At 38.4% G+C, this 72,089-nt stretch overlaps 3 protein-coding genes and 1 pseudogene across 3 annotated transcripts in view; 3 read left to right on the top strand and 1 right to left on the bottom strand.

Moving 5' to 3' along the window:
• The first annotated feature begins 7,317 nt into the window (after nt 1-7,317).
• On the top strand, nt 7,318-7,522 carry LOC139964411 (U2 spliceosomal RNA; annotated as a pseudogene).
• Nucleotides 7,523-14,067: 6,545 nt separating this feature from the next.
• On the top strand, nt 14,068-43,432 carry LOC139963955 (divergent protein kinase domain 1A-like). The gene is made up of 5 exons (XM_071965217.1): nt 14,068-14,432; nt 27,700-27,852; nt 39,113-39,241; nt 41,143-41,250; nt 41,837-43,432. Exons 2-5 carry the CDS (start codon nt 27,850-27,852, stop codon nt 42,743-42,745), a joined length of 1,149 nt encoding a protein of 382 aa, XP_071821318.1. The 5' UTR covers nt 14,068-14,432; nt 27,700-27,849; the 3' UTR covers nt 42,746-43,432.
• A 10,111-nt stretch (nt 43,433-53,543) lies between these two features.
• On the bottom strand, nt 53,544-58,128 carry LOC139963681 (uncharacterized). The gene is made up of 4 exons (XM_071964726.1): nt 57,876-58,128; nt 56,891-57,060; nt 56,067-56,224; nt 53,544-54,745 (listed from the first exon to the last, which is right to left on the bottom strand). Exons 2-4 carry the CDS (start codon nt 56,975-56,977, stop codon nt 54,670-54,672), a joined length of 321 nt encoding a protein of 106 aa, XP_071820827.1. The 5' UTR covers nt 56,978-57,060; nt 57,876-58,128; the 3' UTR covers nt 53,544-54,669.
• A 4,528-nt stretch (nt 58,129-62,656) lies between these two features.
• The window catches only part of LOC139963678 (allograft inflammatory factor 1-like), a 17,900-nt gene continuing 8,467 nt past the window's right edge, over nt 62,657-72,089 (top strand). The window contains exon 1 of the mRNA XM_071964713.1: nt 62,657-62,974. Coding sequence (XP_071820814.1) covers nt 62,938-62,974 — 37 coding nt within the window. The 5' untranslated portion in view covers nt 62,657-62,937. The remainder of the gene's footprint in view (nt 62,975-72,089) is intronic.

Below are 72,089 nucleotides of genomic sequence, written 5' to 3'. Positions count from 1 at the left end.
GTCAAATTATATTGTATATTATTTTATAACTTTATACAAGCAAGCATTAATCTATTTGTTCATATTACTAACATATATACATACCACCGTATTGTCCAATACTCGTGTATTGTTTAATAATTATGCGCCTATTTGTTGTTTTCCCGTTCTTTGACGTTAGTGTTCATCCGTGTTCAGATGTTGTATACCCGTGTCTCCACTATGGATATCCCAACTCGTTATAACTGGAGACAAAGCTGGTAATATATTGTGGGTTCATGTAGAGGGATCTCTACGATGGCCCATTAGTGCCATTATTAAAAGTATATTTTGACCCAGTTGGTTTTTCGAGATATATATTTTAAACCAACTGTCTTTTCGAGATATATATTTTGAACCAATAATAATAATAATAAAATAAAAATATTAAAATAAGGTTTGAAGTGTCGGAATATTGTTATAAATGAAGACAGTTTAAAACAAAATTAAAGAGAATTACCATAAAGCAAAACAGAAAACTGACGAAAAAAGACAAAGCAAGAAGAAAAAAAATAATCAATACCAAATCTGGGATAATTATAGACAGAAGAAGAAGAAGAAAAAAGGGAAACAGCATCAGCAAACGAAAAAAGAAAAGAAAAAAAAAGTGGAAGGAATTCCACGCTAACAACAGTCAAGAAAGCCAAATTTCGAAATGAGGAGGGGAGTGGTGGGCTGGCAAAGGTGGGGAGTGGTGGGCTGGCAAAGGTGGGGAGTTGTTATTACAGGAGACCCAACATGGATGTTTTGTCTCGCCCTTTATAGGGTAAAACAGAAGAAATACATTGGCATTAACTTAGCCTAAGCTTTTTTAGACTCAGTTGTACACTGACAGCAGATAATACATGTCATATTACAGACTATTTTGGTACAGTATAGTAAGAAAATGTTTAACAAGTCGGTAAAATTGCGACACACAAAAAAAGGAAGAGATGCATGTAGCAGTTTCATTTTTGTGTACAAACAGTATTGCAGTAATTTATCAAGTTCATAAATCTAACTGAATCGCTAGTGTTAAACGGACTGAGTGCATTGGCGTCACCAGACTTTTCAGTCTGGGGGGGGGGCACAGGGGGGGGCACCAGCATTTGATGGGGGGCATTTAAGTGGATACAGATCGCCGTCCTGGGGAGGGGTCTAAGGGGAGGGGGTGCCCCCTCCAGGCGCGGCGGAACGGGAAAATTATTGGGGGGGCTAATGTGTAGAGACTATCTAAGCGGAGCGCCACCATCAGTTGGCGCGGAGCGTACAAGAAAATTTTGGGTTTTTCAAACCCTCAGATGGCCGGAAACGGCACTTCCCGAGTGTTTTATGCTGCGAATACCTAGCCCTAAAATATGGGTCTCAAGCCTGCAATTTCTCAGATTGCACGTAAAAGTCTATAAAAACATTGTAATATGTATATTCGATGGTGTTTTAAGAGAGTAGCTATTACTCGTAGTGTACTCGCAAAGACGTTTTTGAGTGTAATAAGGGGATGTTGGAGAACTGGCTGAAATGAAGCAAGTCATTGGCTTAAGGCGAAGTTGTGTTGCGCTTACCGGTACTCACACTCACTGCTTCCACTTTTCACAGGGCGTGAAGACGCGGTTGGGGTGACAATGTGGTCTATAGCCAGGGGACGGGCCGAGGGTCCCCCCCCCCCAGCATTTACTAAAATTATTACACCTATATAGTATACGTGTGCATCGGACAGATCGACAAGTATGCATTGAAAAATGGGCAGATGCACGTTTCGGAGCCTTGGTAAATATTGGGGGGCTTATCATGCATTTGCCCCCTCAACTTTTTCATTGGGGGGCTGATCCCCCAAGCCCCCCCCCCCCCCCGGTTCCGCCGCCACTGCCCCCCTTCCCTTTGGAAAATTTTCGCATACGGAGGATGGGCTAGATGCAAAATGCTGCCACATTTGATGCTAACTTCGATCTGAAGATATCTCCAGAAATTGCTATTTTTGAGGTAATGATTTTAACAAGGCGCAGAATTTTGCAGAGGATATGAACCACATGCTGTCGATATTATGCCTAACCCTATATCAATAGAACCTATAGAACCCTACCCATTTGTTGAATTAATGTGTGCATGACCCCCGACTCCTTTCTTGTCCTTCTCGTTTTCGCCCATTATCTATTAAGATGTAACAGGTTCCAGCATCGTTATTGGCTCCTATCAGGGATCTCACCATGCAATCCAAAGTTTGATCACACATCGAGTATGGCTCAGTATGCAGGTGTGAACATTCGCCATTTGTTCCTACAAGCATCTGACCTCAAATGACCTCTGCACCCCCTACACAACAGGGTTAATATATGGGTCCACAAATATAGGCAAGTATGGTGCCTGCGGACCCTCACATTCTCACATTTCGTCAGCTCCTAACCTGTCAACCTCAGACCAAGGCAACATATTGCAGTACCCTCCCTTCTCACAGTCATGTAGCTCGCGAAGCGGACGTGCATATCCGCTGGTATGGCGTGAGCACTGACACATTCAATGTAAATATCGACACCTGTTGTGATGGCGCGGGTTACGACTTCGATACCCGACGTTCAAGGATACACTTCATTCATTTTTTCGCAGCTCATTTGAAGAAAATACGAATTACTGTGCTTCTTTGTCCTTATGAAAAACCAACTCAGATGATGGGAGTTGAATATAACAAAATATATATATATTTTTTTACCAACCCAAATCTCAGATGGGGGGCACTCGGGGGGCACTAGGTTTTCCAGGGGGGCACGTGCCCCCCATGGCCCCCCCTTGGCGACGCCACTGACTGAGTGTATGTAATCGCTGTAAAGTCAGAACGCGAGGATGATATATTTCAATCACGCTTGTATGAAAATATTTAGACTCCAGGATTTACAGGCTGGCGTGATGGCCTCTTTGGTTGGTAGCACTGCGCGTCGGTGTTTACTGGAGGTCGTGTGAATCGCGCCGATCGGCTGCAAGGCCCTGCAATGTTAACCGTAATGGCATTGCCAAGGTGGATTTTTTATACGGCCTAGGATCCCAATTCCACTGCCTTCTTTATGTTCATATCTGCCTAGGTTCGATCCCCTCCTTTCTAATTCCTTTCATACTCCTATCTTCCTTCGGTATGTAATCAATTTTTACTTCAGATTAAATTTACTCTCACGTCTGCCTAGAATCGATGCCCGGACGAAGCATATATTTATTTTCTTTCCATTCTTGGTTTAGGGTACAAGTACGTGTTTCTATGCAGGTTGGTTTATATTTTTCGGGGACGGGGGGGGGGGGGGGGTTGTGGGTCTTTTCACACAAACACAGTAAGTCATTGCAATATTTTGTTGAAGACAGTGGTTTACTTGATTTCTGTCTCACTCGTCGAAAATGGTAGCAGCATGGGGCTGGGGAAGGTACGCGAAGGATTATTTTTTTGCTACAGTATAAAGCCACCGCGGCTTCTTTTCTGGCACGCTTTACAATGTATGTTCCATAGGGAATTTTCCGACATTATTTAGCCTATTAAGTACCACTAAGTGTGGCAATAGCTTTGTTCGTGTTAGATCTACTTAACATTTCCTACGTGCTGATAGGACGTGAGGAGGCTATTGAAAGACAGTGCCAAACAAACGATCGTACCGTTAGAACAATAAAACGAGCATGCATGGGAATCTGATTGAAATAGTTGCACGATTCAGGTGTAACTTTACCATTGTATAGGAATAACTTTACCATAGGTGTAACTTTACCATTGTATAGGAATAGTATAGGTGTAACTTTACACCTATATAATGTATAGGAATACTGTAACTTTACATTGTATAGGAATAGTATAGGTGTAACTTTACACCTATATAATGTATAGGAATAGTATACACCTATATAATGTATAGGAATAGTATAGGTGTAACTTTACCATTGTATAGGAATAGTATAAACTATGTTTAGAAACCCCCATCCCTCGAACCCATTCCCCTTCCTTTCCCTACGTGCCACTCAGCCGACTCATTAAAAGGTGAAATTGAGTGCATTCGCTTCCCAATGCATAAAAAAAATCGTAAGATGCGACAATAATTAAACTAGACAAAGTAGACTAGTGTATCTATACATCAGATATCACCGAGAAGAAAACTATTAGCTTGCTGATTCAATTATGACACGTTTAGAATTAGCCTTATGACACGTTAGAACTAGCCTTTGAACTAGCCTTTGAAGAAGATCCTGCTAGGATCGAAACGTCAGGCCAACTTACTTTAACACATTCTATTACACAGGCTCTCTAGTGGATAAGCAGTTTGCTATCAGTTTTATTAATTTTTGACGTTTAGAACTACTGTCAAACTTGTCGAATTAATCTCTCTAATGTCAACACTATATGGCCTACCGTTTGCTATTTGTAATTACTGTATATTCTATATTATTGGCAATTTTCACGACGGTTAACCTCTATACTCACGCCATAGTAAGGAATATGAATTCAAAAACAGGGTATAGGTCTAGACTATATATAGCCTAGGTGCAGGCTAGGCTAACAATAGTAACATTTACAGACAGACAATATTCTGCTCTATAGAAAAATATCACTAACCATCCATGCATGCAAATTCTGTTTATGTCTGCAAATGTCGTCGTCTCCTTCTCTACGACCATATCATTGGAGACTTTCGAACAATTAACACGAAGAACGATGGCAAGATATAGCCAACTGCACTGCATGCAATGTTGAGAACTGCCCAGTACGTACGTGTTGGTATGGACGCTTATAAAATGACAACAATTGTCCATTGAAACACCACGTGCACTGTGTACGTATATGACGGTATAGTAAGCACTCGAATATAGATAAGCGCGCGCGAACGCACGGAGGTATTATGTACGTACAACATGCATACAGTAATTGCAGATATTGCTGTGAGCGCGCTCTAATGGTATCAGTGTATGAATCGCGCACGGGGAGGACAAAGGTCAGACTATTATTACGCGATAGTTATAAATTAAGCCTATAGTGTAAAGCAGAAGACTGTGTTGGTTGTGCTATGCAGCGTCGGTCAAATAACAATTTAGGTGTGTGACTTGATAATCACAATGTAAAGAATAAACTTGTCTAAACATAAGTAGCTGGTTATGCGTATGACAGCTTATTTATGCCACATTCCTCATCGGAGATTAAATAGCTAATTTAAGTTGGAAAGCACCCAACTGTCTTAACCTACACAGAAATTATGTTTTACTCCCTTTGAGTACAGACACCTAACATTAGAGTTTCACAACGCCTATCTGAGTCTTGTATTTAACCATTTCTTGTCAATCGGCTCCGTATCAGTATTTGTACCAACATGAATTCATTAACTCATAAATCCGGTGACACAATGGTTGATACAGAATCTAAAAGCGAGCTTTACGAGAACACGAGCTCGTAACGGCAACTTCCTAGTAACTTCACTAACTCCGTAGTAAATTCACCAATTGGCGCGATATAGTACGGTATAGCTCTTGCAACAACGCAAGTCTTTTTACGAATTTTCGTTTAACGTATAGTTAAGCTGTAACCTGACACGATATTCTCACGAACCCTATAAGTGTATACAAATACGGTGAACTTTTTGCGCACACACGAATGCCTGTTGAAAAAAAGGGCAAGGTTCTATGATCCATGACAACTCCCTGCTATATATGACTGAGACACATAGGCGTAGGAGGCGGGGCAGCCCCCCCCCCCCCCCCACAAAATATTTTTGTGAAAATTCGGGCAATATGCTGAGAATTTTTCGGGCACCTACTGAAAGAAGAAAAATTTGCAGTGTGTTTTGCATATGTTTTGGTAAAAATTCGGCAGTATTCTGAGAATTTTTCGGACACCTACTGAAAGAAGAATAATTTGCAATGTGTTTTTCAATGATTAAACTTATATTAGTAATATCATTATTGTTGTAACGACTTCCCCAATAATTCTAACCAATATGGAAGGGTAATAAGACGGAAAATGATTATATGTTATTGGCATGTGATGTAATAACCGATGAATGCCTTATGATATGCACATTAACAATTTGAACGCGCGCGGAAAACTTTGGTATATTTTTCAGGCAAGTCGTTACAGCACCCCCCCCCCTCCCAGATCAAATTAGGCTCCTACGCCTATGCTGAGACAGCATTGCACATCCAAGCGGTACAGATAATCTACATCAGGGGTTTCCTAACTGTGGTGTATGAACCCCCAGGGTGTGCGTGAGTCCGTCCCAGGGGGTTCGTGAGACGTTTCTGAAATTGAAAACTAGAGTAATTTTTGTTGAACTCAAATCTGATATAATTTAGTAATTTACAAAAGTCGTCCCAATCGAGAAACTCTTTCGCGTTCCATACGCATATGTTGCCATAGTAGTATACCGTACCGTGCCGTGTGATCAAAAACAGGAACATCCGTCTCATCGTGTGTGATGTGTGATCGATGCGTGATGCAATTCGTGATTTGATCTTGAAGTTTCAAAATTAATATTTGTTCATCTCTTGTTTTTTTTTTTCTTGTTTTTTTCATATTAGCCTACACTATGAACTTGATCTTTTACGAAGCACTGTTATGCATATTATAGTATAATACTGACTCAGATCGTGTTTCGAAAAGTTGGGGGTTCGTGGACAACTCTGACATCCACAGGGGTTCACATGGACACGTGGTTGTGGTGCACTGTGGTGCTCCAGGAGAGATTGATTGAATTGTGCACACTTTGGTGTGTAGGTGTGACAAGTTACCAATGACCAGGGTTAAGTTGTAAAGTCGTGTGAGAAGGCCTTGGCCCTGAACAAGACTGTAAACCTAAAATTTTAAATTAAATTTCGGTTTTTATCGGTACAAATCGCATTTTCATTCGGCCTTTTATTGAAATTAGGAACTCTTTCAGGATAAAATTCCACCTAAAACGTAGAATTGTAGACAAAAGGTGTTTAAATGTGTTTAAATTATTCTTATTAATATTATTATAAATTTAGACTGGATACTATCTGGAGCGGAAAAATTATCATTTAATGGCCTGAAATTAATTTTGCCGCTAATAGAAAGGATCCAGCTGTTTTCCAAAATATACCTATAGATGAAGCTACTCAACCACAAAAAAAGGTGCGCAGAAAGTACAAGGATAATTGGTCTAGCTTCCATTGCTTAGTATGTATGGTTGACTGACTTCGATGAAAGACCAGGCAAGAAACCATCCCATATTAATGAGGTAAGGCACGCGACAGACGCGCTGGTCGGGAACTTCATTTTAGACTTTAGAAAGAGAGTATACAAACTAATGCGGGCTGCTTTGCAGTGAAGGTGAGTAGAGGGATCTAAATAGAGTCTCTCGGCCTTTTGGCTAAGATCATGTGCAGTATCTGTTTGGTAGTTTGGTTTTCGTGCCCAGGTTCTCTCATGGGCGACTTTTTCTTCAAAAAGTATCTAAATAGAGTATCTTAATTTAGTTACCTTTCCCATGTTTTGGCTGAGGAATACAACACATTTTAAAGAGATTGCTAATAATGTCTTTGAATATGACTTCTGATACATTATAAATTACACATCCCTGAAAAAGGTGCTTTGTTTTTTTTTTCAAACTATGAACAGAAATATATTGATCTGGTGATCTTCTTAGTTCGAAATCAGATAATGTAAGGTCTCCAAAATACGTAAATCTGTTTTGATCATAATAGAAGAGCGCCATCATTTTATAAAGTTACCTAGTATTGCATGTGGTACTAAAGCGTTGTAGATATTCTCATACTAAATTAATCCTCCATTCCTCACCACCGCCCTCTTTAAAGTGATTCTTTAGGCAAGTAGGCGAGATATTGTTGCTTGTATCTTTAAGAGCATGAATCAAATCACAGATGGTGAGAGAACAAGGAGGACCGAAAATTAAAGCATTTACAGAAATTCGTTGCCCAAAATTGGAGATTACTAGAGAGAAGAGTCGAAAGGTAATACAAGCCGTATGGTGTCCGCCCACCATTCCTCTTTCTTTAGATTTCACTATTTTGATATGAAATGTCTTCGGATGAATTCTGACCTCTACCAAAAGCAATACTTATCTAACTGATGCATCGTCCTTTGGCACGTCTAGCCCAGTTCCTTGAATCTGTTTCTATGATTATATTACCTATACTAGGCCTGTAATATCACAATTGAATTGGTTGTCATAAGATTATAATATCTAAATATGACCATAGTCACTTGAAAATAAAAGGATTTTAGCTTCATCTTTTACCATGAGCTTTCTTCCTCGACCCATTATACTATAATTTGGCCTCTTCAATATGTGTTTGATGTGAGCTTGATTTACGTTTATCAACAACATCATTTCTCTCTCTCAATCCCCCCCCCCCCCACATTCCCTTTCTCATTTCATTGTTCTTCTATTATTGATTTCGTCTCCTTTTTACTATTTATCATTTGTTGATTTCTTCACATAGTATAATACCCCCCGGTACTATTTAAAACAAAGGAACGAAGGAACGAAGAGCAAAATATCGGATAATCATGGAGCGAGCAAACAGTTTGTAGGAAAACAGCTTGGAAGTGCCAAAAGGCCCCCTTTTAAATTGCACGCCACGGGAATATTTATCATAGAATGGACGGACACGTCCTGTCCACCCAACCCATTCCTATACGGTATCGTACCACGCATCATCGGTTAGAGACAGATTTATATTATTAATCAAAATTGCGAGGAAAGAAATGTCATGTTAATATGACCAGGGTCGTGCATTTATCAACTTTTCCAAAAGTGATGTTGATCAAAGTCGATACTGACTTGCAGTGAATAACTAAGCCACGTTTCGAAAAGTAATAAAAGCGACAACTTGTTTTATAATTACCACTGTAAACTGTTAATTGCTGGCATTGCAGGGCACCCATAAACTACAGCTCATTTAGATAGTTCATGTTGGCGATTTTTGAACGCAAGAAATATGAATATCAGAAAGATGAACTTGCATTTCTCTGGAATGTACCCTAGGGCCCTGCTACTGCGGGGGTCGAAGGTGACCCTACCTGGGGATCATAGGGCGAGACCCGAGAAGATTATGCTTCTTTAGATATCAAATGTACTCTTGCTCCGAGTTTAAAGCACAAAATACATGTGACAGATGGAGAGGTTCAATTCCTGTAGCGTGGCCCCGGTGGGGGTCCTGAAAGTTACTTTACAGTTCAAAACCACATGTTAGGCAGAATGATTTAATTTCTGTGGAAGGTTATCCTATGCAATAAACTGTATTGCTTTCAGTTTGTTTAGCTAAGCATGCAGAGAAATACATTCAGATTTTTAGTTGTTTTTTGCAATTCTTCTGAGGGGTCCAGGGCCGGGCGAAGACCCCGGAGGTTCAGCAAGTTTGTTATATCACCGAAATACATGCAGGAAATACGGGACATTAGGGAGAATGTTTCAGTTGTCCTTTACCGAAGCGGACTACAAGGAGGTGGGAGCAAGCACCTGGATGTGGCGCCGTCATTGTATTTAAGCCCGATCTCCTCAAAAGATTGAATTATTTAAAATTATTTTGGAAATATGAATTATTTTCAATGGTATTTATCTAGACTTCAGATAAAAAACAGACACATGTGTCTAGTTTTGCTCTGTATTCGTGCTCACTTTGTCTAATTTAACTGTCCGTCCATATGTGTCTAAATGCTGAAGAAGATCCTGCTAGGATCGAAACGTCAATTACTCTAACTTTGGCATATTTACCGACACAGGCTTTTTTGCAGTAGATGAGCAGTTTGTCAACAGTTTTTCTCTCTCTCTCGCTCTCTTACTGTTGTTGTTGTTGTTAAAGACCTGCTACGTCTTTGAAATGTTTGTTACTGAAATAGTAATCAGTGAGGCATTGACAAGCGTTTTGTTACAGGGTTTATTTCGGTACCAGTGTTCAAAGTGCGTTAGGTACCATCTAGAGCCGGGCGTCGTGTAAATTTGCTTCCGAATAAAATTACACGTTAACATACAGAATGGTATTGAGTGAAGGGGTAAATATTAGTATTGTTTGGCAGTGCGCTGGTCGACATCCCACCAACTTATCGAATTGAGTAACCAGTGGCGAAGCTATAGGGTTTCAGGACCTCGCGGTGCAGGAGTTGGCTGTGTGGCCTTTCACCCTTACCTATACACTCGACACATGAAATATAACATTATAGCAAATACGCTATGATGGATCTGGTATTGAGCTTGGCAGGTTATAATATGTCAATCAGAAAAGTCAGCATATTTGTTTGTTTAAATAAAACTAAGGCACAGACATATGTCGGCACTAATTCAATTATCCATTCAAAAACATGTCTGAAAGTCACTATTTCAATCGTTATTCGAAACTTTAATCTACAAATTTTCGACCTTTGCAAGTAGAATTCTTTTCATTTATGGCGGAATTTGGTCAAACCATCGATAAAATAACATAGCTGAATTATACTACTAAACCACTGTGCAAAATCAGCGAGATCGTCACATGCCGTTTCTATATCACAGTTTATACCACAGTTATACCAGTAAAGTGAACCGCACTTTCAGACCACATTAAAGTGAACCACACTTTCAGACCACCAAGGGCGTATAGGAACCGGGGGGCTGGGGGCGCCAGCCCCCCAGTGAAAAATATGGAGGGGCGGAAGTATCATTCCTCCGCCCCCCCCCCTGCTTCGCAAGTCAGAAAACCCCTTTTCATTTCCAAATGAGAAAAAAATCTCATTTGGAGCACCAAATTGCATCTAAGGCCACCTGGAAATGCAACAAATTTCCTTCCAAAGGGGGAGGGGACACCCCTCCCCTTAGACCCCTCCCCCAGGCCGGCCATCAGTCTTCAGCCCCCCCCCCCCACTCAAATGTACCTTCCTACGCCACTGCAGACCACAGTAAAGTGAGCCACACTTGCAGCCGCGTTTTCAATCGAAGAGAGGTTACAGCATTGCAGCTATAGATTACATACACTCGTAATGCATCATGGGTTGCAGTTTTTAACTTCTCCACCTCAGGGTATAGATATACTGACTTGTAAATCAGTTGCGCCAACCAAAATATGCTGCACGTAGCGTATAAAAGCGATACGGAAGCTTCGTATGGACTTTAATATAATTGAAAATCTTAATTGATGTTTCTTTCTGCAAAGAGGTAAAGAGTCTATAAAGTCTATGTATTTATTCCAGAGTCTGTTGAAAACACTTTGTATTATTTCAGCCACGTTTGTGGACTATTATGATGATTTTTGAGGCTAAAACTCGGATCCACCTCAGGGTAACAGCTCAGTAAGCGATTATGTGTGGAACTTTTATTGTTTCGATTTTCGATCGAAGTTAAGAATTACATATCGATAACTAATGACTCTACTATAACCTTTTCATTTATTTTAGATTATCTTAAGTAACCTATGTATTAATTTCAGCCACATTTATGGACAACGAGGGTGTTTTGCGGGGTTAAAACTCAACTCCATCTCAGGGTAGCTCACTAACGCGATTGATTGTGGATTTTTTTTTTTTTTAAATCGATTTTTGACCCAATTTAATACTTTTTTTACAAATAATAGAGATAACTTATGACTCTAATATGACCTGTTTATTTTTCGTATATTATGTTAAGTGCCCTATGTATTAGGCTACTTTCAGCCACATTTATGGACCATTAGGGTGTTTCTCGGGGTTAACACTAAACTCAGCTATTGCGATTGATTGTGGATTTTTTTAATTCGATTTTTGGCCAAATTTAATACATTTTTACAAATCATAACGATAACTTATGACTCTAATAGACCTATTTGTTTATTGTAGATTATGCTAAGTACCCTATGAATTAATTTTAGCCAAAAATAGATTATTAGGGTGTTTCTCGGGTGGAGACATTAATTCAATTAAATATCAGACATTTATATCAAATTAGAGTAAGTTAGGATTTAGCAGAAGTTTGAAGCCTTTTGCAGGGTGGTGCTGAATTAGCCCAGCCTCCTTACATAGTAAACCATATGAGCCAATACAACATTTTTGATATATTAATTCCATGAAATCTCAGACATTTAATCAAACTAGAGTAAATTAGGATATGGCATAGGTTTGATGCCCTTTGCAGGGTACATATATAGTAAACCATATGAGCCAATACAACATTTTTTTGATATATTAATTCAATTAAACCTCAGACATTTAATCAAACTAGAGTAAATTAGGATATGGCATAGGTTTGATTCCCTTTGCAGGATGGTGGTGAAGCCCAGCCTTGTGATCATCGGTCAGATGTGTATATAGTTGACCTACAGGGGGGGGGGATATAATGGAACAGGTAGAAGCCCGAGAAGTGTTGCTGTATATAATGTCAGCCGAAATGCCATGATATGTACTTTGTATGAAAAGTCACCCAGGAAAGAACCTGGGCACGAAAGCCAAACTACCGAACGACTGATCCGTTCTCAACCCCAGTTCCCGTGCATCGGGACCGTTTGTGACTGTGTGATCATCGTCGGGTGTGTATCAATGATATACACTAAACATGTTCGGACAAAGCTTTGTAGGCAAAAGGATGTTCAAGTCACTACTCGTGCTAACATCTCAACATTTGATGACTGTGACTGAATGTAGTCATGCATCAAACTTTCTGCATTCTCACTTCATAGATGGGATCGGTTATACCCTTGCATGAACTTCTACCCAATTTACAACATTTACATTATGACTGCGAACTGAATGCACGTACTAATATGGAAGTATTACACAAAAGTAGGTGTGTGGGGGGAGGGGGGGGGGTATTTTTCACGGCATTTTACAGGGACAACAACTATGACACTATCTGAGTGGAGCACTAAAGTAGTACAAGCAAGAAAAAAGTTTGTCATGTGCCTCTAAGATACCGGAAATGACACTTCCAATGACATTAACAGTTGCACAAAACACTCCACTTATTCGAGTCATTAGAGGCGAACAAAAAAAAGTTTTCCAAGTTGGTTGCTATAAGTCCGGATTATGGTACTTACCACTCTGGTCGGCATAACATATCTCTGTTTGTGAAAAGTATACCTGCTCTTTCGACAAAAAGGGTAATTTCAAATTCAATTTCAAAGTCGAATGCACCATGTATGTGTGAAGACGTACAAATGATCTGGCTTTTTGTCGTACAACACAAAGCGCCCTCACAATTTTCAGGGCTTTACTGCTTAAATCGAACACACGGCGATACACGGTGTCAGCATTCTTCCCAGTTCAATTTCTATTCAAGGTGGAATTTATACGATGACGGAGAGCCACCGAACCCCGCATCACGCACCAAACACCATGGCGCCAGATGATCCCAGATCTAATCACAAGACGATCGAGATACTGGGCCTCAATAGAGGAAGTTTTACACATTCTGTGATATTCATGTTGCAAGAAGGTTTCAGGGTTGTGTATATTGGTTTGCATTGGACAGGTTTACACGACGGGGTACTAAATGACCAAAACAAAGAAAGATGAAGTTGGGTATACGGGGAAGAAGCATACAAAATGATGTTATAAAGCACTGAACAAGTTTCGTGTTCCAGCATTATAATATTTGAAAGATGAGGTTTGCAGAGGATTTTTCTTTTCGGAGGCGAAAAAGACGCGAGTTTTGACATACCACCGTGTATATAGAAAATTATAGCTTGACATTTAGGCAGTGGGATTACGAAAGCCTTTTATGGCCTTGCGAGTGGAAAAAAAAATAGTTAACCCAAATTTATAATGTGTTAATATATACAAATGTCAAATTAATTGGCTTTGTAAAAGTAATGCATTAGAACTTATGTATTTGTCATTATAAATTATAACTTGACATTGACAATTACAAATGTTTACTTGCATGGCACTGTTAGTCTTTTGTATGTGACGTAGGCAACCTTTGAGTTCACAAAGTTAAGCTGTTTACACTGTCGTTCTCAACCACTGATCTGTACAGATCAGTGTTCTCAACATGGAATTCAAAGGAACGGAATTACCCTAACCTTGTAGACAATTATCTACCGTTAACTCACTACTAACAAAAATAAAGTAGCGTACACGTTCAGCACCAAGCGGTTCTGAACGTGCATGCTAACTTCAGTTTGGTTTAATTACGTTATATTACGAATGTGCGGCTGTCTTGACTACAACGCAGACTGCAGAAGAATAACGTATGAGACATAACATCGAATATCATTACTGATAAAATACTTTAATAACGAATATTATTGAACCGTGAGTCGATCGAACAGCATAAAAAAGGCAATTATTTAAATAAAGAGTAACTCTGGTTTTGAAAGGATCAGTCTGAGGCAAGGCAGCCAAAATAAGTACTAGTATTACTCACTAGCAACAGGCCGACCAGCCTAAGCCATCCGGTTATGTGTTAGCTATGGTGATACAGAACCATTTGTCGCTCAACCAGTACACGTACTAAAGTTTGGTTGTCGTTGCGACAGAGTCTGGGTCCGACCCTGATCAGGTAAGTCAGTAAAATTGTAATCTATCCAATGTCTTTTAGAAGACTTAAGCTGTAGAGTAGCTGTATCAGCCAATAATCGAGTCGAAGATATGCCTACTCTAGGCCCATGTCAGTACTCAGTAGGGGCCTAGTTCGCTTAGGCTAAAGGCCATAGTCTCGGCTAGCTGGACAGGTAGGGCACTAACATGCTAAAAGTCATATTCCTAACAAGTTTAGCTTTGGCGGGTAGAAAATGCACTACGAAGGAGAGACTGATGGTGCCAAACACCAATGATACTAAGATAATCTTTGCAAACATTTCACAGTATGATAAAAGCAGTACCTTGGCTAACTAGTTAAAGTTGTTAACTGATTTTTGTCCAATCTCAATGACTATCTGTTTTTGACATTTGTACAGGATTTTTTTCATGTGCAGTGGTTGTTTACAAGCTTTAAGGAGCATTTCTCATATTTATAAACATCAAGTGAAAACATTTAATATCAAATATTACCAATTATTCATAACCAAGTTGTGTGTTTATGTACAGTACAGTCATTCAGCATTGTTACGAACGCAGGATTCTGCCGGGACGCAATGTTTTGGCTAGGGGCGCAAAGTCTTCAAATTGTTTGCGTCTCAAGACGCAAACTTTTTTTTGATAAACAAACCCCAAGTATACAAACTCACAACTAGGTCAACGGAAAGGTGGGGCTTATTCGCAGGGCAGCCCTGCGAATAGCCAGACACAACTTATCTTATTCACAGGGCAGCCCTGCGAACAGCCGGACACAGACACCTTATTTGCAGGGCTGCCTTGCGAATAGCCAGACACAAGCATCTTATTTGCAGGGATGCCCTGCGAATAGCCAGACACATACACCTTATTCACAGGGCAGCCTTAGACTGGGTTAACGGGCTCAGTAACTTTTGGGGCTATTCGAATTTGCTTTTGGGCACCAGCTATCTTTTTGAGAGTCTTAATTGGGAGCCTTTATATTTTTAGGAATTTATTGGCCTTTGGGATTCCTATCTTAATGCTGTTAGGATTGGTTTTGGGAGCCTAGGGCCTTAAGATTGAATCAGTCTAGCATTAGTACCGCCAACATAATAAATGTCATCCCTCATTTTCACCTTTCTTTTTGCAGAGTGACTGCTCATTTGCATTTGCATCCCTTGACCATATTGGCTTTCGGGCAATGTCGGCTTTTGGGGAATCCCAAGATAAGCTCCCTTAAAATAAGCTTTTAAAATTGAACTGCGGGGGTTCCAAAACTTAGCTTATGAAGTGGCTAAGACTATTTGGGCCCAAAAGGTTGGCTTTTTCAAGGCCCCTTAACTGACTGGTATCAATAGCAAAACCGGCCTTTCAAGCCCCTCAAATATGGATTAAGTAGAACCTATATTTGACGTTAAGGGGCCATAAAGATTGGCACAATTGAGGACTCCAAAATTGACTTTTCAGAAGCCCTTTTTGCATCTCATAAATCTGGGAACTTGCAAAAGATTCAATCTCATGATTTGGGGCCAACTGTTCCATCCTTTCATATCCTTAATCATTGCCTACACCTAATGTTAGCAAGCCTAGGCAGTGGCTAACCGTTGGTCAGTCCATTTAGCCTAGCCTAACGCTAACAGTAACGCTTTCGACATGTATTTTAGGCTAGGCTACCTACGTTAGAACTTACAGACTTAGGCCTAGGCCCCTAGGCCTGAATCGTAAATTTAATGTGCAAATGTAATTAAGTTCTTCTTATGTCAGTCGTTTCAAAAACAATATTTCTCTAATAATTCATGACATTTAAAATGTAGCATATGATCTGTAAAATGTAAAATGTAGAATCTGATTTTGTAAGCCTGAAACTGAAAGACATGAAAGAACTTCGGGTTTGCGCGCCACAGTCAAATGAATGACGTCACATCAAAAATGGTGTCATCGAAAGCCAATAATAAACCTATTTTCAAAATCGTCACAGCCCTGCGAATAAAGTGTCTGTGTACGTTATTCGCCAGGCTGCCCTGCGAATAATCACTTCGCAACGGAAAACATAACAAAACTGTCAAAACACATTTTGGAATGAACATTATTTCTTTTCAAAACCACAACTTCTTCTTAAAGACGCAAAAGTTCCCCTACTCCAACAGATCATTGAATTTGTTTGAAAATAAATATATCATAACAATCAACCGCAAGTACAGTATATACAGGGTTAACAACACCCATTACAGAGATTTTCATGCTAAAAATAGCCAATGATTCTCTTCCAAAATTCACATGATTTGATTGGTTATAAGTCCCCATCCATTGTCTGTGAAAATTCTCGCACCTGTAGTGCTCAGTGAACACGGAGTATGTTGTTTAACAACAATTACTTGCAACTTACTTTCCCCTGTATAGAGATAGTGAAGTTTTTTGCAGTATAGGCTATCATGTGTGTGTACTCCAATATCATAACGTTAGGCCATGTCACATGCAGTACGTATACCTTTTGACAACGAAGAGGCTTCTTAATATTTGAATCATTGTTTTGATCAGAAAATGTTAATGAGTGGAGACAATCTATGCATTTTGTGGGACGCTAACATTTCTGATCGTGAACAGGATATTTCAGCTCACAGTATTTTTATCTCAATACATTACATGTATAGAGATATTGTAACAGTAAGTGGGACTCTCTCTTCTCTTAAAAAATTTTCAGCGTCTTCATATAAAGTTCTTTTTCTCTGGAATTTTCAGAGCAAGCATATATCATATAGGCCAACAAAAGTTACTATTTTTTATTCGAGAATTTTATCTCATTCTATGACTTTTTCACCGATTTATGTCCAAATCGGGCCAATTTGGACTGAAATACAGTTGAAACAACCCATTTTTGCACACGCTCCAAAACTTATGTTTTATGAAAGAGAATAGAATAGAATTGTCTTTCAACAGTGGTATCGTCTAAGATAGGGTCCTATGTATTATATATTTTATTAACATTTTAAACTTTCATTTGTTGTTTACAGGTAGGTATTAATAAGAATTTTACTAGCTGTATATGACATTTTATGGCTTTTATTTGCTTTATTTGATGTTTAAATGATTTTCCTTTCTTAAAACAACACTGAGCTGCCGCCCCTACTTTTAGTAAAAAGGTCCGTTTTTGATGATTAAGCCCCGCCCCCAAGTCTGTTTTGTAGCAGATTGGCTATGACTCATGGCAGCTACATGTTAGATATACGAAAATGGCTACCCTCGTGACCAATTTTCTGTACTGTAGTTCGGTACGCCAGGTATTGCATGCTAATTACATATACACATTCTGTACTGCTGAATTCTACGTAGTGCATTTAATTTATATTAGGCCTTCGTTTTTGTAACATCCATTTAAGGATAGTACTGGTGTTCAGGTAGCTTTTCAGAGCAAGGGCCATGATAAGTTTGTTTGATTGCCCTTCATGTATTTTGTATAATTACGTATACACATTCTTGTATTTCTGAAGGCTACTTACTGTAGGCCTAGTGCATTTAAAAAAATATATATAGGCCTAGGCCCCCTAGTGCATTTAATTTATATTAGGCCTTCGTTTTTGTAACATCCATTTAAAGATAGTACTGGTGTTCAGGTAGCTTTTCAGAGCAAGGGCCATGATAAGTTTGTTTGATTGCCCTTCATGTATTTTGTATAATTACGTATACACATTCTTGTATTCCTGAAGGCTACTTACTGTAGGCCTAGTGCATTTAAAAAAATATATATAGGCCTAGGCCCCATAGGCCTATTAGGCTTTCAGTGATAGCCACATTAGCATTGTACTGGTGTTCAGACAGCTTTTCCTAGGAAGGACCAGGGTAAGTTTGTTTGATGGGTACGTATAAAAGAGGAGCCAGCCATAGCATCACAACTTTTATAAGACTATAAAAATTGTATAAGGTTATGTTTTATTTATAAGGATATAAGATGTATAAGGTTATAAGAAGTATGTTTAGCTTTCTTTGGAACCTGTAATGTTTGACATCAAATGTACAAAGAATTAAAATAAAATAACAAAATGGAGAGGAACTGAGGTGGCTATTAGGGGAGGAGGAGGCCACCCATCACTTGCATATAAAAACTTGTAATCTTCTTTTACATGATATTTTCCAAGTCATAAATCCATGAAATCTTCATGTCAGAAAAATTGAGATGGAAAAACGTGGGTTGTTTTGATATCTAGAAGTGGACACAGTTTTGATGGTAGTCACCACTACAGTCTACAGTAACATACAGTAGGTCAATAGGCCTAGCTCTCAAGGCAGGCATCAAGAATATGGTCGAGTTGTTCGCCTCTTCTAATTTGGCCGTTGTCATTGACGTCAAACTATATGACCAAAAAGTCCAACAGAGACTGACCCAAGATGAAGGATACCACATAAGAAACAAGTTCTTAAATATTCTATGATATTACTAAACCTTGCAACGTCGTTCTTTCGACTAACAGGCAATGAGCGCTAAAGGCAAGACTAGCAGGATAAAGTGTAACCTGCAGAGACTATTCGTGGCAAAGTAGCAAAAATGCAAGTTATATACTTGTTGTACCATGATTGATATTGATAATTGTAGAGACATAGCAAAGATTTGAAATTAGGAATCAAAATTAAAACTTCCAGTATTGAGATACTGCGTCATTGATGCTCTTGTTTTCTTCTCCTTGTATTAACAGTTGCTAATGTAAAATGTGCATTCTTACCATCAGTAGTTTCTGTTGCAACAATTTTTCGCGGTCCAATTAACCTAGTGCTTTAGTAAATGTTATTTTGGCACAAAATTCGTGTGTAAACTACTGTACTTTAGAACATTGAACTGATTTTTTAAAAATCTACATTGCGTAAAAAACTATTCACATAGACCTACTGTAATTTTCGTGTAGATGATTCCTTGCAAAAGCCAGGATAAATGTTTGATCAGATTTTAAGGATTTGCGCATGTGTAGTTGTGTAGAAAATGAAGCTCGAACAGGCATGTACATGCAGTAGTACAGTGAACTGGAATTTAGCAAGAGATATGCACACTCTACTGTAGGTACTGGGATTTTTGAAGAATTGTTTGTTGGAATCACTGCAAGGTCAAAGCACGGATCTACTACGGAGTTGGTGAGTAGGGAAGTAGAAGGACGGATGAAGGAGGGGACTGGGGGTAAAAATTGGTTGAAACAACAGGGTGGTCGAAAGGAGGGGTGCCCCTGCCCCCCTGAAAAATAGCGAAGTTAAGGCACTGAGCATTTCTGCCATATATTGTGTATAACTTTCACAAAGTATAGGCAGTGATATTATTAGTAACAGTAGGTCATACAATAAACGTAATTGGTTTTAGATTGGGACGCAAGCTTTTTTTACGGGACGCAAACTTATTCAGGGGCTTGCATCCCCGGGACGCAAACTTTTTTTCACTAATAACGTTACTGGTCATTTCTAAACCAATTAGTAAAGTTTGTTGAACATATGATGGTTTGGTTATGCTTAGGCAACACCACAACAGTTGAGTACTGTACATACCATTACTATTAGCGCCAAAAGTACTGTAGACTACTAACAATAAAGAAATGGAAATCCCTGTCTGGACTTAAAATAATAAGAACACTAATTTAGTGAAAGATACAAAACTTTTTAGCAAGTTATAAGCATGATATTACAAATTTTACATTTTTAAGGTTCATGAGTTTAGTACACATGAACCTTAAAGAGATGATTTGCAAAAACTCAAATCAGGATACACAATTGTTTGTCACTTCAGGAAAACCAGTTTTGCTGATAGAAACCTTCAAATGCCCAACAATTACAGCAAATCACTGTAAGTTTACATCGGTAGGATAAAATTAGGTTCTTTAACTCAAAAAATTTAAGAACAGATTGTTTTTTGTTAGAATACCAATATGTACTCTAGAGATGGCCAAATACCTTGTGAATGATTTTGTGGGGCATTTCCTACATGCTATCGGGTATCCTTTGCAAACTAAACAACAAATTTAAGGAGCTTTGAGACAAGTTTACTCTCTTAGTCTTACACTACCATTAATTTTTGTAAAGAGTTAAATTCAGATTCGCACTTGACATGGATTTGCAAGTGAATGATGGATGCATTTGTCAGCCTTCTGATTCATTGTGTAAAAGATCACTATGATTTAGGCAGTGTAGAAACAGTGAAATGTGTTAGCATACCATTTTGCAGTTAAAACTGCAAAGATACAAAAATGGAAAAATAAAGGAATTTGCTATCTATACACGGCTCAAAGAAACAGTGAGGTACAGTATAGGCCCATTCTCCCACACCTAGCTAGCATATACAGGCTTTGTATAAATACAGGAACCAGGGCTAAAATTTAACGGTTGTCCGATTGAATGAGATGACCAAAAATCATGTCAGACAACCTTAAACACTTTTACATTTTACATGTATTTGTAAAGGCTGTATACCCCTGTAGGTATAAATCTAGTATATATGTTGTAATTAGCTTATAAACAGTGCAATCCTAGTCAGTGCTAAATAAGTGTCTGTAAATTGAAAGGAGACTTAGTGACTTTTTGTCATGACCAGTTAACAATTTGATTCCTTGCAAAACAAATTTCCTATGTACAGTGTGATGGTAATGGGGTCTGTGAATGCGTGTATGTGCATACAGTATGCACTTGTTTTGCATTCAGACTGGGACTTGTATAGTACAAAGTGCTCAAATTTCTTTTGAAAAGATTCATTGAGTCCTCTGGATTCTGTGGTTGAGGGATCTTTTGTTAAGGTTGTTACTTTCAAACAATGCAAAATCAAAACAACAATGCTCTCAATGAGAGTGTAAAACACTCTTGGGTGTGTGCAAGAATGTTAATATATGATGATTGTGGCATTCTGGCTCATAAACAATTAAGGAAAGCAACAACTCAAGAAGCACAGCTGCATGAACATCAAACTTATGTGTAGATTGCCCATACTACGTTGTTTGCTGCTTCTGTTTGTCAGCAAGGTCAAAACTTTAGAAACGAAGCTACAGTAACTTAGCAAAATACTAGTTTTGATGAATCTCATATGGTTATTTCTTCTTGGAAAGGTCTCACTGCTGTTGTTATTGGGATAGGTGAAAGGTCATTTGAGGTCAACAGATGTTCAAGTCTGATCTAGATAGTAAACTTGGTAACGCCAAAAGAAAAGCTTCTTACATGGTGCTGTATGTACATATCAGCAAAGGTAATAGAGAGAATCTTTTGTTCTTTGAGGAGGTCGAAGGTCACCAGAGGTGACCGTGAAAGTCTATACTGTAGTTTAGTTCTGAAGAGACCACGAGAGGCAAGTCTGAAAATCTTGTAAATAGGGTAACTTCAATTTAAGTAAAACTTGGGGGCACCTCATACTTGGTCTGTGGATTCTACTTAATGAATGTGAGGATTCTCAGGCAATAAATAAGCAGGAGAGAGTGCCAATTACTACCACAGCTTGTTTTGGTGGCCAAGTTGTTTATTGTTTCTTCTCTCACTTAGCATGTTCAAGATTATGTCAAATAACTACATAAACTAAAGGTAACCAGTTACCACTGGAGCAAAGGTATTTAAGCGATAAATCCATTCTTCTTCTAGATTCTTCTCACTTTTGTTAAATATCTTTTCAACCCCTATTATCTCAAAAGTTCTTACTAATTTGAAAGTGTTTACCAAGGGGAGTATCGACTTTACGAATCTCTTGCCTATTGTCCAAGGTGCCTTAATTAAAGCTCTCCTTGAATAGGGTGTTGGGTAGATTTTCTATATAAAGTTCAAATAACAGAAAAGTTGTTTAGTTCATGTATAGTGTACTGTACAGTGTTGGTAATGTATGTCAGTTGCTGTAGCTAACATGAAGAAAGAAGTTGTTTTTCATATTTCAGCATATTTCAGCATGTTTCTCTGGTTATACTAACATTAGGAATATATGTCACATTTATGGCTATAATGAAGAGGGAATTTTGGTTTTTCTTATCTCAGCATGTTTCCGTGGTTATATATATGGTAGTTATTGTTAAAGCTAAAAATGATGTTTAACCGTAACTGGTGGCATTTCTTTGTACATAATCAGCTGCATTAAAAGTAGGGAAAAAACATTCTGTCCCTGCCTATTCCCCCTGCCACATGGTCATTAATGAGCATTAATGACGTTGGAGAATTGTGAATTTAATTAATCATTTCAACTTTCAAGACGAACAAAAAAAAGTATATATTTGGTCTTAATTGGTATCAATGTTAAAAATAAGAGTTTGATGCTAGTACTTTTTGGTAATATTAGTTAAACCAATGTTCTATGTTACATCAAATTTTTCATTCTGCCACAGCAGTATTTTTGTGTTATCTGTGTGAGGTCAGAAGGTACATACATAGGTGTACGAGATGAAAGTCTATCAAATTCCATCCCACCAGCAACACAGGAATTTTGACTCTTGGTCCAGAATGGCAACCTACTGACACATTGTTTTAATTAAGCATTTATAAATAGAATCTTAGAACGTCATTGTAGTTTATTGTCATTTTTAACATCTGGATATCAAGACTGTCAGGTATCATAACTAATGTCTGGGTTAGCTGCTCTATTAGAGAGGCATGGTGTGTAGATCAAAACTTAATATGTCACATAGAATTCTTTCTGGTAGACTGCTTAAACCAGAAGCAGGTCACTTCGCCCAACAACCATTTCGCCCAACAGCCATTTCGCCCAACCTTACCATTTCGCCCAACCAGCCTGGTCATCTCGCCCAACCAGCCTGGTCATTTCGCCCAACCTTGATTAAATATGATAATTCAAAAGGAAACATTCGGGAATTGGTAACGTTACAGGATACGAACCGAATATTAAGGAAACTTGAGGATGGATCAGTGTTTTAGGGGTTATGTTTGATAGTAAATGTTCGGAATTGGTAACGTTAAGGGATATGAACCGAATAATAAGGAAACTTGAAGTCGTGGTTAAATCGATTACATATGTGATTACATTGATACAGTGGTAACATTGATTAAATATAGTTCTTCAATATTACGGACCGGTTTTATATATTAAATTTTTTTCAATTTAATAAGGAAACGTTCGGGAATTAACTCTAACAATTAATTAATTGTTAGTCAGTAAGATGGATCAGTACTTTAGGGGTTACTGTAGGTTTGATAGGTTTTTATGGAGACCGATTCCCCTTTGTTTGTTTAATAATATAACTTTCATTGTATGCGTAACCGTCTAAAGTAGTGTAATACTATAACCCAAAATAATCAAATTGAACTAGTGAAATAGAAAAGGTGATATTATTCCACACCGATTCCCCTTGTTTGTGTAATAAAATAACTTCTATTGTACGCGTAACCGCTTAAAGTAGTGTAATCCTCCCATTATACCCGAAATAAATGCTCAGACTCCGATCGATGTCGAGCGGACCTCACTTTATTTACCTACCACGAAGTAATATAACCCAAAATAAATCAAATTGAACTAGTGAAATAGAAAAAGTAATATTATTCTCACTGAAAATGAGTAAAAAAATGGTTGGGCGAAATGACCAACAAGGTTGGGCGAAATGACCATGCTGGTTGGGCGAAATGACCAGGCTGGTTGGGCGAAATGACCAGGCTGGTTGGGCAAAATGACCAGGCTGGTTGGGCGAAAATGGCAGTTGGGCGAAATGGTTGTTGGGCGAAGTGACCAGAAAGCCTGAAACCAATCTGCATATTTACATTTCATAATTATTGTAGCCCAATTCTCATTTTTTTATTCTCTCCTACTGTTTGTTCTCTGTTGTGTTTGTATTTTTGGTTCTTTGTACTGTTTACTTAGCCCTGTTAACTAACTATATATTAAAGGGAGGGCTCACGCTTGACACAAGTCACCTGAGCTTTTGAGTTAATTCCAAGTTTTAACTCTTTTGTACATGTGTCAATTGCTGTTTCATTTCCAAGTGTTTTTCCTTCCATCCAAAAATTTGCAATCAGCTGAAATTTAGATTTTACAGTAGTTATAATTTACATAAACCATTTACCAGATATGCCAACGAGTACGATTTTATCATATTTAGTACTGAAAACAAGTGAAATACGATAATACAATATTGCCTCTTGAAAAGACTATTTTTCATCTTTCCATCTTCTTTTAAAGGAAGCTGAATCGCATGACAACATGTACAAGTAACCCCCAAAACCCTGACAAACTTGTTGAACAACGAGCCTACATGGGCGGGAAATACGCGGAATCGGCAGCTTTACAATTTTCTCATTAAATGTTAATGAAAAAGCAAACATTTTACTTGCCCCTTCTTACCAGTAAACATTTTTCTAACATTTTTACATCTGATTTTCTCTCCAAAATCTGATTTTGTAGGATATTCAGTCTGTTTTTTTGTGTCAAGAGGTTGGCATCTCTGATTTACTGTGACAGCCAAAGACTTTCTCCAGGATTGCAACTTCTGTTGTGACACTTCAGCCAATAATTTAATGCTGACCGTACACTACCCAACTGAATGCAGCCGGACTTGATTCGAGCGTCTTGATAATAATCTTATTGAGGATTTATAAAGTGCAGACATATCCACTGATAACGGTGCTCAAGGCGCATAGCAATATTACCCAGGTCAACGATAACCTGTTAAACATAACTTGGCAGCAGCTAAACAGCCCCCAATTGACAGTTTAACTCACAGGTCCCCATTTATACACCTGGGTTATAAGCTCTCAATGGAGATAAAGTGCCTTGCCCAAGGACACAACATAATTATGTGGCCAAGACTCAAACCTGCAAGCCTTAGATCACAATCAAGTCCACTGCCTTGACCACCTGACCACAATGCTCTCTCAATTGATCAGCATAATCAAGTCCACTGCCTTGACCACCTGACCACACTGCTCTCTCAATTGATCAGCATAATCAAATCCACTGCCTTGACCACCTGACCACAATGCTCTCTCAGTTGATCAGCATAATCAAGTCCACTGCCTTGACCACCTGACCACAATGCTCTCTCAATTGATCAGCATAATCAAGTCCACTGCCTTGACCACCTGACCACACTGCTCTCTCAATTGATCAGCATAATCAAGTCCACTGCCTTAACCACCTGACCACAATGCTCTCTCAGTTGATCAGCATAATCAAGTCCACTGCCTTGACCACCTGACCACAATGCTCTCTCAATTGATCAGCATAATCAAGTCCACTGCCTTGACCACCTGACCACACTGCTCTCTCAATTGATCAGCATAATCAAGTCCACTGCCTTAACCACCTGACCACAATGCTCTCTCAGTTGATCAGCATAATCAAGTCCACTGCCTTGACCACCTGACCACACTGCTCTCTCAATTGATCAGCATAATCAAATCCACTGCCTTGACCACCTGACCACAATGCTCTCTCAATTGATCAGCATAATCAAGTCCACTGCCTTGACCACCTGACCACAATGCTCTCTCAATTGATCAGCATAATCAAGTCCACTGCCTTGACCACCTGACCACAATGCTCTCTCAATTGATCAGCATAATCAAGTCCACTGCCTTAACCACCTGACCACAATGCTCTCTCAATTGATCAGCATAATCAAGTCCACTGCCTTGACCACTTGACCACAATGCTCTCTCAATTGATCAGCATAAACAAGTCCACTGCCTTAACCACCTGACCACAATGCTGTCTTAATTGATCAGCATAATCAAGTCCACTGCCTTGACCACATGACCACAATGCTCTCTCAATTGATCAGCATAAACAAGTCCACTGCCTTGACCACCTGACCACAATGCTCTCTCAATTGATCAGCATAATCAAGTCCACTGCCTTGACCACTTGACCACACTGCTCTCTCAATTGATCAGCATAATCAAATCCACTGCCTTGACCACCTGACCACACTGCTCTCTCAATTGATCAGCATAATCAAGTCCACTGCCTTGACCACCTGACCACAATGCTCTCTCAATTGATCAGCATAATCAAATCCACTGCCTTGACCACCTGACCACAATGCTCTCTCAATTGATCAGCATAATCAAGTCCACTGCCTTGACCACCTGACCACAATGCTCTCTCAATTGATCAGCATAATCAAGTCCACTGCCTTGACCACCTGACCACAATGCTCTCTCAATTGATCAGCATAATCAAGTCCACTGCCTTAACCACCTGACCACAATGCTCTCTCAATTGATCAGCATAATCAAGTCCACTGCCTTGACCACTTGACCACAATGCTCTCTCAATTGATCAGCATAAACAAGTCCACTGCCTTAACCACCTGACCACAATGCTGTCTTAATTGATCAGCATAATCAAGTCCACTGCCTTGACCACATGACCACAATGCTCTCTCAATTGATCAGCATAAACAAGTCCACTGCCTTGACCACCTGACCACAATGCTCTCTCAATTGATCAGCATAATCAAGTCCACTGCCTTGACCACTTGACCACACTGCTCTCTCAATTGATCAGCATAATCAAATCCACTGCCTTGACCACCTGACCACACTGCTCTCTCAATTGATCAGCATAATCAAGTCCACTGCCTTGACCACCTGACCACAATGCTCTCTCAATTGATCAGCATAATCAAGTCCACTGCCTTGACCACCTGACCACAATGCTCTCTCAATTGATCAGCATAATCATCCAGTTTGTACATCTGCTTCAGACTGAGGAATCTCAAAACCAGTTTTTAAGTCCTTCAGTCGGGGAATGTCAACATGTAACCTATCCCCTAAAGTAGCAGTTTTCGAGGGTTATGCAAGTTTTCCTCTTTAAACTTCCCAGATTGCAGCGAAGATTAACGATCGCAGAGTAATCACTTTGCATGTGACGTCAACAATTAATTAACAGGATACAGTTGTTCTGTGTAAGGGCTTCGGTTGGGAAGTCCTACTATGTAACTGTTGGCGAGTATCCAATGCTATATGCCAGGTCAAGACAATCTTTGGCAGTCAGTCAGTCGGTCCGTGTGTGGTTTAACAATATTGTTCCAGCATTATTCTATTGCAAACTGAGAACTTCTGCCAGTTTTAATCTGCCACCTGCTAGGCAAAAGATCAAAGCCTCCTTCCCAAACCACATATAAACAGTTAAAATTGATTAAATGCATGCACTTCCAAGTTTCAATTCAAGTTGACAATCTGCTTGTTCAGAATTAGCACTTGAACAATCAAATATCCAGTATCTGTTACTTGTCACTAATGAATTCTACCAAGTAATTAATTAGTTTCCTGTGATATTCCAAAACTTGTCCATTATTATTTTAAGATCAGTCTTATATGAAATGACTTTTGACTTCTTCAACACTCTGCAGATGTGTTTGCCTCGGTGATGAATTCCAAGGTGTGATGTTTTCATGATACTGTCGCGTTGTGGGTTTCGTCCATTCTGCGTGAGATGAGACTAGCTCCAGTATGCTGCCATCCTGCAAGACTAGAGTGCCACTCCACCACACCTTTCCAAAATGGTAACTATTTTTTGGATCAGTACTATGTTGCATGATGTACATCAGGCATTGCTATCAGTATTAAAAAAAAAAAAACAGATTTAGTCAATATTGGGTTTTCTAGTTTTGTTAAAAAGAACACAAACATGAATAATAGAGTGTTCTTTGCTTTCATGGGATGCCAAAATGGTAAAAAAACTGGCTTTGCTTTATATGTTGATACACATATATACTGCATGGTACTGTATGTCTATTGGGGGGTCACACAATTTGGGAAGTTAGCATGAAGTTCAGGAGATTCTCTACAATTATGTGAATCAGTGAATGTATATCAAGTTAAATCAAAACGAATAATAAATGTATTGATCTCCTCCCAACCCCCCCCCCCCCCCCCCCCCGCTATGCTCCCAATTTGACACAAATTCTATTTCAAAATATTTAAAAAATATTCTAAAATATAGCAAAATGGGAGAGTTAATTTGAGGAATATTTGTAGCAAGAAAACTAGAAAAGAAAGTTGTGATGGGCCTTGTATTCTCATCCTTTCCCCTCACCGAATAAAATGTTCCTGCTTTCCACTATATATACTTCATACACATATATAGATGATATTTAAGTCCTAAGAAACTATTATAGGGTATACCAAATATGTTTATTTAAATCATGTACCCCTATTATGAGAGACTTATGCCATATCACAAACCTCAAATTAATTCATAAACCATCACATCAGAGAATATTGACTAAATCCATGACTGACACTGATCACAAAAAATACAAAACTAATGTTACAATTACAGTATATCCATACAGTAGTTTAATTGAATTCTCTAGCTATTGAAATGTTATCAGTTAGGATTTTGTTCTGCAACCCTCATTCCCCCAACCCTACCCCCAATCCCCATCCCCAAATAAAACACCAATGTAGTATTGTTTTTATCAGTAAAATTTGTTGTGAACCGAATAGCTACTGAGGAAACTTCCAATTTGACAGCAGCACTTATATTTATAACTGTTCGCACTTAAAAGCAAGTAACAACTGTCATCATAAATTTTTTTTTTTTTTTTAGTGTATGGGATATCAGATTATTGGGATGCCCATTGTTGTCGTAATTTTATCTAATTACAACAAACAGAAATTGCATGCAAATCTGATGGTTTACTGATTTCTCATAATATTAGTTTAATATTATTTACAGAGGGATCAAAAGTGTGAAAATCTTGTAAACATGATATCTCAAGGAAGGTCACATATGCGAACTTTCTCATATTTGGCATGTGGATTTCCTTTAAATAGTTTAGTAAACCTAATTGATTATGGTGGAGGTCATTGGGTCAGCAGTGGTCAAAATGTGAATATATCAAAAGTGTTATCTCCAGAACCAGAATATGAAAGGAACTCATATGCATTGGGTGTTAGCCTTGTGTGTTGTATAATTTGTAGACAATTTGATGTAGGTCAGAGTTCATTTAAGGTCACCATGTGTCAAAATATGTACATATGATATTTCCAGATAGAAGACCGCAGTAGTTCGTATGTATTCATGTGCTATGGCTTCTCTATAATGAGTACAAGAACCCTATTGTTTTTGTTGGAGGGTATAGGTCATTTGGGTTCAGCAGAGGTTACACTCTGGAAGCTTTGAACATGACATCATATAAGAAAGGCAGTTTCATCAGATGTCATATTGGCATGTGACTTCATTATCATGAGTACAAGAGCTCAGTAAAATGGGTCAAAGGTCATTTGCGATCAGCAAGGGGAAAAGTACTGTAGCTGTATAATTTTGAGACTCATTCACTTCAAGTTATTAATGTTTGACTAAGGTGAGCAGAATTAAATCCCTGAAAACCTTTCATCTTAGTTAAGGGATGTGGTCGGTAATAAGCTTTTGGTTTCAGCATGACATATTGTGCAAGGACATGATATACAGAAAAGTGCATAATTGGTCAGATCTTAATTGATGTTGTTCTGATATTGAGAATGATTTGTATTTCTAAGAACCTAATTCATCATTTCTGATGTTTACAACATGTCAGGGTAATATTTTGTTGCTCTCACAAGCTTGGTTTACACCCATGCTTTCACCAGACTTAATTGGTTACAGGTTTAAGATTCTGCTTGAATATGCCATTTGCATCTCATTTAGCCAGAAATTACTGCACAATATCTTCAAACCAGCTCTGAATTGTCAATATTAAAGAGGGGGGCTTATTATAGTAGTGTGCAGTTATAAATTTGGTGTACTCAACTTTACTGCAATTTTGAAGTCATGCCCCCTCCCCCCTCACCCCCCCCCCCCTCCCTTTCATTTCTCATATAGAATACCACAAAGTATTATGCAAAAGCTTCAAAGCTTGTGTTTGGTAGAAACTCTGTATGTGTTCCAGCAATTAATACTATGCAGAGGAATGACTTATGTAGTCTACATGGCATCTAGCAAAATAAACACAAACTTTAGCCAAATTGCAAAAGTATACATACAAAAGGAGTTATTAGAAAGCCAGTAGGCTTAGTGATTCCTTGCCTTAGAGTTTATAATATACCAGTTTGATATCTGATGAAAATGTGCCTTGAGATCAAGTACCAGAACAGGGCAGTTCCGTAAACTAGTAAACCTTTTCACCAAAACTTAAAAAACGTTGAATCATTACATATAGGGTATCAGATGAAAGCTAAAACTCTGAAGTTTCATAATATTTAGCAAATTTTCACAGAACACATTGTTTTCAGGCAGATTAAGGTGTGTATTAGTCAACCGAAAAAATCTCAAATTTGCTTCACAAAAATTACCCAAAAACAAAATGCCTATTTTTGCCTGTGTATCTTCAGAGGAATAAATATTCTTGGATTTGCTGAAGTGATATAATATATAGATTCAGTTGACAAACAGATAAAGTTGCAGGGATTTTCAGTTTTCTGAGAATAACTTTTTGTACAAATGTAAATTGTCATGTGTACGTCCGTCACAGAAAAATCACATTTTTTTAAATTTCATACAGAAGGAGGTACCCAGATTTCAAGACATCTACAATTCAATGCACATTTTGAACACTCAATAACTACATAATGTGCCTTTAATCCCTAGGATTTTATTTTTTCAGAAAATGCTGTGACAGACGTACGTATTTTCGTACGTCCGTCACGTACGTCCGTCACGCATACGTCCGTCACATTATTTTTGTTTAGATAAACAATGTATTTTAACATTTTTATCACTACAGTACCTCTGAATTTAATAATCAAACCCATTTAGTCATTAACACAGATATTAGGTAGTTTTGTGGTTGCTTCATTAGCATAAATGCAGTGGTATGCAAACATTGCATACTTCAGTGTCAACTAGCATATATTGGAATTAGCACTTGGCAAAATATCAAAGAAATGGCATGGTATTGAACCACATGTTCAGTATGCTATTGTCTACATTGATATAACACTTTCATGTGAAAGCCTTGTTCAAATTAGAAAACACACAGAGGGGATCCGACCGAATCATATCCCCTGCTCGAGATCAACATCCTAATGTAAATACTATCCTTCTCAGGGTCAGACCGCGACATGTTGGTCCCCTGTTCTGGGGGGTATCAGTTCCAGAGTGTGAAGACTCGGGACCAAAGTGACCGGAGATCAAGGCAAACAAACTACATAACACCATGTCTGTTCAACTCACTATTAGGCAAACTAACCATGGACATATATGGAACTATTAGCTACAAACTATTTGTTTGTGTACAACATTGTTTCTTGTAGTTCTGCCATTTATTCTTCCCTCTGACCATAAGGTTTCCTTTCAATATCCAACACACTGTATATTTTACACTGTGTTCAACTAGTTTTTAGTAAATAATAAATCAGTTTTAGAAGGAAGATTGTCTGAGAGTCATCAAGAACTGTTATTGCAATTGTTAGTATTTTGTTACCGCTGTAGTATGCATGTTATTGTTTTGATGTAATTTGTTCTACATTTGCTTTAGGTTCATTACCTTTTGTGTTGGGTTTCAGGTATCATTATGTGGAAGAAAAGTTAATTTTGAATCACATGTGCTCATAGTTTTATGTTGGTGGACAGAGTTACCAGATGGTTTTTCCTTAACTTCACAGTGTTTGTGTGTATTACCTTTATACATGTTTCATAGTTGCTATACTAACCAAGGGTGTGCCGCTGTATCTCTGTATCTTGACATGAGATATTTAAGAACTATTGCCAGTTAATGCTCTCATAGCTATTCAGCAGTACTGCTGAATAGCTATTTGTAGTATGCACACCCTGGTTATAACACTGACTTCACTTGTTATAACAGTGTTATAACACTGACTTCTTTCTCCCACTTTCACCTCAATCTTGAATCTATATACATTGCATGCAGAAGTTAGTGACACTCATCTTTATTAGAAATTTGCCATACGCTTTGTGCATTTGCACTTTTGTGAGAGTCACCATACAAATATTGTAACTTCCTCTTCATTGACTCAGAGTGGGAAATCAGAGCTGGAGCATGAGTTCAAGTGTGAACACTAAAATAGGAGATTTTGGAAACATATTTGCGGTTAAATTGTCAACACAGGACTAAGAACAGGGGATCCAATGTGAACACAGCCTAAGAACTCCTGAAGCAATACAACACAATGTATCACACATCTGAATTTCTTGTTTGCTGAAATGTACTGTTAAGTCATCCATACAGATGCTTGTAGCATGTATGTATTTTAATAAAAAAAAAATTTTCAAGTAAATAAACAGGGTGTGAAGAAAAGTGAAAGAAAAATGGTTTGGTGCTCATACCAATAATAAAGACCCATCATTCTGACCCACTAAAGAACTTCAACTCCCTATGGGTCTAACATCTGTATTGTTTGAAATGATGCACACAAAATTTTAAATGAGCTTACCATTGATGATTTGCATAAAACTTAAAGTGAAATATAGATTTCCAATAGAATAGAAATTTTTTGAGAGGGTAAACCTTCTTTTCACTATTACTTTTACCTAAGTTGTTCCATTAGCCACAAGTAAATGAGCTGCATTATTGTATACATCTGTCAACAATGGAAACTCTGGGTGAAGCTCTGTCACAAATTAAAATTTTAGGGATACCAAGTAGCACTTTTGTTTGTGACGGACGTACATTTACTATATAATTTCACACGTGTACGTCCGTCACAAAAAATTGTACGTCCGTCACAGAGGAATTTTTGAATATATTGCAGGGAAGTGATATAGGTTTCAACTGCTTGTTTACTGATATGTGTAGTTAAGAGTCTTCTTCATAACATGTATAGTAATTTTAAATTGTATCCCATCCCAATTCACAGAAATTTTCAAAAGAAAATTACGATCTGAAAAAGTCACTTTCTCTGGGTACGTCCGTCACAGGGAGGTTTTTTGAGTATTTTTGTAGTTTATTTAGATGGACAAGGAATGAAACTCCATACAAGAATAGTACAAGGTAGATGTTCCATAAAACCCAAATGAAAAGTTATCTCCTATATATAGCCATTGAGATATGGATCAACAAACTGTCCGAAATGTACGTCCGACTTTACGGAATTGCCCAACATCAGAAAAGAGTTCCAAATAATTAGACCATTGCAAAGGGTATTACCCTTCTGAAAGTTGATAACAGATAACAATTATTACTAGAAAACTGGCTCAGTGACTTAATTAGAAGAAAGGTCAAATCCTGACACAGAAAGCCATTCATCAAAGATGTGGTTCAGTTGAATGCTTTCAAGGTTTCCAAACTTTGACCTCTCTTGACTTGACTTTTTCAGGATGTTGCGCCACTTAAACATCACAACATCTCAACTTTTTGTGAAATGCATTGTTGGCTGTTTCTTTTTTGTTTTGTATTTTTGCAGAATTTGAAAAAGTGAAATGAAAAGTGGATTTCAAGTCAAGAGTAATTTTATCACATGCAATATGTCTTGAATTTTTCTTTGGCAAAAATGACACATGATATGCTTTTCACGAAAACATGAGTTCTGAACTGGACATGTTGTATGTACTGTAGTTTGCATGTACAATAAACATTAATAATGGTTCAGATTGTGGATTAAAATAAAAATGGAAACACCTTTCAACTGATAAAAATGATAGTGCTTTCAAGCTAAGCCATTGCCTTTGAAGAATCAAGACCAAGTAAACTAATACACATAACTACACTGTACGTAGGCCTACGGGTGATCTAGTGTAGTGGTGTCCGTTACAGTGCTGTAAGTAGGCCTAAGGGTAATCTAGTGTAGTGGCGTCTGTTAAAGTGCTGTACGTAGGCCTACGGGTAATCTAGTGTAGTGGCGTCTGTTAAAGTGCTGTACGTAGGCCTACGGGTGATCTAGTCTAGTGGTGTCCGTTACAGTTCTGTAAGTAGGCCTAAGGGTAATCTAGTGTAGTGGCATCTATTGCAGTGCTGTTCGTAGGCCTACGGGGATCTAGTGTAGTGGCGTCTATTACAGTGCTGTTCGTAGGCCTATGGGTGATCTAGTGTAGTGGTGTCTGTTACAGTGCTGTACGTAGGTCTATGGGTGATCTAGTGTAGTGGCGTCTGTTAAAGTGCTGTACGTAGGCCTACGGGTGATCAAGTCTAGTGGTGTCCGTTACAGTGCTGTAAGTAGGCCTAAGGGTAATCTAGTGTAGTGGCATCTATTACAGTGCTGTTCGTAGGCCTATGGGTGATCTAGTGTAGTGGTGTCTGTTACAGTGCTGTACGTAGGCCTACAGGTGATCTAGTGTAGTGGCGTCTATTACAGTGTTATACGTAGGCCTACGGGTGATCTAGTGTAGTGGCGTCCGTTACAGTGCTGTACATAGGCCTACGGGTGATCTAGTGTAGTGGCGTCTGTTACAGTGCTGTACGTAGGCCTATGGGTGATCTAGTGTAGTGGAGTCTGTTACAGTGCTGTACGTAGGCCTATGGGTGATCTAGTGTAGTGGAGTCTGTTACAGTGCTGTACGTAGGCCTACAGGTGATCTAGTGTAGTGGCGTCTGTCACAGTGCTGTATGTAGGCCTACAGGTGATCTAGTGTAGTGGCGTCTGTTACAGTGCTGTACGTAGGCCTATGGGTGATCTAGTGTAGTGGAGTCTGTTACAGTGCTGTACGTAGGCCTATAGGTGATCTAGTGTAGTGGAGTCTGTTACAGTGCTGTACGTAGGCCTACAGGTGATCTAGTGTAGTGGCGTCTGTCACAGTGCTGTATGTAGGCCTACAGGTGATCTAGTGTAGTGGCGTACGTCTGTTACAGTCAACGAGGTAAATGAATCTGGAGAAACTATCACACAGTAAATACGCGCATACGCGCGTACCATGTATGGAGGGTCATGTGATGTGTTCCAGGGTGGTACTAATATACTACTCTCCCTATTACGCATGATGATTTCACCCAACTAGTACGTAAATGTGTTTGCGTGCTTAGAGCAGCAGACGACACCTGTTACCTAGCAATAACCGTGCCTGTAGCCTAACGTGATAGCTATATTCCCGTCGAGCAGCATTAGGCTCTGTTACATGGAGAATTCCGTGGTTGCACTGCACTAAACATTTCCCCACATTTCCCATTTCTACATTCACTTATAGCGTGTAGTAATAACGTTAGGCCATATGAGACAAAGCTTGCCCCTAGAGCTGTATTAATAAGTAAGATTATGTAGAAAGCCTGTCTTCATTCAAGAGAATAAGGTTGAACGTTAGCATAAAAGCACTATTTCGTAGGCCTGAAGTACCAGTACCTTCTTATGCCGTTAGTTCCAATGTCCGAACCGACCAATCTTTCACGAAGTCACTAACACTGTTCTCGAACTGCTACAGAGAAATATCAGTATAGTACCACCCTGGAACACATCACATGACCCTCCATACATGGTAAGCGCGCACCCAATTGACATGAATCCTCCAGATTCATTTACCTCGTTGGTTACAGTGCTGCACGTAGGCCTACAGGTGATCTAGTGTAGTGGCGTCTGTTACAGTGCTGTACGTACAGTAAGCCTACAGGTGATCTAGTGTAGTGGCATCTGTTACAGCGCTGTACGAAGGCCTAAGTGGTGATCTTGTGTAGTGGCGTCTATTACAGTGCTGTACGTAGGCCTAAGGGTGATCTATTGTAGTGGTGTCCGTTACAGTGCTGTACATAGGCCTAAGGGTAATCTAGTGTAGTGGAGTCTGTTACAGTGCTGTACGTAGGCCTATGTGGTGATCTTGTGTAGTGGCGTCTATTACAGTGCTGTACGTAGGCCTACAGGTGATCTAGTGTAGTGGCATCTGTTACAGCGCTGTACGTAGGCCTAAGTGGTGATCTTGTGTAGTGGCGTCTATTACAGTGCTGTACGTAGGCCTACAGGTGATCTAGTCAGTGTAGTGGCATCTATTACAGTGTTGTATGTAGGCCTATGGGTGATCTTGTGTAGTGGCGTCTATTACAGTGCTGTACGTAGGCCTACAGGTGATCTAGTCAGTGTAGTGGCATCTATTACAGTCTTTTACATAGTTCTATGGGTGATCTAGTGTAGTGGCATCTGTTACAGTGTTATACGTAGGCCTATGGGTGATCTAGTGTAGTGGCATCTGTTACAGTGCTGTACGTAGGCCTACGGGTGATCTAGTGTAGTGGCGTCTGTTACAGTGTTGTACGTAGGCCTATGGGTGATCTAGTGTAGTGGCATCTGTTACAGTGCTGTACTGTACGTAGGCCTACGGGTGATCTAGTGTAGTGGCGTCTATTACAGTGCTGTACGTAGGCCTACAGGTGATCTAGTCAGTGTAGTGGCGTCTATTACAGTGCTGTACTGTACGTAGGCCTATGGGTGATCTAGTGTGTGGAGTCTGTAACAGTACTGTATGTAGGCCTACAAGTGATATAGTGCTACAAGTAAAGTACAAGTACGAGTACAGTAGATACAGTAATGTGTTTCTGTTTGTACACAGTATAAGCTTACCTCCTCTGTCAGGTTACTATACTACAGTAGGTACATTAATGTGTTGCTGTTTGTATGGTATAAGCACACCTCCTCTCTCAGGTTACTACTGTATAGTGAAGTAGGTACAGTAATGTGTTGCTATATACAGTATACAAGTTCATAGTCACATCACCTGACCTAACGTGTATGTTATTCAAATAAGACAGCAAATCACTTGTGACAGGTCCAGAGAAACATTCACTGTTAAAACGGGAAGTTTATTTTAAATTTCTTAAATTTAATGAACTAGTGTAGTATGTAGAATGCCTTTTAAGCTGCCATTTTGCATTGTGCTTCTCTGACCAAGTAGCAGAATGTACATAATAATAACACATACATGTATGTACATGTACAGCAGTATATACGTTAGTATACATACAGTACTGTACATGTACGGTAGTATACATTCATATACAGTAGTATACATGTACAGTAGTATACATACATGTACAGTAGTATACATTCATATACAGTAGTATACATGTACAGTAGTATACATACATGTACAGTAGTATACATTCATATACAGTAGTATACATGTACAGTAGTATACATACATGTACGGTAGTATACATTCATATACAGTAGTATACATGTACAGTAGTATACAATACATGTACGGTAGTATACATTCATTTACAAAGTATAGTATGTACAGCAGTATACATATATGTCAGCAGTATACATGTACGGTAGCTATACATACATGTACAGCAATGTACATGTACAGTAGTATACTTTCATGTACAGTAGTATACATACATGTACAGTAGTATACATTCATATACAGTAGTATACATGTACAGTAGTATACAATACATGTACGGTAGTATACATTCATATACAGTAGTATACATGTACAGTAGTATACATACATGTACGGTAGTATACATTCATTTACAAAGTATAGTATGTACAGCAGTATACATATATGTCAGCAGTATACATGTACGGTAGCTATACATACATGTACAGCAATGTACATGTACAGTAGTATACTTTCATGTACAGTAGTATACATACATGTACAGTAGTATACATTCATATACAGTAGTATACATGTACAGTAGTATACAATACATGTACGGTAGTATACATTCATATACAGTAGTATACATGTACAGTAGTATACATACATGTACGGTAGTATACATTCATTTACAAAGTATAGTATGTACAGCAGTATACATATATGTCAGCAGTATACATGTACGGTAGCTATACATACATGTACAGCAATGTACATGTACAGTAGTATACATTCATATGTACAGTAGTATACATACAGTACATGTACAGTAGTACACATGTATTGAATATTATTATTGAAAATCTCTTTGTCTAGAACTAACGAGATCTGTCTGATTAATTTTAGCTACTCCCAATTAAGCAGTTTGTTATAGTCAGACCTGGCAATTTTTCTATATTAAGTCAATAATATTATATTAATATACAAAATTGTTGTGGTTTCCTTGTTCCCTATCATTTTTATGCTGGTCAGGTATAACCTGTAAGTCAATATTAAAGCAGCCAGATACAGTAGGCTATAAAATAAAGCTGCCTATTTTATATTTTATCAAATAGTTATTCCAAGATAGATCAATTGTTAACTTATATCATAGCAGTCATTGTCTGAATGATAGGGAGAAATGTTAACATAATAATTGCCTTGCCATGCTTGACTGACTTATTTTATTTGCTTTCACGATATATACGCTTTCATAGGCATCAATTGATCAATAATTAGTTATTGTCAATAATTGTACTACACAATTAGGTCAGAGTTCTACTTGTCCGTCACTGTTCTGTGACCGTGTTAAAATGTGCTCCGTAAAAAGACGGGAGTTTCCCAGTTTCCTATCAATTTGTATTATACCCTGAGTAGTCCTCAGGGCATTTTTCATTGTGGGGTGGGCGGGGGCGGGGGGGGGGGGGGAGGTAGGAAGGAAGGATAAAGAAGAGGAGGAGAAGTTGCTACTCCTTAATAGAATTAAAGGTTTCTCATTTGTTATCCTTATTTTCTCCCCTTATTGCCTGGCATTAAGCTATGCAGGATTTCAGTCAATTCTGAAATTCTGACTCTTTTCTTACAGAACATTGCATAAAATTGGAGACAATTTTTCCACTTCCAGGATCAGAGATCATGAAACCCTGTCACCTGATTTTTTTTGTTGTTTTTTTCTGCATCATTGACACAAGTTTTAGACAGCTTATAATGTTCTTTAACATAATTATTGTAACTAGTATGTCACACCTTCACCCAGCCACTCTGAAAACATTTATTTTGATGTCTTGCTTCTTCAAATTTCTTTTCCATCTCATCAGAGACGCAGAAAGCAGCAGCTGATGGCCTTTGTCTTGAGCTCTATCTGCCTCTTTCTATTCTGGATGATGTTTCTCTCAGAGAGAGAACCAAGCGATGTTTATCTCCTCCAGCAGTCTTTGTCCTTCACGGTAAGACCTTCCATTCCATTCATCCTCTACCTGTCTCCTCCGAACAACAGCACTCTAGCCGTATGATGTCCAGTATGAGTTACTTGATTTCCTCTGTAAATCTAGAACTCATCTCATTTAGTGATCAGCCATTTGTGATCTTCTACTCTCTTCAGTGGGGTATCGTACTCTGGCTTTATTTTGGTGGATTATTCAAATGAGATCCATAGAGGTGGAAGGCGTTGTGGTGGTTTGTCCAAATCCATATATCCATGATGGAAAATGAACGATACATTTAAAAATAGAGAGAAGCATGGGCTTGTTATTGAAGTCATCTTGCAAATGAAACAACTAACGGATCCTGTCTTCTTTAGGTACTGCAGTTGTTCATCATATTCCTACCCATCTCATCTAGGCCAATGGCAAGGTTTTATTTCTCCTTTAAGTTTGGATAAGGTGTTCAAAAATATCGAAGAAATTGCCTTACACTACAATTTGTGTACTGTGCAGTAGGTGTAAAGTAATGCATGTTTAGTATATATGTAGGTTTAAAGTTATGCAGGTTTACCATGTAGTACAGTACGTGTGAAGTAATGCATGTTTAGTATAAATGTAGGAGTAAAGTAATGCAGGTTTACCATGTACAGTAGTACAGTACGTGTGAAGTAATGCATGTTTAGTATATATGTAGGTGTAAAGTAATGCAGGTTTGCCATATTGTACAGTAGGTGTAAAGTAATGCAGGTTTACCATGTAGTATAGTACGTGTGAAGTAATGCATGTTTAGTATATATGTAGGTGTAGAGTAATGCAGGTTTACCATGTAGTATAGTACGTGTGAAGTAATGCATGTTTAGTATATATGTAGGTGTAAAGTAATGCAGGTTTGCCATATAGTACAGTAGGTGTAAAGTAATGCAGGTTTACCATGTAGTACAGTAGTTGGCATAAAAGAAAACAGAACCTTGCAGTTGAATGAAACCTTTGACATGAAAAAGTACAGATTCTATTGAAAAGTGAGAAAAATAACATATTTCATGTGATGACATCTGTGTCACATTGCCTATACCAGCTGAATATCACTTCTGTCCTGTAAAGTGTCACCTTGCCTATACAGTACCAGCTGGATATCACTTCTTCCATGTCAAGTGTCACATTGCCTATACCAGCTGAAGAACAATTCTTTCCTGTAAAGTATCTTAAATTGTCTAAGCCAGCTGAATATCCCTTATTTCAAGGAAAGTGTCACATTGCCAATACCAGCTGAATATCCCTTAGTTGTAAAACCTCACATTGCCTACAGTATACCAGCTGGATATCACTTCTTTCATGTGAAGTGTCACATTGCTTTTACCAGCTGAATATCACTTCTGTGTAAAGTGTCACATTGCCTTTGCCAGCTGAATATCACTTGTTCCATGTAAAGTGTCACATTGCATACTGTACCAGCTGAATATCATTTCTTCTATGTAAAGTGTCACATTGCATATACCAGCTGGATATCACTTTTTCCATGTAAAGTGTCACATTGTCTATACCAGCTGAATATAATTTCTTCTATGTAAAGTGTCACATTGCCTATACCAGCTGAATATCACTTCTTCTATGTAAAGTGTCACATTGCATTTACCCGCTGAATATCACTTCTTTCATGTAAAGTGTTACATTGTCTATACCAGCTGAATATCACTTTTTTCCTGTAAAGTCTCACATTGCTTATACCAGCTAAATATCACTTCTTCTATGTAAAGTGTCACATTGCCTATACCAGCTTTATATCATTTCTTCTATGTAAAGTGTCATATTGCATATACCAGCTGGATATCACTTCTTCTATGTAAAGTGTGTCACATTGCCTATACCAGTTGAATATCCCATTGAAATGTTCAATTACCAGTTACCTTGTGTTTCTTTATCGCCAGTGCTATTTCTACCAGAAGAAGATCGTTTCGGGGAATTTGTGCCAAAATCTTTGCCAAAGAAGAAATTTATACATAGACCAGTGTCTTTCATGCAAAACGCAATACAAGGTAAAATTTCATATATATTTTTAAATGATGCGTCATCGTGGTTTAGCTATAGTTTGTCACCAAGTAGCAGCGTCTTCTCAAAAAGGTTGCTGAAAAGTCAAGCAAATCTCTTTATATGTAGTTTTTCACAACTTAGATTTAGCAGTATTTCTAGGAAACCATTTTTCTCAAGAGTTTGCAGAGAGTACAGATTATCATCAAGCCTCCATTATTTGCACTGGTACAGTAGGTCTTGCTTGTTACATCTTAAATGCTTTTATGTCTTAAATTTTGTTAAGTTTTGTCTGAATTTTGCTTGAATTTCTACTGGTAAGGTAGTAATATACCTTTTCAATTGATAATTCACCACTGACTGTTATCAATGATTCCACCAGTTCATTGGTTAAACAATTTTGCATCCTCCCGCAACAGACAGGAAATGATTTTGGGTAGAGGATGAATAAGATCACCAACCGTCCAGTGATATTGAAAGCCACAGCTGACATCCAAAGAAGCAACAATAGTTATTTGTTAACCCTCTTTTTTAAAGAGGAAACAAGATCAAAGATAGATTTTCAAACTTTGAATTTTTTTTCTCCACTTCCAGGTATTTACAGGACAGTTGTATACAGCAGGGTCAGAAGATAGGAGTAACGTCCTGATAAAACATTTCCAAGTGGACGACCGATCGTTGTACCTCGACTCGGATATGTTTCACTCAGAGGAAGATCTCCGAGGAGCAATATCGTCGCACCTTCAACTCAAATTTGGTCAGTTTCACTTCGAAGATTTAATTCGTGCCATCTTGATATTAGCCGATAGCGACAATAACGAACATATCTCCCGTGCAGAGGCGAGAACTATGATCTCTCTGATGATGAATAATGACTTCATCATGACCGTTGTTCTAGCAGGTAACGACAAAGTTCCAAACTTGATAGGTTATTGCGGGGACATCTTTGTAACAGAGGGTGTGGACTCTTACAGGCTTCAGGCAGACGCAGAGAGCTGGGACCTGTTTACCTCTCTGCCCCCTTGGCCGACCAGAGTGCGTATAGCAGTGAGTATATTAGAGTTCGTGGAAGACATCCAAGACCTGTTCCTAGGCAACCTGCTGCTCTGCAGTTTATCAGATGCGAGCATCGGTCTGGTCAGCGAGGAGGCTAGCTTCTACAACCTGGAGTGGTTAGCGTCGGAAACACAGATCAGGGAACATCTCAAGTACCATCCGTGCGTGAGCAGCGAAGACTGCACCTACGGCCCCAACTGCGCTACGCAGTGTGGTCCCATGGGAATGTGCATTAGTAATACAACTCGTATCAACCTACCTCAGACGTGCAGTATATTAGAGACATTCATCACCAGGGGTGCACCTAGAACGTTCTATCCTAAACTTAAGGGTCTTGTCGACCGATGTATAGCGATGGACCCAGCCAGGAAGGACATCTTCATGAAGCATTCTCTCGTTCTGAACGATTTGAAAAATTCGCTCTGGTACGAAATCCATCTCCTTTGAGAATCGGCAAAGTTTCCACGGAGTTCGCCACGACGAATCTAGGAGTTTGCTCGACAAACGAATGTAGAGCAGTTTCGTTGATTTACCCATCAGCCATTGCACTGATCATTCTGGTGATCAGAGGTCTTCCATTTTGATTTATTTTTGATTTGTATTAATGGTAGCAAAAGTAATGAAAATATCATAAGAAACAGATCTTATCAATGTAAACCGAAATGTCTACCAGATTCGAAGGTCAGTTTGGTTTGCTACTTATTGAAGATGTTTCATTCTCTTCCTTCCAGAATTTTCTTAAAACCATGGTCATGATAGCTGTTATGTTTTGTAACCATTAAGCTCTGCATACCTAGCTGTCAATTTTCACTAGTTTATTATCACTCCACTTCAAACGTATGTAATTAAGAGGGGCAAAAAATATAAGTACTATAAATATTTTCCACTCCCAGAAAAATAAAGTCTATTTTGATGGTGCTTGGACCAACCAACAATCTACCTCATTGCAGTATACAGTAGTTGAGACGGGTTAAACCGTTTTCTCTCACATACACGCGACAATCTTCATGGATTTCTACCCAACTCATCGAAATGGTGTTCGTCACAGAAGGCATGATCAAGTCCACAGCTCTTGATTTGTCCTCAGGACCAAAGAGAAATATTAATCAGTAGTTAAGGATGAGTCTGTAATGGGATCAATACCCTGAGTCTGTAATGGGTGTCAATACCCTGAGTCTGTAATGGGATCAATACCCTGAGTCTCTAACGGGATCAGTACCCTGAGTCTGTAATGGGATCAATACCCTGAGTCTGTAATGGGATCAATACCCTGAGTCTGTAACAGGATCAATACCCTGAGTCTGTAACGGGATCAATACCCTGAGTCTGTAACAGGATCAATACCCCGAGTCTGTAGCGGGATCAGTACCCTGAGTCTGTAACGGGATCAATACCCTGAGTCTGTAACGGGATCAATACCCCGAGTTTGTATCGGGATCAATACCCCGAGTCTGTAACGGGATCAGTACCCTGAGTCTGTAATGGGATCAATACCCTGAGTCTGTAATGAGATCAATACCCTGAGTCTGTAATGGGATCAATACCCTGAGTCTGTAATGGGATCAATACCCTGAGTCTGTAACGGGATCAATACCCCGAGTCTGTAATGGGATCAGTACCCTGAGTCTGTAATGGGATCAATACCCTGAGTCTGTAACGGGATCAATACCCCGAGTCTGTAACGGGATCAATACCCCGAGTTTGTATCGAGATCAGTACCCCGAGTCTGTAACGGGATCAATACCCCGAGTTTGTATCGGGATCAATACCCCGAGTCTGTAACGGGATCAATACCCTGAGTCTGTAACGGGATCAATACCCTGAGTCAGTAAGGAGATCAATACCCTGAGTCTGTAACGGGATCAATACCCTGAGTCTGTAATGGGATCAGTACCCTGAGTCTGTAATGGGATCAATACCCTGAGTCTGTAATGGGATCAATACCCTGAGTCTGTAACGGGATCAATACCCCGAGTCTGTAACGGGATCAATACCCCGAGTTTGTATCGGGATCAATACCCCGAGTCTGTAACGGGATCAGTACCCTGAGTCTGTAACGGGATCAATACCCTGAGTCTGTAAGGAGATCAATACCCTGAGTCTGTAATGGGATCAATACCCTGAGTCTGTAATGGGATCAGTACCCTGAGTCTGTAATGGGATCAATACCCTGAGTCTGTAATGGGATCAATACCCTGAGTCTGTAACGGGATCAATACCCTGAGTCTGTAATGGGATAAGTACCCTGAGTCTGTAATGGGATCAGTACCCTGAGTCTGTAATGGGATCAATACCCTGAGTCTGTAAAGGGATAAGTACCCTGAGCCTATAATGGGATCAATACCCTGAGTCTGTAATGGGATCAGTACCCTGAGTCTGTAATGGGATCAGTACCCTGAGTCTGTAATGGGATCAGTACCCTGAGTCTGTAATGGGATCAGTACCCCGAGTCTGTAATAGCATCAATACCCCGAGTCTGTAACGGGATCAATACCCCGAGTCTGTAATGAGATCAGTACCCTGAGTCTGTAACGGGATCAATACGCTGAGTCTGTAATGAGATCAATACCCTAAGTCTGTAATGGGATCAATACCCTGAGTCTGTAATGGGATCAATACCCTGAGTTTGTAAAGGGATCAATACCCTGAGTCTGTAACAGGATCAATACCCTGAGTCTGTAACGGGATCAATACCCTGAGTCTGTAACGGGATCAATACCCCGAGTCTGTAATGGGATCAATACCCGGAGTCTGTAACAGGATCAGTACCCTGAGACTGTAATGAGATCAATACCCTAAGTCTGTAATGGGATCAATACCCTGAGTCTGTAATGGGATCAGTACCCTTAGTCTGTAATGGGATCAATACCCTGAGTCTGTAAAGGGATAAGTACCCTGAGCCTATAATGGGATCAATACCCTGAGTCTGTAATGGGATCAATACCCTGAGTCTGTAATGGAATCAATACCCTGAGCCTGTAATGGGATCAATACCCTGAGTCTGTAATGGGATCAATAACCTGAGTTTGTAAAGGGATCAATACCCAGAACCTGTAATGGGATCAGTACCCTGAGCCTGTAATGGGATCAATACCCTGAGTCTGTAATGGGATCAATACCTTAAGTGTTGTCGAAATGGGCTTGACCGGCCATGCAGTGAGAGAAGCATAGCTGAAGAGGAGTGAGGGGATTACAGTGTTATACAGTGAGTTGATATGGTAGCATGTCAGTTGTTTAAGAGGGTACCCAAGGGTATTTATTAACGTAAATATGGTGACCAAATTGGTTTTCAGGGTGTTTTTTTGTTTTTTAATTTACAGATATGGATCAAATATTAGCAATGTGTTTGTGTAATATCTAGGTTACCCTTAATACAAGATTGTTATTTAAGTAATTTAGCTAGATATTGTAGAAACAAATAAATAGAGACTTTGACCCCAAATGAAAACAAAGTCATTTGATGTCTAAGCATTGTTTGAAACAATTGACAATATTGAGTTAAGTAAACATACATCACAATATGAACGGTATTAAATAGCTTTATCAGGGGCTGAGCTTTCTTCATATGAACTGTCACATTACAGAATGACTAGTCACAACGTTAGCATGAGTAACATTACGGGACCACGAGTCATATCTTAGCATTAGTAACATTACGGGACCAATAGTCACAACGTTAGCATGAGTAACATTACAAGACCACTAGTCATATCTTAGCATTAGTAACATTACGGGACAACTAGTCACAATGTTAGCATTGAAATAACATACCAATGTGGCGGGAGACCATCTTTCTCACTGCAGTTGTAGATTTTCAAGACTTCTAAAATATGTTCAAACAATGTCAAAAAACTATATATATATATATCAGAAATTGTGAAACCATTGAAATTTGTTCATGATTTCATATGAAAAAACAGTTGGAGCTAATTAAACTGCATTGCAATATTATAATGGACATCAAACATTTATGCAAACCAGTACGGACAGACAGACTGTTTTAAATATTGAAAATTAATCCTGTGCCTTAAGTCATTGTTTTAGTACATACCGACTAAACCATGGTAGGTAATCATGTTGAAGATTTGGTATATATTGTCTATACATATATATATTTATATATATCTATATATATATATATATATATATATATATATATATATATATTTATATATATATATATGTATATATATATATATATATATATATATATATATATTTATATATATATATATATATATATATATATATATATTAACTTTGTGCAAATATTGGATTAAAATTAAACTGTCACATTCTATTCTTAATAATATAACCATATTTAAATTGCATATTTGGAGACTAGAGGTTTTTGCCAGTGTAAATATCACATATTTATTTTCAATTGTAATGTAAGTAAGAAAGTGCTGGTAGTGATATCAAATATCATTTCTACCTCAAACAGAGAATAACAGATCATAAGTTTTAAAAGTCAAAATATTCTCTGAGAGTGTCACTACTACAAGCACTGTTAAAAACAGAAGTGAACTTTCTTACAATTTGAGGCTGACGATCAAGTAAGGTTTTGCCATCTGCCTTTCTTAAGTATTAAATGTATTAAAATAATTAATATAGAATGTTTGTCTAATTAATATGGAAGTTTGTTATGATCCTAAATGTAAGAGAAAGGGATCAATGAAATGTTTACAGTTATTTTGTTTTCTTTTTTCCTGAGGGATTAATTATTTCCTGTACCCAGTTTACTTCATCCAGGATTAAATTAATTACACTTCTGGCAGGGCTAATGGATATCAAGGTGGGCTAAATTACAAACTAATTATCAATTGTCAACTTGTCCGATTTATAATGACAATTTTCTTTTGTTTTGACTTTTTTGGTCAGTTTGGGGCAAAATAAATTTTTCTTAAGTTTACTATTTAAAGAAACTAATTAAATGGAAAGGGAATGCATTGGTGTAAATAAGTTTAGGAGAACTTGAATAAATCATTTCTCTAAGTCTCTCAAAAGAAAGAAATCTTTCAAGATTCAATCAAATTGTTTACAATCTGTCAGTTTTCTGATGATTATAGAGTTTTTCATAAATATAACAAATTGCTTGCCTGTCAGTATACTTGGCACATAATAATTCAACTGCTTTGCCATTGTGTTGTACAGTAGTGTACTAAACTTGCCATTAAAAGCTTCCTAGTTTTGTAATATTTTCATTCATGCAGAGGCATTCCAAAGATATCGATTAACCAAATAACATCATGTTCAAGTGGTTAAGGCAATGGGTTGGCGGCGATCTAAGTCCTAACCATATCTTTATGTTGTGTACCTCTGGTAAGGGACTTAATCTCCATTGCCTCTCTTAATCCAGCTGTATAAACTGGGACTTGCGAGGTATTACTTGTAAATATAGTTACGTGCGCTGGTTTGTGGTTTGTGGCTGCACCCTGTGGGGATTCCCCCAGGGGACACTTTAGATGTGGTGTGTCGTAGTGCCCCAGAAGGGATTTTTTGAGGGGGCCTTGGCCTTGAACAAGACTATGTCTGCAGAAGGTTGTACGATTATTGCATTTACTTGCCAACTTACGGTAAATTTTACCAAAACCTTCACAAACAATGGACCAAACTTAAATGATTGTAATTGATGACACTAAGGAACTCTAGGATGTATGCATAAATTAACGACTGTTACCTGGCGAGTAAATCACTAATGGTAATAAACTTCTGGCTTAATACAGGCCTGGGATCTCACCATTTTTAGTAACTTTCTACAAAATGTGTGTAAATATTTATCTGCTAAAATCAATTTTCTACTTCCACACATCGATTAAACTGTATTGATTTTGATGATTATGTATATATGCTGGCAGAAAAGTCCAAGTCCGTTGTAATTTTTCCATTAGCAACTGGCTATAAGGTGCTTGTATTTAGGTGGCAGTAAATAACTTGAATTTTTAGGCCTTTTAAAAAGAATGATTACTTATCAGAGATATCTTTGGCATTTGCTTCCTTAATTAAGTGGAGAAGAAATTTGGCACTTTAAGCTAAAAAGGAACAGAATATTAAACACATTGTTTATTTTAGTTTCAATTTTTTTTTTTTCAAGCAATAGCTGCTGGAATGATGCCAATGAAGGAACCATAAAAGCAAGTTATCATAGGAAAACACTTTTGCGATTCCATTCGTACAATTTATTGGGTGGGGGAGGGGAAGGGGTCAATTAAGGCATATTTCAAACTATACTACAAAACAGGATTTCCTCTTGTACAAGTCAAAATATGTTCTGCAAATTTAATGAAACTGTCATTTCCTTGTTAAATATGAGCCGCGATCATTCATTGACATTGATGTTTACTTTTCAAACAGAACCCAGGATATAATGTATATTTAGAGTTGCATACTGCCTGTTTATAATTCTCCCATCAATGTTCTTTTTACCGGATACAAACGTGGCTAATTATAGTGATGTCACAGTTACAGAATATCTTTCTTCAACAATACAAACCTGGCTGATTATAGTGATGTCACATGGATGTCTTTCTTGAAAGATACAAACTTGGCTGTGTATTGTGATGTCACAGTTACAGAATATCTTTCTTCAACAATACAAACCTGGCTGTTTATTGTGATGTCACAGTTATGGATGTCTAAATTTCTTGAATGATATTAAACCTGGCTGTTTATTGTGATGTCACAGTTATGGATATCTTTCTTGAATGATACAAACCTGGCTGATTAAAGTGATGTCACATGGGTGTCTTTCTTGAATGATACAAACCTGGCTGTTTATAGTGATGTCACAGTTACAGAATATCTTTCTTCAACAATACAAACCTGGCTGATTATAGTGATGTCACATAGGTGTCTTTCTTGAATGATACAAACCTGGCTGTTTATAGTGATGTCACAGTTATGGATGTCTTTCTTCAATGATACAAAACCTGGCTGTTTATTGTGATGTCACAGTTACGGAATACCTTTCTTCAACAATACAAACCTGGCTGATTATAGTGATGTCACAGTTATGGATGTCTTTCTTCAATGATACAAAACCTGGCTGTTTATTGTGATGTCACAGTTACGGAATACCTTTCTTCAACAATACAAACCTGGCTGTTTATAGTGATGTCACAGTTATGGATGTCTTTCTTCAATGATACAAAACCTGGCTGTTTATTGTGATGTCACAGTTACGGAATACCTTTCTTCAACAATACAAACCTGGCTGTTTATAGTGATGTCACAGTTATGGATGTCTTTCTTCAATGATACAAAACCTGGCTGTTTATTGTGATGTCACAGTTACGGAATACCTTTCTTCAACAATACAAACCTGGCATTTTATAGTGATGTCACAGTTATGGATGTCTTTCTTCAATGATACAAAACCTGGCTGGTTATTGTGATGTCACAGTTAGGGAATACCTTTCTTCAACAATACAAACCTGGCTGATTATAGTGATGTCACAGTTATGGATGTCTTTCTTCAATGATACAAACCTGGCTGGTTATTGTGATGTCACAGTTATGGATGTCTTTCTTCAATGATTCAAGAAAGTGTTTTCATATAAACAGTCCACATACTTTTTCTCGAAAAGAACTTTCCATTTACTTTCTTTGTATCAAATATATCATTGTTATTGTTATTGTACCAGACCAACCTTGAATTTCATTATCTTCAATAGCTAAGTGTATTTACAAATAATAGTCTAAATGTTTACAAAAAATATTCATAACTTGCTGAAGTGTTACCTTTGATGCATGTGATGAATGTTTACAAAAAGTGTCCGGGCGACAATTTCTTTAAGTTTCAAAGTCAGTGTTATTCACTCACTGTTATTAATATCATTTGGTAAACAATTTAGGAGTGGATCTTTATTAGATAAATTGTAATCTTATTTTGGGTAATAATTGGTAGATTTGGTAAAATTTTCACCAAAAATGCATGACCAAATACAGACAGTTCCTTGAAGAGTCAACAAGTTTTTGTGTAACGTAACATTCTAATCAACATTAGTGTATGTAACTCGTTGCCATTGGAAGATGAAATAAAGTCTGTTACATTAATGTAACAACAGCTGTATAACAGCTCACAATTCTAGCTTTGTTACTACTATCTATGTTTTGAATCTGACAGAAGATATATGTCATGAGGTAGTTGGTTTAAGAGCTTATTTCTGATAAATTGCAACATTTTTTCGTGACTATTATTATTAGTTTTCTTAATTAACAAATTTATATAGTAAAGATGCCACAGATTACACCATTTGATATCTGTTAGTTTCATTTGTTTCTTGGAATGTACCGACAGACCTCCCCCCCCCCCAACATGTGGTGAGCTTCAATGCCCCCTCCCAGCCCCATCCCTACAAATCCCAGATCTGCTGATGTTGACTCTATTGGTAATAACAGCAATGGAATAGAAATAATAGTCCCGCAATGCTCAGTGGTGTTATAACCACCCGTCCTGATCGGTTGGTACTTGCATGAAGTTATTCATCCTAATCCTGAGAGCCAAACAAAATGTAGAGTCCTTGTTTTGGTGTGAATAGATTATTCTTCTTCAATAGAATCTTGTCTCTCCATTCAACAACAAAAAAAAGGTGACCATTATGGGTTGTTGCTATGTTTTAATCCCCTAATATTTGGCCTTAGTTGTTAACACAGGTATCGTGCAATGTCAGAGCAGGGAGTTGTTATGGTCAGAGCAAGTCAATTTACTTCACCGTAGCAGCTATGGTGTGTATCACACGTTTTCATTTCCCTTGATACAGTAGATAATGATTTGTCAAAAATGGCTTCTTTGTTTTGTTTTGGTTTTTTGCAAAATTTTCATTTTATCATGTAGTCAGTATTGTTGTTCAGCTGTTACATCGACATTCCAAGTATATCTTCTATTAGATAAGTATTGGATCACAACAGTGCCCCGTAATGCCGATTTTGGCCCTCGTGTGCAATGAATTCAGTTTGCGTTCTTTGAAAGATGCAGGCAGTCGAGCAGATCGTACTTTTCCATCCCATTTAACCTACTTGTACTTGAAAAATGCCTACCAATTGTCTAATTTTTGATGGTGTGCTTATCACGAGAGTTAATTATATACATTATTGGTAACTTCTTCTTTTTTCTCTTTTTTTTGTCGGTGTCATGTAAACACAAAATAAAATAAAACTGTTAGCAAACAGCTTATCCACTAGAGAGCCTGTGTAGGAGAATGTGTAAAAGTAAGTTGGCCTGACGTTTCGATCCTAGCAGTGACAAGTAACTGTTTCTGTTACTTGACAATTAGCCTTTGAAGAAAATCCTGCTAGGATCGAAATGTCAGGCCAACCGTCATGTAAACACGTAAGAAATAAACTAATGGCTATTCTCGATAGTGTTCGCCTATCAGATTTTCACATATTCAGCTATCCTATTTGAGCATATTCAGCTATATTCAGCTATCCTATATGAGCATATTCAGCTATATTCAGCTATCCTATATGAGCATATTCAGCTATATTCAGCTATCCTATATGAGCATATTCAGCTATATTCAGATATATTCAGCTATCCTTATTCTTATGTGATGGCTGTGTCCGGGTGCTACTTCTGTTCTACATTTTCATGTATGTATGTATGTATGTATGTATGTATGTATGTATGTATGTATGTATGTATGTATGTATGTATGTATGTATGTATGTATGCGTGTATGTATGTATGTATGTATGTATGTATATGTGATCTTCCCGCAAGCAGGAACTCGCGAAAGAAGCCATGGAGGCTTGTAGACTCGCAAGCTGACCGAAGCCAATCTCTCGGCACACATCCATTTTAACGTCCATGTCGGGAAGTTGTTATTGAACAACACCCTTGCCAGACGACACACATTGCTGTCGGCGGGGAATCGAACCGGGGATCTCATGACTGGGAGACGCCGGTGTGACAGTACAGAGTGTCCCCCTGTACAAAGTGTCTCCGCGGACACTTTGTACCAGCATATTTAGTCCGGTCGGACATTATCTGCTGAAAATTGTGTCCCACCCTCACAGCAAATATAGTCCCACCGGACGAAATGTCCTGGTACAGAATGTCCGCAAATACTTCATAGCATCTTTTGTCCCGCATAAAATTTAAGCATTTCGACATTCAAAAGGCAATTGAGTTCATTATATCAATAATTAGAGCAGATGCGTACATCAGAGTTAAATGTTACAGGAAATAAATGAGACGTTGTGCGTTGCTGCAAAACAAAAAATAAAAGGGGAAAAAAAGAAGAAGAAAAAGAAACAAGTCTTCCATCTGTAGAAGATGTTAATCATGTTTTTGTTGTGATTGCTGCTACTTCATCCTCCGTATATGTTGCATGTTGTATTCGGCAACTACATTGCGTTCATAGTCATCTTTACAGAGGGAGAGATAGTATAAACCTAACTCCCCCCCCCCCTCCCAACGGAGGGCGGGTACGGGATAGGGAATGCAACAGCTACAACAAAAAATGATAATTGCAGAGGTAAAATATTACGAACTTTAGGAGTCCAAACTTCATTGTTGCCGTATTTCCCTAACACACAGTGGGTAAGTTTTGGCAAGTATGGTAACTGTACTTCATGGGTCTACGAGAGTTGCCTAGGCAATATGAAATTTCATCCCTGCGTAAAGCTCATTATAGGACGGGAACCGAGGGTGTTTTCAAGTTACGGATAAGGGGGGGGGGGAGTTGGGATGGCAAGTTATCGAATTTGTGTCCTGGGGAGGGGTCTTCTTAAGTCTGTGACCTATCTGTGATGAGTTACAAAATATTTTTGTTTGCTAATAACAACCATGAAGTAGCTGGACTAGATACTTCTCTGACCTTGAACATGTCAACACTGCCCCAACCCTCTCCGTATGGGCTTGACACCTATTTATTGACTTTCATTACTACTTTATTGTTTACTTTTTTACCCTTCCTTATTTTTGTCACTCAATCGTCAAGGTTTTCTCCCTCTCAACAAGGTGGAGGGCCATTCCCCCACCCCCTAAGCCCCGTTGTGATGGCCATGCGTGAAGCAAATTTTCATTTGTATAGACAAATGGCATTCCAGGCAATTCCAGTGATAAAGGTTCGTTGTTTCTTATTATGAATGTTTCTTATTGGACAAAAGTGGTTCATATTAGAAAAGATATATTAGAACGATACCCTCTTCAAAAGAGCTGCAAACATACAGGAAACAAAACAAAGCCAAACAAGGGAAAGAATAAAGCAAATAGGACAGAGCAGGATGCAACATGCTAGATTTTTTGTCTCATCATGTTTCTCACACTTTAAATATGTCATTCTTGTAGAGAAAAGTTTGTTAAAAGAAAGTTAATATAGTAAAAATCAAAACATGAAATTGGATGATAGTCATGCACAAACACAATATTCTGAATCTATATCAGACTGGGCAAAGAGTGAAAAATGATTATACATGGGATCTGGGAGGTAGGAGCCTGGGGGGGGGGGCACTGTCTGTACATGCTATTTTTAAATGGCATCCCATATCTTTCTATAGCACGTTTAACAATTAACAATCTCAATAAATAGTATTGATAACATACTAACACATCATACATCATATTTAAGTGATATGGCCGGTGTGTATCGGTTTATAGCATAACGAGTGGTGGTTGTGGAATGAGAAAATGTCCCTCTGATGTTGTGTGCCCACCCTCACTTCCTACCCCCTGCATGGGGAAATTTAACTGGAATGATGACTCTCCCTTTGTAGCTCTGATGCAACTAAAGATAATCCATGCTTTCTAGAGCATCCTTCAAGCAGGGAGGTATTGCTTGATTAGAATGATATACTACTGTCACTCTTCTTCAAACAATATGTACTTGAAACTCTCATAATCCACATGAAGAACATCCTCTTTAGAGTTTGGTAAAGACCTCAATAAAACCATGCAGAAGTTTCCCTATTAGAATTCCCCCCTTGAACTGCTTTCCACAAACAGTAGGATTACCTATATAATGCTTTAATGTGCAACTTGATACCGTCAAAATTTAATCTTGATTGTTAATTACAAATAAAATAGCTGATTCTCATGGGTTTTTCGTTAAGACTTACACAGAAATCCATAACAGCAAAAGTTACAACAGGAAGAAGAATATGGTCGGTTATATGTTTTACTATGAGAACTTATCTTGAACACAACTTCCAGAACCAAGAAACACGCCTTCTTATTTGTTATTTAATGAAGTAATGAGGTGATAAAGAATTTCGAGCGTCACATCCCTTCGACTACGACTGGCAGTGAAAAGTCAATGGCCTGTCTTTGCTTAAACGTATAGCAGCCGACGCAATTTTCTCTCATGATATGTTAGAGTGAAAGACAAGATTATTGTCGGTAACAAGTTAACTGCTAAGAAAATCGTCTAGACATGTCTTCTGTTAACCTCATGCATACTCCCTCCATTGGTGGTCAGGGATGAGATATCAATACAACCAAATCTGTGCAAAATAAAAGTTGAAAGCAATATTATGAGTAGTGAATACCACACTGTAAGTCATATATAAAATAAATTATCATCTTGAAAAGTTATGTGTAAGCTCCACTACAAAGATAATTAACATTCACCATGTTGGTTAAGTGTAGACTGTATAGTGTACAACTGAACTATGCTTAGGCATTGAGTTAATTGGATGATCTTTTATTGTGACACCTACATGTTTATGGGATTACTGGCTCCATTTTATTAATTGGAGATTGCATGTCATAATTTTGGCGCTATATTGTACAGTTCACTACCAAACCTGAAAAGTTTTAACCACATGAGCCAATACAACTTTGGGGCATATTAATTAAATTTAATATCAGAAATTTATCAAATTAGAGTAAGCTAGGATACAACAGAAATTTGATGCCTTTTGGTGCTCTATTGATGTATGTGTGCATGGTATGACTGTTTAATGCCGATCAAACATTAATTGTCCTGAATCAGGATCCATGGGGGGTTCAAAACACCCTCTGTATGACCCAAATGCAAAAACAAATAATGCTAGCTTACCATTATTATAGTAAAATGTACTATTATACATCATTTTGCATCAAGAGACCTAAACATTGCCTTATTTTGCCAAAGAAAAAGGGGTCCCTCTCCCAGGTTTCAGGAAATATCCCCCACCACACACACAAACACATTTAGCAATTTTCCACAACGGACCTAACAGAGAAATGGTACCAAAACTCAGTTGATACATTATCTCTCTTATCTTGTCGAAATTCCTGTGAAAACAGCCAAGTGGTAATAAGTTCACACTTTCTAAACAGAAAAGTTCCCTGTGGTTACAATATCAAACTGTCCAACACCTTTTTGAAAAACAACACACAATAGGTGGTGTCTAGCTGTGGAATGTGGTCTTAATTATTTACTCATCATTTGTTTGAACAAATAAACTGTGTCTGCTGCAGTGAAACATGTCCAGCCAAAATCACTTTTTGGGGATGTAATCAAATGACGACAATTGTCAGGCTATATGCTACTTAAGAACCAGAGGTGGAACCTTGTAAGTAAATATAGGAACAAAAACTATGTACATATAAACTTGTTAATGGGGACTTAACCTGCAAAGATTTACAGTACACTTTCTCTGTTCTCACCTACCTTCGTGATCTTTCTGTATGCTTAATACCTATTGGGAAATAATTTATACTCAAACACAGCATTCTGCCATGCACTACAAGTTATTTGCATGGTACAAATAACAGATATGATGCCATTCATATTGGAACTAACTACAGAAAATTATTCACTTTTTAAGACATGCTTACCTCATCATCACATCAGTAATGCAATAAGAAGTCGATGCTGCAGTCTTTTCAGGCACTGCCTTAGTCTCAGGCCACTTTGAATAGAAGTCAGACAGTGTTATGATGTACAGTTGCTTGGCAGCTGTCACTGGTAGAGGACCAATAAGATCTACACCAACCTGTTAAGAAAGAAGACAGCATTTAGGTGCTAATTTCAAAAACAATTACAAGTTGCATGCTTTGCCTTGACTGTTGTTCTATTCCATTGCTTCATGCTGTACACAGATCTAGATAAAAACAGTGGGATATCTGATCGAAACAGGGTGTTGGTGGATTTAGGCCAATTATTTTTACCTTGCAAACATGAAAATGTAACTTACACCATACTGTACCATATATTTACAATCTCTTCAACCACTAAACCAGAAAAATGATACGCCACTTTTTGCAACTTACAATTATATTCCTATATTGATGGTTGCTCTGCAGTTAGGCCAGAGTGTGGCTTAAAGGTATGCTGTATAGGCCTTAAATATGCCAAATTTTCACTATGGACAAAATTCTTTAAGTATGTTTATTTCCCTGAAGGAAATTTACCTCACTGGGACATTCAATATCTCGTGTCATCATTTAGAATGTCTGAGCACAATTTAAAGAGTTATTACCCCTTGGAAAGTACTTTTTGAAAACTTTTAGCAATTAAAGTGGCCAAAATTTAGGGCCAATACAGACTACCTTTAAACTTGTAAATGTTGAATTTGTCCAGAAAGAGTGACATTAACTATACCAAACCTTCACTGCATACTGCGGACATCTTGTGCAATTAAAACAGATTGAGAATTTACCTGTTTCCATAATCCAGTTACAGGAATGCTATGGAGACTTGTTCGTAGGTCTACAGGACAATGACGCTTTGACATCCTGTTGAACATAACTTGTTACATCAACGTTGATAGTTTTCCAATAGAATCTAGACATAGTCTGTTGTCTGGTTTATCTATGCAAAGATGAACACCTTCAAAGAGATAAGAAAATTCATGATCAAGGAGATATCATGTTTTTTTGCCCACCCCCCCCCCAAAAAAAAAAAACACACACACAAATATATGGGCTGCAGGATTGGTAGTTCTAGCTGAAGTGCCTTAAAATTGAATTACAACTCTATATCGATGTTTGAAATGGAATATTCCCATTATTGTACATATTGCATGGCCACTATTTGGGTCTATAGATATTTAAGGAGTTTTCTTCTGCAGTGAGGCTTGGCATGTAGAGAATATGCCACACCTAAAAAAGTACTATCAGGCCTTCAATATCTGTTCTTACCAACCAAAATTAATGAACGTGAATTTGTTATGTACAGTATTAGTGCCACTTTCCTCTAGAAGTAGGCTAGGCTATATGCTATAGTCCAATAATAGCATTTTATAGTGTCCCATGCATGCAAACCAGACTAGCTCTGTAAGCCTTAGTGATCTGTTGTTATCTTTTATGATAGGCAGGGCGATAAAAGGTAGAAATTTATAATAATTTTCACAAAAATTTGTTAAGACAATTGGGTAAACAAAACGAAAAGAAATAGGCCCTAACAACTTTGTTCATGCACTTACAACTTTGCTCAAGCATACAACTGATTATAATGTTGCATAAGCAATTGCTTGACTTTTGCGAATGAGTTTTTACAACTAACCAAACGTGGTAAAAGAATATCATGATTTGTGCACCAATCAGTCCTAGAGGCCTGGTTATAGTTTAACTGTGGAATGGCCGTTCGCCATTTAACAACCAATACCATATTGTGTATCCTATACTGTAAGTTACAGACATTACCTTATAGATGTCACTAGTCAGTATGAGCTGCCTCGATTTGGGCGAGTTGAGAAGCCCTAGATAGCAAAACTTTCCTTTATTTTCGGTATGCAAGAGTTCCATTTTCAGCCAGTCTGAAAGACTGACTTTGTCTCCGTAAGATCCTTCTCTGTTTTATTCTTGTAAACCCACTTGGATAGCTCTCATCTCTTAGAATATCTGCAATTTGTCTCACGTTTACTGTTAGCTTTTCCATTTTTAGTTGTCGCACGACTTTACTGCTAAATATACGGAAGCCGAAATACGACAGTTTGCTAAAAATACGGATACTGCCAGAGTCCATTACTAATTAAATTTTTGCTACTCGAACGTACATGCTAATGCGGACGTAGTGTTCAGGGGGACACAATTTACAACCAAATATGCGACCAACAAATAATGTCCCCCCTCGTTTCATCATAGCATAAACTGTCCTGGGAGACAGTCTGTACCAACTGCCCTTGTACAAAAGGTCCGGGAGACTAAATGTACTGGTAAATTCAGTATAAACTGTCCCAGTGGGACTGGGACAGTTTATACTGAATATGGAATATTTGCGACAGTTTGTACTGCTACACCGGCGTTAACCACTAGGCTATACACTCCGCCTAGGCTATACACCCCGCCGGCTATACACTCCGCCATTTTCATTTATATACATTAGTCCTATACATTGTCTAAAGGGTGGTGTGCTGGACAGCCTAAGGAAGATAAGTTACCTACAACTGTGACTTAATATAGAGTTTTTATTTTATTTTTTATTTTAACATTAAAGGGGTATACTCGGTTAGCGTAAAGCTAATCTCCCCCGAGGCCCTGAAATAAAGAGAGTCACGTAGTTAGTGTAAACTAAAAGTGAATGTTCCCTTCAAAAATAAAGTCTTCCACATGAAGGACTTCCCGAAACCTTTACTTTGTAAAAACTAAAACATCTTTATCTTTTCATCTGAGTTAGTACCAAGTACTGTAGGTCATATCTCCCTTTTAATAAATAAACAATGCTTATTGTTTCTGCAAGTGCAGTAGAGATTCTCAAGCCATTAGTGTTATACATCCCACAGTAGTGCCACAGAGAACCCTGTCAACAGGTAGGATAACAGGCCTACATAACATGCTTTATGTGTGTGAAGCCTTAGGTTGGTGCAGAATACTTTAAGTTACTTCATACTGATCTTGCCACGCATTCTCTTTGTCTTTTTATACAACAGCAGGTTGTGTGTATAGGATGGCTGAATTTTCAAACCACTGTTATCCATCTTTAGTGAGCCTGGCATTGATACAATCATATTCCACCAACCCTCTTATAGTTCAGTCTCTCTGACAGCGTTCCTCCATTTCCTTCCAGCATTCACTCACAGCACCCTCCCTTCCGGTCCTCACTCACAACCCCCCCTCCTCTCCCTCCTAGTACAGTCCTCCTTCACAGCTTATACAGTTTAAATCACCCTGGTGAAGTTGTTTTTAATCTTGAAAATTGCAAATATCTCTGTAGTAGATACATATTTAAACCAGAGCATAGTATAATTCAAAGGTGAATAAACTGTTATCTTTGAATTGGATAGGGCAGCACCCTAAAAGTGTTATATCTTATTGTTTCTCTTCGGGAGAGAAAATTATGGTAACAGGTCAAATAAATCAATAATGATATATTTCTCAGTTTCTTTACATTTATCTTTGCATTATTTCCATTACGCCACATGACTTGTGTGTATGCCTGTGTCTTTAGGGGGGGGGGCAGGGGTGCCTTTCCCTGATACTTAATCTTGAAGGGTCATGCAGTGTACTTTATCCCCGACAAGACTGGAATGTGAAAGGCGCGGCGCCATGTTGACATGGAAACAGAAGTAACGGATGCCGTGATATTATTTGACGTATTTCGAACGTGCGCCACCAACTAGTCCCTGTCGTTTATATCGCTCTCCACACACTGTATTTTCATAACGCCATCACCATTGCGCACGATTTGCGAAATATACAGAAAATATAACTCAAAGTTGAGTTGTCAGTTTCTCTTTGATTGAACATTTGTACACGGGACCTTATGAATATGAGATAGAGAAAGGGAAATATTGGTATACAATTAAATAAAAACAAAAGCACTTAAAAAGGATTTTTAATTCTGTGAGGTGAAAACAGTCAAAATAAACCACATTTATACAGGTCTCAACTTCTCCAAAGTTGAAGTTCTCCGAATAATTACATTGCCGTTGTAACTCTTGCTGTGTGGGTTTGGGGAAGAGGTAACCCTTGTTGTGTCGAGTAACCCCCTTCCCCGCACCCTCGGATACCGCCTACCACTTTTCTAAATTTATATTATCATCAACCTCAATAAAAAATGATCCTGCTAAATAATCCAAACGTTCTCATTGAAATAATTATTTTGTATAAAGAACAACATCTTATTTTAAAGCTGGTCGGGGAGAGATTCATGTCTTATGGTATATCACATTGGACCACATATGTACATTTGATAGTGAAGTATGGTGAATCTGGAGGTAACGTTTTTTATCTAAGCTGTTCAACATGGTCATCCTGAGACATATCTGCCACATTCTGTGACGCCTGATTTCAAGCGTTCGCCACTGGTTGTGGATGTTATTTCGTTGAGAGCAATACACACTCGTACCACTGTTATCAATAACGACGGAAACGTTGATGGAAATCAAAGCCAAAACAAGTTTAGGTAGACAGCCAGGTAAAGGTTAGGGATAACACCCAATCTGAACTACATCCCCAGGTAATAATTCACGACTGCAAAATACCTCACCCGGTGATTACAATGTCGGCAGTGGTGTGTCATTGAGCCTTGTTGCTATCTCATTCAAATTCCTTTTCCGGTATGATTCCAACGACCCATGCCTGATGTGTAATCCACAAGCAGGACAACTTTGAAACCTGCTCATCAAACCTTTTAGTTCGCAAGTACAAAGTTGACTAAAGCTGACCAGTCATAGCTCATGAACTTGCCAGATTAGTAAATAGCAAGGGTGTTACATTCAAATTACTATACACAATGAGTACGTTCTCAAAGTACTATATATAGTGAGTACGTATACTCAAAGTACTATATATATAGTGAGTACGTACTCAAAGTACTATATATATAGTGAGTACGTATACTCAAAGTAATATATATATAGTGAGTACGTATACTTAAAGTAATATATATATATATATAGTGAGTACGTACTCAAAGTACTATATATATAGTGAGTTCGTATACTCAAAGTACTATACACGGTGAGTATACGTACTCAAAGTACTATACACAGTGAGTACGTACTCAAAGTGCTATACACAGTGAGTACGTAGTAGTAGTAGTAGTAGTAGTAGTAGTAGTAGTAGAAGTAGTAGTAGTGACGTAGTAGTAGTAGCAGTAGTAGTAGTAGTTGTAGTAGTTGTAGTAGTAGTAGTAGTAGTAGAAGTAGTAGTAGTAGAAGTAGTAGTAGTAGTAGTAGTAGAAGTAGTAGTAGTAGAAGTAGTAGTAGTAGTAGAAGTAGTAGTAGTAGAAGTAGTAGTAGTAGCAGTAGTAGTAGTTGTAGTAGTAGTAGTAGTAGTAGTAGTAGTAGCAGTAGCAGTAGTAGTAGTAGTAGTAGTAGTAGTAGTAGTAGTAGTAATAGTTTTTTATTTCAGGATATTTTCGGTTTATGTAAACCTGTGGATTTACTTTGCCCCATAAAGTTAGAATTGTCGAAACGGAAAGTTAAGTTTTCGATTAGCTTTGAGTCGCACACAGTTGTCATGAGAAAAACCTTATTACTAGATGCCGTATAGAAACCACTTGAAACGTAACAATAAAAAAGCTACATAGCGTTAGTCATGCCATACCGTATTATATTTCGTTTCGTTGACCATTTGGAAAATAAGGTGGTATTCAATGCGTAGAGTTTACTGTCGAACTTCGCAGCCAACCGCTGAATACAGACGAACAAAGCACATCAGAATATGGAGACAGCGAAGTTAAACGCATCATTAACACTGCGCTGAGTTCATGAGCTAATGTGGTTTCGAAAATTTGGGCGTCGTAAATTGAAATTATTTTAAATGTTTTCTGAAACTTGACTTTATATTCTACAGACCAATTGCAGAGCAAACGAGTTTTCAATTGCTTGAATTGGTGATAAAAAATGATGCCAAAATATTAATTCAGAGCTATCCTACTCCAAAATGATCCTAGTCTCGCTCAGTGTTGTGCATATTTGGACTCATTGAAAACTTTCAGTTGTCGTTTTGAAATGATTTCATAACGATGAGGCTCCAAATCAACAGTTATTTGAATAAGGAAAACAAATTATGAAAAATTCTACTTTGTTCCTTGAATCTGATTAACACTTATAAGAAAAGAGTCGAAATGACCTGTTTGTACCTTGGTATCTTTTTAACTCGCTTATTAGGGCTGTGTCACTTTGAGCGAGTATGTAAGTGTCTCTTAATTTGACCTATATTGCAATCTTGCTAGTTTTGAATGTTATGTGCGGTATGTTCCGTTCCAAAGTGCCCGTACTTAACTAACAACAACTGCTTTAAATGTTCTCCAACAGACCAAAGTGATCTTTCTGTACACCATTTGAACAATGGACCAAAATAAACCCAGAACACAATGCCGCAATGAACTTGAACTTTTGTCGTGTGTGTATTCTCTCCATAAATCTTTGCGGGGGGTACGGTTTTACTACTCACCATTCATAACAAACTGGCATACATATTTTTTTACCTCGACGTTAAATGGAGACGTCCAAATACGGAAGTCGTGTCATCAGGAAACCTCGAACGGCAATTGAAGTTCACAACAAGGGTTATTGATGGGTAATATAATACACACAACCCGCTTTTCAGGAAAACAAGACGAATATCGTTCATCACTCGTAGCCTACGGAGAGCACAGTTTGACTTTCATACTGTTAACAGAGAAGACAACATAATTGTTAGCCTGTTTGTAAGCTGCAGATGTTGTCAGTGGTTTACAATTTATTAATATCGTAAGAGATACCAAGTCAGTTGAGTAGTTCATAGACAAAGTAAGGAGTTCATTTGTACAACGAATATGCCTGGAAGTAAACTGGACCATGGGAATGTTCAAGGTACGTATTTGGTTGTTTTGCGATGTTAATCCGCCGTGTGTTATGATAAGTTGGTGTAGTATGTTGTATTATATAGATACGATGGTATGTTTGTCCTAATGCGACATGTAAAGCTGCAGGCTACATTTGTACAACGTAGACACATTATTGTACGTACAAGTATTTTTAACTATAGTCTGGCTAACCGGCCTACTACATGCGGGTATTTTCACTTAACTCTTACCAATATTAGTCATATACTGTAGTTAATTTACACAATTCAAGCTATATTGTGTGCATTAGATTTAGACAATTTTCATGTCTGCCGCTGAAAACAAAAAGGGGGCGGGCCAAAGCAACGCTTAAATCTATTTAATACCTCGTACGTATTTACTATTAATAGGGTGTTAACCATTGTGGTTTTACCCCCATGTGTGGTGATACTATAATACCATGTGGTTGAGATTTACAGCCGCGTGGTTCCCTTTTTGCGTCGACCGCGTGAATGAATTAATGTTCACCATAGACTATAGTCTGTAGAAGCCCTCACATATTAATTAAAAATATTGAAAGGCTCCTCCAAAAAGTACATTCCAGGGAGATTCCCAAGTTATAACCAGTCATGGGGAGGGTATGCCTAAATGATTTTTCGTATTACTTGATTTGAGGGTAGCCTATATTGAGGGCATTTAATTGTTTCTAGCGTAATGAGGACAAGAGATTGCGGAAGGTAGGGGGAGGGGCGATCATGGTGTATAAAGAAAAGTCATCAGATTTTGTATACGTGCCTCACATATATGTCAAAACCCAAACAGTGGTGCAACCAACAGGACAATATTGTACCCGCTTCCCCTCCCAACCCTTACGTCTCTTCTTACATGGCTGCAAAGCAGCCCACCCCCTCAGGGATCGCCTCTAAAGTGAGATATGGAAGGGGAAAAAGGTGGGGGACGACTGCAACTCGAAAAGCTCAGTGACGTAATGCGAACTTGTTGCACTGTGTCGCTGGTGTGAACTTGTTGTCACTAGTGTACGAGAAAGCAACCTCCCTAGAATGTGTGTATACAATAGAAGGAAGTATACTCTAGGTAAACACTTACCCTGGATTGGTTACCTGTAGCTGACAATATAAATATGTTTTTGAAAATCCCGTTTACGCTGTCAATGTCTTACATATTTACACAGTCATACTAACTATAGGTGAACGAAGTCTGATCCTCGGCTTCAAGCGTTATATGCCCGGGTATACGGGTTACATTTATCAACCCTGACTTGTTGCTGTTAATAATGAGACGTAATATCCAGAGGTGTATCCAGGGGAGGGTTATAAGGTCCGGGGGTCGTTAAAGCCGACCCCATGTCTCGAAATGGTTATATTCTGTCGCATATTTTAAAGCGAGAATATAATCTATGACAAGGTTTATACGCTTGCATGGTTGTACATTTGTGTGTTTGTGTGGGGGAGGGTTGAAAGGGGAGGGGGGGTGGGGGTATACACGTCACACTCCATTGATCCGCGCCCGATTCCCGGCATTGTATAAAACCACATAGCCTGCACTTTTGTGCCTGTGGATTCCCCTTACCCTCTATTTGTACAATAATTCGGAAATTATAAACCTCTTTCACTGGGGTACAAACCTTTCCCATTGTGTTTTAGTATTGCGGTGATTTTTAGATTAACTTTCCGTTATCAAGAATCTAACATCCACTTCCTCTTCCAACACCGTGTGGACACAATGTATCATTATAAGCTTTCTAACTTCCGTCTTAACCGAGGACAAAAGCAAATTTCTAACTAACATTGTGTCCATTTAATCGAAGTGTTGAAGCAGCACGGGGTCATCACAACTATATCAATTGTATATATATATATACCAGGTATCAGCTCCCTATACGGGTATGGTGGAGTTATTGTACAATGATGCCGGAAAATGGTCTTACAGTTAGGTCCATGGTCGACACATGGTATATTGATGGTAGTGCATACCATCCTGTTCCCTTCTAAGTGGATAATCGATAGATGGTTGGCGAAATCCAATTTGTAAGAAGGGGGTATCTGCCAGATAAAACGGCATGGCCTTATGTGGGTGGAAATGTGTCGGATGATATAAGACTAACATTAGCTAAACTGAATACATGTTGACGACACCCTGATTGGTCGGTGCTGAGATATGAACATGCCTAACAAGAAGATAGGGGGGTGTTCATGGGGTAAAGTGCCGAGACCCATGATCAATTCGGGGGCCCGGGAAAGTATGACATTGAAAAGATTATTTCTCACAACTTTTTCAAAATATAACTAAGACTGAAGGGTTGGGGGGGGGGGGCATAATAATAAATATACCTGGCCCTCCACGCCCCGTTACATAATACAATAAAGGTTCGTTGGCTTTAAGAATGTACTTGAGTCCGGGATATGTACCTTTGCTTCAGTGTAGCATAGCAAACTGTAGTTTACATATTGGTATCAACATAGATATAGACCCTTTACGATAACGTTGGACAATACGCATAGCTATTTGATCATATATCTAATTAGCTGTCTAATTAGGTGTCTAATTCATGCAGATAGATAATTTGTCATTATTACTGACTTCTTGGATAAATGAGAAGCCCAAATTGACCCAAACTGCAATGGAAAGTAAGCAGGAAAATACCTTTACACCTAACTTTGACCAATTACCATTATGCTGCGAAGAAAACTCTATAGGTCAAAGGTCAACTTTGTCAACCAACTAAATACGTAATAATGCATGATTAGTGTAATAACATCGGCGAGCCGTCAACACTCCATTGATAACTGATCTAATCCCTGAGCGTATACCAAACACAGATAAGTTCTGTCTATTTTCTTAAATACATTTTGTGACAAATACCGCATGTCGACACGCTTTTGAGGACTATACCCGTAGATGGTCTTGCAAATATATATGCAACCATGCGTGTCGACTATGGTACATAGCTGTGCTGTGCTGCGCGCACGATCCCCTATAGATATGAATTTGTGGATGCTTTATCCACTTGGTCAGAGAGAGAGCCCCGATCCCTGGAGGACGGCAATACAATGACTCATCGGGTATTGCCGCGTGTATTTGATATGTTTAGACTGTCGAATAAAACTGATTTGACACCTTAGGTTTGAATAACAAAGAGCTAGTTCATCATGTTGAGCATTAAATGGAGAAGATAATATAACACTTTGAAGACAATGCTCACCTCAAAACAAATGAATATACACAATGGTGGCAAAAAACACTGTCCCTACAGTTAAATCCAATTAAAGCACTGTTCAAAGATCAGTATAGTGTCATTTTGAGTCATTGACAAATTGGAGACATGGTTGTACAGAAGGGGCATTTTGGTATGATATTGAAAAAAAATCTTGGATTGTATTACGGTATGCTCAAGCAGCTTTTTAGATTCATATCGACCAATTTTTCATTATTAAAAGGAAATATTGAAAAGTTAGAAGTATTATGAAAAGCATTTCAGCTTATATATGATATAATATTATATTTCTTAGTTACTTTTTACGTTGTTGGTGGTAATGTGAAATATGTCTGAGCGACATTCCTTTTTGTGGAGGGGGTGGGGAGGGAGGGGAGGGGAGGGGTGTAGATTCAGTGAAATAAGATGCTATTTAACATCTACAGGATATGTTTTACCTTCAAGTTGACAAGTTGGAACCTTATCATTTTCGGTAAATTCCTTTTTGGCTTATAGCCAAATGATCGGATTTTTTTTTAACCAAACGGGGAAAGCTGCTTTAAACAGTTGAATATAATGTATCACCGTCGAATATTAGAATTGTATTCATTCACTGTACTTCCTTCATCTCATTCTATCTCCTTTCAATTTCCTTCGTCAATGATCTACTTATGAGTATAGAATGATCCATGTTGGTTTGTGTAGTAACTGTATATGTATTCTATTATGCGATGGATTACACCATATAACGCAATGATTACCGGGGTCATTTATCCAGCGTGTAACTTGGTACGTGATGTTTTATTATGTGAGAGAATATGGGAACTTCCTGGTATAGCTTATTGAATGAGTGACTTTATAATCGCCTTTACTAACGGTGAAGGAAGATGGATCAGCATTACAAGCATCTCTTCTGACGTTCAGTGTACAAGTGGGAGGGATGAGGTGAGGTGGGGTTGGGGTGGTTGGGGAAGTGAAAGACTGTGGACGGAATTGTGGTGAGAGAACACTTTACAGGATAAAGGGTGAATATGTAATCTGCTCGCGTGTAGCAATACAAAGCATATGCATAATGGTCACGAAGTTGACATATAAATATAAATGAATGAAATGATATATCTCCTCACCATGCAGGCAGTTCCTTTCGACCATTCAATAAATGAAAATTAATCAAATTCTCTAATCCGATACACATCCCCCACCCTCCCTTCCCCTACACAGGGCCACACCACTTCCTTTTTGAAATCTTTGATCCCCCGTGTATGATAAACCTTTATACTTACAATGTAACATTTACACTAAATCAACCCATGCAAATTCATTCGAGTCGGTTCTTTTTTGTAATATTTGTGACTTAGAGACTTTATGAGTCAATATAACGTTGATATAGCCAACATGCATGCTGTGTGACTTATCAGTGTGAGGCATTGTATGTTAGTAATACTGTGTGTGTATTAAAATGGTTTGTATAGGTCGAGCCTATACCAGCAAAGTACACAACACTGGTAAAAGCATGCTGGTATTGATAGAATAGCTGTGTATGAATTACGTGTTACTTGCGAAATCATTTCGCAAGTAATGAGGACGGTCCTCATATAATGCAGTACTATCCGACTAATCGATATTGAGAGTTGAGGTCTACACTGTTATATAATAATATGTAGGATTGTATACGTAAAGCATATTATATACACTGTACTATACTTCCGGTACGATCAGATATACGTGCCCGGCTATAGACAAATAACCTATGTATGTATCTATGTCGTGTGTAGAATCATGTAGAAAACGCAGAACAAGGTCCCTGATGGCAGAATTGCGGTTAGGTCATTGCAGTCAGCTAACTCGTCCCCAGTGCAATTCCATACACATTATGCAGGGAATGGTGATGCACACCTGACGATGATCACACAGTCACAGTCCCGATGCAGGGGACTGGGGCTGAGAGCGGATCAGTCGTTTGGTAGTTTGGTTTTCGTGCCCAGGTTCTTTCCTGGGTGACTTTTTCTTAAAAAGTACATTATGCAGTGCATAGTCTACTGATATGATCTATTTATAGTTCATGTCGAGTCCATGTATAATTTTCTTTGTTAGGCTGTATAAATATAGCAGCAGCCTATATGATGTCCTACACCATACAGCCAGTGCATGGGATAACATGGATTCCGCTTAATAGAGATAACTTTATAGTGGTTTAAGTGCAAAGAGGAAACGATAAAGAAAGATTGGGGAAACGTATGATATTTTAAAAATACAGGAAATTCGGTGCTGGAGTATTGCAGCACCTACGTAGTCTGCAGCCTATAGAGGCACGTTTTGTAAACCTTTTCTCGACTGCTTGCCTCATTCACTGTGACTAGGTTCTCGCCCTCTTTCCAGGATCGGTTCTTGTTACCTTCGGTAAATGCATCCCATATAGGCTAGGCCTATATGGTTGTTTATTATACGTTAGGGGAAGAAGGAGCGGGAACGAGGGGGGGGGGGCTCATGTTTCATCACATCGCAAGAGGCGTGGCCTGCGCTATAGTATACACAACTAGTTTAAAAACAATGTTATTGCTTCCCCCTTTGAAGATCCCTGGGAAAAGTCAGAGAAACAGATCACTGCTAATTACGCAACTCACATGGAAACCTAATTCTCACTTGCTATATACGAAATCGGCGAAGTCAATATTTTGTATAGGCTATCATGAAATTGAATTTAATCAACAATGCATCAAAGACACGCAGGCAGAGGGGAATTTATATGTTTACTCGTACCATGTACTCACATTTGAATGTTGTTTAAAGGTCTGCTGTGTAGACCCCAACTTTAGCACGCTCTCATAAAATAGTTTTTTAAGATTACGTAATCGACCTGCCTTGGTCGTAAAAAATGACCTCTTTTAACCAATTAGTCTGCAACGCCTGCCACATATTTGTTCATGTATGAGGGTCTTTGTGTGAACGCTGTATGATTAACTACACTGTAGACATGAACATATTTCCACACAGTGTTTACACAAAGAGCCTAATGGTGTAAAGAAGCTATGCAGGCTAATTGTAAAGCCTGAGGTCGAATTACGACCGTGGCAGGTCGATTACGTCACCACAAAACTTTTCTAGCTATAGAGTGCTATAATTGGAGCCAATAAAGGAGATCTTTAAAGGTGAACGTCATCACATCACTGTGTGACGTCAGATCACTGTACAGAATAGTGTGTATTAAGATGGCATATAGGGAAGACATGTGGACTGTAGTAGAAGGAATCACATTAACAGTCGGTATGTGTAACCCTGCAGATCTTTGGAATATAGTACAGTTGGTCTGTGTCTGTTATAAATCCCTGTTCATTTCGACAATAAGATAACCGCCGCATCAATGCAATGAAGCTTTCGACACTGACGGCGGAGGTAAACCAAACTATATACATTGGGTAATAGGCTTATTACGTAGCTGAAAGGGACCCTGGGTTTATTATATACAGTTTGCCCTGCAGGTAGTTTTTGTGTTATCTACATCTCTGAGTCTGCATAGATTATGTTTTCTATACCCTATATGTGAACCCTGAACTTCCTGAAAGCGCCCGAAAAGGTCTTGTCTAGAGCCGTTCATTACAACCATGTGAAGCGGAGCGTCTGTGTCTCTATGCAGGAACCTATATAGGGATGGGTTAAGTGTGGGGTGTCCAAGTGAATCCTACTCACACAGAACGATCAATAATTGAGCTAAAAATAACTCTGAAACATTATTACCCACTTATTCCATGAGAATATGCGGTTGCTCCATGCAACCCCCTCCAAAAGTAGTTTTAACTCACCCGCCGACTATATTCCCCCGGCTCGTATATGTTAATTATTGACATACAGTTCGTTAATCATGGTGTAATACAATAATCTTTTCTTTCCCCCCTTGTAATCTACAATCGTTATATATGTACTGTTGATGGCAGTATATAAATACGTGTGTAAATCCAAGTTCATTCAAGTTACATATTAACATACTGTTCGTTATACTAGTTGATAACTACCATAGATACAAATCTTTACACACTAACAGATAATAAGCCACATGTTGTTCAACTCCATCCGCGATCATGTCTGATTAACACAACTCACTGTAGCTAGCGTCAAGCAAACTTCCTTGTTGAGAAAAGTTTCTCATTGCATTTTATAGTGCATCGGAATTATTATACACAGCGAGGTACCAGCATTAGCGTATCACATATAGGCCTATCCGTTAAACGTGCATTGGCAGTTACGTAAGCACACGGATATTACCACGTAATGGACCTACCAAGAGCCTAACGGGGAGGGGGGGGGTGGTTGATATTGTTCAACTGATCCGTATACACACAATATTATTTTTCGGCCATTCACGTTAAATACACATTTAACATGTTAATTAACATATTATTAACCACGTGTAATTGATTACACATACCTTGTTGGTTACAGAACGATTATTTTTAAACCTGATCAGTTTTTGAGGATTAAACTTAACTTTCAAAACTTGCGATAGAATCATAACGTGACGTAAAGTCTTTCAGATTCAACACGATGATGCTTCACTGATTTATTACAACACAATTCAAAGGGATGGCAAACACTGTGAAACTTATATTGTGGGGAACTATATTCCACAATGCTATAGTTGAAAACCCCGTCTCAAAATCTTGCACCTGACTCGAGGTATGTTTGATCGCGTGTGACCTTTTCTTGACTGGCTGAACATTCAATATACTCCAGAAAGTTGGATCACAGTAGGGGGGAGGGGGGGGGGGGGGTCTGTGATGTCATCTGGGCAAATGCTCTCCAAAAGCTTTACTTTGACTTTTATAATCTTCTTGTTGATATATCCTTGAAACCTGATTCATTTGTCAAAGTTCTGTGTACTTAAAATTTCATCAAAATGTATCTTTTATGTAGAATACTCTTTTCTGTTTATGAATAAATGATTGACAAATTATAAAGAAAGATAAAGACATTTTCAGCTGAAGTGCCATGATGACGTCATCCATTCTGCTGTTGCCAGATGCATTTACAAGATATCACTAATGTTTTTATTTAATTCATATCTTTGCAACACAAAGTGCTGAGTATGAGGATGTGGTTTTCCTAGTTAGAGTCATTTCTTTAACAAGTTTGTTCAGCAATCAACGTTAGCCACTAGAATATCCTTTTAACGTTACAATGTTTATAGGAGCTATATAGGCCTATTTCGTAATGACGTCATTAAACTAAGCGATGTTTTGTGGGGAATTCCCTAACATTATCCGCCCTTATCAGTCTGTTATGGGTTCCTCCTTTTGGGTCAAGTCAATAAATCACGCTGCAGAGCTTTCCACACTATACAAACCTATGTAGAGTTATGGTTGATCTATAGCAGTACATGCGCAATTAAATTAGAACTACATGCGTATGGAATAAGGACATATGGAACGGTAGTGTCAACCCTGACTTTGACGAACCATATATACTGCCAGGATAGATTAAATCTTTAATGATGACATCTCTATTTCTGGCATATTTATGATTTCAAATTTCCTGCATTATTTCAATTAGTATGCTTGATAGGAAGTGACCATTTAATCTTCCTTATATACACGCTATACCAAGATATGACTCTTCCCACTATACTATTGTAAATACTGAAACCACAGCCCCCCAGTGAAAAATGTGGAGGGGCGGAAGTATCATTCCCCCCCCCCCCCTCGCTCCGCAAGTCAGAAAACCCCTTTTCATTTCCAAATGAGAAAAAAATCTCATTTGGAGCACCAAATTGCATCTAAGGCCAGGTGAAAATACAAAATTAAGTTAACAAAATGGAGTGGGTGTTGAAGTGTGCTATATTGCACCAAATTGCATCTGAGGCCACCTGGAAATGCAAAAAAATCCAAAGGGGAGGGGGACACCCCCTCCCCTTAGACCCCTCCCCAGGCTGGCCATC

Source organism: Apostichopus japonicus, chromosome 22 (genome assembly GCF_037975245.1).
Source record: "Apostichopus japonicus isolate 1M-3 chromosome 22, ASM3797524v1, whole genome shotgun sequence".
NCBI lineage: Eukaryota > Metazoa > Echinodermata > Holothuroidea > Aspidochirotida > Stichopodidae > Apostichopus > Apostichopus japonicus.
This window is presented reverse-complemented; position numbering and strand designations above follow the sequence as displayed.

What these genes read in the sequence shown, in the direction of transcription:
- LOC139963955 (XM_071965217.1), top strand. An exon ending in AGCAGTCTTTGTCCTTCACG is followed by an intron (nt 39,242 to 41,142) that starts GTAAGACCTTCC and finishes CTTTATCGCCAG; the next exon opens with TGCTATTTCTACCAGAAGAA. An exon ending in CATGCAAAACGCAATACAAG is followed by an intron (nt 41,251 to 41,836) that starts GTAAAATTTCAT and finishes CTCCACTTCCAG; the next exon opens with GTATTTACAGGACAGTTGTA.
- LOC139963681 (XM_071964726.1), bottom strand. Translation starts at nt 56,977, where the DNA reads ATGTTCAACAGGATGTCAAAGCGTCATTGTCCTGTAGACCTACGAACA. An exon ending in TAACTGGATTATGGAAACAG is followed by an intron (nt 56,225 to 56,890) that starts GTAAATTCTCAA and finishes CTTTCTTAACAG; the next exon opens with GTTGGTGTAGATCTTATTGG. An exon ending in ATTACTGATGTGATGATGAG is followed by an intron (nt 54,746 to 56,066) that starts GTAAGCATGTCT and finishes TATTTTGCACAG; the next exon opens with ATTTGGTTGTATTGATATCT.